At 45.6% G+C, this 72,089-nt stretch overlaps 3 protein-coding genes across 8 annotated transcripts in view; all 3 read right to left on the reverse strand.

The window, feature by feature from the left end:
* Positions 1 to 6,840: 6,840 nt before the first annotated feature.
* Positions 6,841 to 37,225, reverse strand: LOC119446585 (beta-hexosaminidase subunit alpha). The gene is made up of 13 exons (XM_037711055.2): positions 36,581 to 37,225; positions 32,558 to 32,870; positions 29,610 to 29,678; positions 29,475 to 29,524; positions 28,520 to 28,630; positions 28,186 to 28,284; positions 27,163 to 27,301; positions 25,188 to 25,380; positions 23,873 to 24,029; positions 21,504 to 21,699; positions 14,205 to 14,295; positions 12,793 to 12,897; positions 6,841 to 7,970 (listed from the first exon to the last, which is right to left on the reverse strand). Exons 1-13 carry the CDS (start codon positions 36,674 to 36,676, stop codon positions 7,886 to 7,888), a joined length of 1,704 nt encoding a protein of 567 aa, XP_037566983.1. The 5' UTR covers positions 36,677 to 37,225; the 3' UTR covers positions 6,841 to 7,885.
* Positions 37,226 to 63,103: 25,878 nt separating this feature from the next.
* On the reverse strand, positions 63,104 to 68,427 carry LOC119446587 (60S acidic ribosomal protein P2). The gene is made up of 4 exons (XM_037711058.2): positions 68,304 to 68,427; positions 67,163 to 67,334; positions 65,498 to 65,599; positions 63,104 to 63,238 (listed from the first exon to the last, which is right to left on the reverse strand). Exons 2-4 carry the CDS (start codon positions 67,332 to 67,334, stop codon positions 63,165 to 63,167), a joined length of 348 nt encoding a protein of 115 aa, XP_037566986.1. The 5' UTR covers positions 68,304 to 68,427; the 3' UTR covers positions 63,104 to 63,164.
* A 3,558-nt stretch (positions 68,428 to 71,985) lies between these two features.
* Positions 71,986 to 72,089, reverse strand: part of LOC119446588 (ATP-binding cassette sub-family C member 9) — a 72,939-nt gene continuing 72,835 nt past the window's right edge. For all 6 annotated transcript variants that reach the window (XM_049664227.1, XM_049664226.1, XM_049664224.1 and 3 more), the window contains exon 32: positions 71,986 to 72,089. This exon is cut by the window's right edge and continues 1,100 nt beyond it. The gene's annotated coding sequence lies outside the window, so the exon portion shown is untranslated.

The following is a 72,089-nucleotide window of genomic DNA, read 5'->3' on the forward strand; positions in this document are numbered from 1 at the left end:
TGTAGAGCAAACGCGCCTTCTTCCGACGCGCGAGAGGCCCTAGGGGGGGGGAAGGGAGGCGACGTTTAGCTGCGACACCAAGTGACTTGATGCGGCGTTGGTGACTGTTGCCGGAGCCTCTGATAATACCAGAGGCTCCGGCAACAGTCACCAACGCCGCATGCATTTTGTGCGAACGCGGGCAAAACGCCGACGGCGTCGACAACAGTTTTGCGTGTTGCCGGTGCTGCTGCATGTCCAAGTTTATACAGCTGATAAAGTTCCTATCATTACTCCGTATAGCTCTCTACAAATTTGCCATCGCAATTGATGCTTCGCCTTTCAGGTGAAACTACGACAACTTTTTTTTTATCTCCCAGCCGGACTTGTTTTTCGGCTTGTACTGGCCGCGAATCCACACACCACAAATTATTTTTATTCAAACTCTCCCAGATCAATTAAACATCCAAATTCGTGAGGTGAGTCCTGTTGTTTACAACACCAATTCCATTAAAATTCAGTATGATGACATTTTTCCTAAAAATGTAAAGGCATTACCTTACCGCATGCTAATTAAGCTCAATCTTAAATGATTACTTTTTGCACGTTCCGATCAAGACAGTTATTGCCACTGACGCTTCCCAAAATGAAGAAAAGTGTGGAATTGGAATATTTTCTCCTATTCTTGATTGGTCGTTCTCTCTTCGCCTCCCAGACTTCGTACCTATCTTTCTAGCGGAATTTTTAGCTGTCGTTCTAGCCCTCCGCAAACTCAATACATCAACACGTTTCACAGTGGTCGTGACGGATTTTTTACCTCTGTGCTCCTCCCTCACAGCTTACGATAAATCCCCGGTTTTGCGAACTTTCAGATCGTTAGTGCCCCCACACTTAGCTTTCATTAGGTTAGTGTGGGTACCAGGGCATAAGGGCCTATTTCTAAACGAAATGGCAGATTCGTTGGCGAAAGCGTCCCTGAATGGCCCGGTAATTCAAATCCTACCGGTTTCAGTTTTCATCATAGGGGCTAGATTTCGGAGAAAGACGACGCTGTGTGAAATTCACGCCCCTTCTTTAACAAACTCCTCAGATTTTCAGCCCTTGTCGCATTATTGGAATAGCAAACTCTGTCAATCGCGATCACTTGAAGTCGCAATCACTAGACTACGCTGCAGAATTCCATTTCCTAATTTTTACCTACACACAGCTGGTCTGGTTCCCTCACCGAACTGTCAGTTGCGGACAACATGAAACATTAGATCATTTTCTCATTGGGGCCTCTACCCTTGGGCATAGCGACAGGAAGGTTGTCGATGCCATCCAGGATTTCATTGCAGGGTCAGAAAGATTTAGATGATAAAATCAGGGCTTAGGGTTCCGAAATATTTTTTTTACAAATTTGATGACTAGCTGCTAATTTTTTTAGTTTTCCTTCATTCCTTTATTCTGTTAAAGACATGTGATATATCCTACCTATTCATTCTCATATGCGTACGTATTCCCAAATTTATGCTTGCAGTATTTTATAAATCCCCTTTCTCATTGTTATATCGAACTACCCAGTTCTTGGCCAATCCCCCAGAGTTGGTATGTGCCACTACCACCAAGGCTCTACATCTACATCTACAGCGCATACCACAGCTCCTCAGCTGAGCGAATTCGCAACGGTGAATACGTACTGGTAGCTCGTTCCCTCAACCACGGACAACGGATCCTCCTTGCGGAGTCGTTCGACTCCTCTCAGCAGCCCCGTCCATGGCGCTTAGCGGTTGGGTCGCAAAATAACCGCGTGGCCGCTCGGTGGATCACTGACAGCCGTGAGTTCGATCAGTTTATGTGTTCGAATAATTTGTCTGCCAATGAATGACACCACATCATGCCGTAGGACACAATTACTTATAAATAAATAAAACATGTCTGAAGAAGAACGCGCACTTTTTCAAGCGAAGCATTCTCGATAAGTTCAACCCGATTTTCTGTAATGGGTATGCGGTCGGATGGCCGTTTTCATAGGCCGATACCGAAGATGTTGCAGTCTAAAAATGTGTGCCGAGATGCCACTGGGGCCTGTGCGTATGTGTCATTAGGCGTGTGCAACTGGGTAAATGCCACTCGGTATATGTGCCGTCCTCAATTAACATATTTAACGCCAATTTGGGTCACTGAGTATCAGAACAACAACGAACACCATCTACGTAGTGATATGACCGCAATGCTTCGCAATTCGTAGATGTCAACGGGAGTTGACTGTGCCTGAATTACACGCCGTGGTGGCTTTGTGACTATGACATTGCGCTGCTCAGCACGAAGTCGCGGGATCATATTCCCAAGATGGCGGCCGCATTTCGATGAGGCTGAAATGCAAGAACCCCGTATACCATGCATTGGGGTTGCACTTAAAGAAAACCCCAGGTGGTCAAAATTATTTCGGAGTCCCCCACTATGGCGTACCTCATTATCGGATCGCGGTTTTGTCAAGTAAAATCCCAGAATTTAACTGTTTTACTGGGCTATTTTTTTTTCAATTAGGAGAAACGTCGGTAGCACAATGTGGGGACATTTCGGGGAAACCGGTATCAGACTTTTTGCTTCGCATAACTTTTATTAACCACCTGCCTTTTGTAAGTTGAGCGCTGTCCCGTCCACTTGGCAGTCGCCTTCTGAAGCCTTTAGCAGAACAAAGAAGCTATAGCTGTTGTGCTACAGGTGCCTGCGCACATGATCTTATCCTTTGCAGGATGTCACTTTGTGTAGTACACATTCTCTTACTGTTTACTTTTTCCATATAAGTTTTGACTTAGCTGTTATTAAATTGGCACATTAAGGACTTGACGTTCTTGTTACCTACAACAATCTGCAATTTATTTAAAAATCTTGCACTGCCCAGTCCTCTTCATACTTCTCCAATCTAGCCCCCCAGGTAAACTCCGTCTTTTCGTTGCCTTGTTGAGTTTCCTACTTTGCGATTGAAGACAGCGTGAGTTCCTCATAACATCTTCTATAAAGCATGTCAATTCGAATGACATTTGACACTCTCTTTTGAACAGTATTTGGAGACGGGTAGCATTCGTCAATTTGGCCGTTAAATTTTCTTCTACATATGTGCAAGGCTACCTGCGTACTATTCTTCGGCGAGGTCACATTGTGCAGAACGTTTTGCCTCGTTTGTTACTTCTGCTGAGCTCCCATGCACAGCTCTGCTGAATATATATATATATATATATATATATATATATATATATATATATATATTAGTGTAAGCCATTGCGGGCTGTTACAGGGGTAGATAAATAATATGCAATACTAAATGCGAAGCAGTTCCAAACGTTGCTGCATAGTTCCAGCTGACATTCCACAAAGACATCATAATCGAGATTACACCATTCGAAAATAGTGCGTGGCAAAAAAAACAAAAAGAACTGGAATACATCAACTCTTCTAAGCGTAGGGTATAAAATGGCATAACGATGATTCATATGCTGGGACATATTACCCGGAGAGCGCAAATACTAAGTAGGATCTAAATTTAGATTTTTTTATGGAGCGGATACGGGAATTTATTCATACGTGCAATATGTCTACGCCCAGACAGTTTCACTGAGCAGTATTTGGAGGAGTGAGGCCGGGTACGAAAAATTCTTGTGCGATGGTTGGGAATTGGCGGTTGCTTGCAACTAGGGTACATTAGAAACCGGGGCTGCACCGTATTCCGGTAAAAGAATATTCAGTTTCTTTCCAATGTCACTTATTTCTGTAAAATTATGTGAACAGACGAGGACGACGGCCCTGTAGCTTGGGTGTCTTAGGCCTCGCCTTCTCAAGAGATGTTCCGCAGACACGTATCCGGGAGGTTTTCTTCGGGCGACCAGATCGCGAAAGAAAAAAAAGTCCGATGTTCTCGAACTAGGTTTGCATAACGGCATGCAGGAGCTGTATGTATGCCCCCTAACTCATCTAAGCAACCTATATCGTTGAGAGTCCCAGAAACGTTCCTTCCGCGGCACCTACGGGGAAACAGCACATGCGATCGATATGCGTCTTCTGCACGTCTGCTCGATCAGGGAAGCGATCTTTACAGTATGTGCCACATGGGTCCGCTCTGCGTATGCTCCTGCCTTAACCAAAAAATTAAAATGAAGAAACTAACTAACTAAAACTAACTAAAAAGACTAACTAAAACCATAACTAAAGAGTTCGCTAAAAATTAACTAGCATAACTTCTTAAATGAAAGTAAGGGAGTTAACTAACTAGAAGTTGCCGTTTATGAACTTCAACATTATAACAAAGAAAGGTTTCAGGGCCTTCCAAAATCGACCTACAATGCGCAGAATACGGTGTTGTTTATAATTACCATGGCAGAGGTAGTCAAGTATAGGTACACATTGAGAGAGCCGTATTGATTCAAAATTTGGAAATGTAATATATTCGCTAAGTATTGTTCAGTCTAATCTGCAAATTTATCGGTTTTGCAGGCTCTCTTAAAATTAACATTTAATTATTCGAGACTATGTGCCCATTCCATCCCAACTCCATTTCGAAATCCCGGGCTCCCATTTCGTTCCCATTCCATCTGCGAGACAGGTGCCATCATTCCATTCCCATTCCATTCCGGGGACTCAAAATTTGTAGTGGTTTTGGAATTCTTTCAGCCCCGGTGTTGCCACTCCGCAGCTCTAGTACTGTGTCCGACTCCCGTGTTTACTGTGCAGAATCAACACCTTCTGTAACTGTGCCCTTGTACTCGGAATATAAGGCACGAAATGCTTAGGGAGGCCATCCTAAAGCCTAATCTTCCAGGGGACTTGACCCATTGGATAACGGATAACAAATGCGCTAACTCATTGTTGTAGTACCTACATGACACAGGTATGCATGCGTTTTTTTTTTTTTTTTGATGCCCCTTTTCGTCCTTTTTACTATACCGGGTGCCTTTTTTTATACCATACAGTTTTATTGCGATAGCAATTATATGGACACTTCAACCGGATTTCTGCCGTCGGCGTCGCCGTCGCCGTCGCCGTAGCCATCGCCGTCGCCGTCGCCGTGAGGTTCCGTATAAAATCTTCACCGCGCGCCCTATGCCCGAGCGGAAGCGTGCTGGGACGCGCGCTATCACGGAGAGCGAACGCACTCAATCTCCCACGCGCAAGCAACGAAGCGGGAAGCCAGCGCCGGAGGGAGCGGGGGGGGGGGGGGGGGGCCACTTCTACTGTGCCAACAACCGCGCTCGTCGCTCGACCGCACGGTCTCTTATCTCTCCCACGCGCAAGCAAGGAAGGGGGAAGCCAGCGCCGGAGGGAGCGGGGGGGGGGGGGGGCACTTTTCCTCTGCCAACAACCGCGCTCGTCGCTCGCCGCACCGTCTCTTATCTCCACACGGCTCTGACCTTTATGCACTATGCGTTCGCCGCTCAGTTTCTGTTGAAGCGATAGACCGCACGTACCTTCGCCCGCTGCTGCGGCGTATATACGCGCTTGCTGCCAGCGTTTTGACAGTCGTTGTCTGCAGTCATTCAGTGTGATCTATTCATGTTTGTTTGTGCGCGCTCACACCACGCTTGTTCATTCAGTTAGTAATAGTCGGGCCACATTTTCCAACGCACGCTACACATGTAATGCTGCCCGGATCGGCAGTGCAGCGCTACAGGTGTGTCCCTTCGCACGCGCGCTGCCCACGGGAAGCGCTTCTCATCAACACCACTGTTTCACACGCGCCTTCTCGTGGTCATCGAGTCTCTCTTCATGTCGGTCTACTTACGCCGCAGCACACCTGCTTACTTAATCAGCTCATGTTTACTACAATTCATATTGCTACCAAAGCCGCTCACCTTACTTCGTATGACATTGCTGTGTTGCTATCGCATTCATTGCTTCGCCCTTAGGGCGAAACTGTGACATTTTTTTGTTTTAACCATCTCCTGTGGCAGATGGCATAATTCTAGTCATTGTGCCGGTCCTGCCTGATTATTCAAAAAGGCGGACATTACTTGCACGATAATTCCAAATGCATAATCGACTAATTTAAAATATCACTAAATAATTTTTAATTAATTACGTTACGTCACATGTTGCAATTTACGAATAGTAGCAGTTGAGCTTGCTAGGCGCATTCACTTGGAACAACTTTTCAGGATGGCGCCAGTTTACAGATATTCATTCCCAAACAGGAGCAGTGAATTTCGGATGCACAATATAATAAATATCCCCTACACATATCCCTCATACGAACACATGAGCGCAGGTCACATGTATGACGGCTGTTCGCAATAGTAAACAATGTACTAAGATACCCATAACCATGTGTATGAATTAAGCCATAGCAAAATAAGCTACATAAAAACGAGCGTACAATGACAGTAGAAGAGGCGAAACAGGCAAGCCAGATAGAAATTTAACAGGAAAATAAAGGATGGTAAACACATAAGTTAAACTATTGCCGACAAAATATGCAAATTATTTCCACTTCAAGAAGTTTCCAATCCACTCCAAAGCATTTCCACTCCCAACACCGAACATGAAGCATACTTGAAACTGCATGTATTGTTTCAATGTTTGACAACGGAAATAATATCAGGATAGGTGTTGCAGCAAACTCAGTCCAGCAGTACCTGCATCCCAAAGGACTGCATGCGTTTATTTGATGTCCATTTTAATTCATTATTTTTACGACGTGTGTCTCGCGCGAATCTTCGAATAAAAAAGAACTGCTGTACAGTAGCGTAATTTCATGCGTCATTCGCCAATTGCCACGATCAGTTCACGTCCTTTCCACTACCGTGTACGTTTAATGTGAAGCATATCCGGTATGCTATTTAAGTAACTATTACAGTATTTTTTTATATTTTACTGTATATATACGTGACTAATTTACCTCTATTAAGAATCTGGAAACTGTGGGAGCTTGTGTTGGATCAATATGTTTTATCTTTACACGGAGACTCAAACAACCTTGCTGCTCCTCCCTATAGTAGCACAGAAATAATTTAGATATCACTTTTAAAGCACGCGACCATAGGCATAACATACCATAACCATGTATGTGAATTATGTGAGAGCCTATCATTCAATCAACCGAGCAAAAAGAAGGCATTCATTTTCTTTAGCCTTTTTCCGCAAAGTGGTGGTTCCTACATGTGGATAAAGCTTCTTTAAGGTGGCTTTGCTTCCGCTTGTTGAGCACGGGGCTTGCTTGTGTCGCTGGTCCAATCTATTGGCTCATGGGCAAACTTCCCAGATCGCACTACTACGTAATCCCAGGGGTATAGCGAGCCTTGAACTCTACATGCTAGGTACAAAAAGCGTGAAAGCTTGTCAGTATGCCATTTTATTCATTTATTATTTGTTCATTTCTTGATCTGTAGCCGGAGTGCCACGCTTCAAGCACAATTTGGTGGCTGAAGTGCATTAAGTTTACGCCCGATGTGGCTACTTTAGTGCTTTCATAGTCACACCACTGGAGACGCTTGCAAGCATAGTCTACAGCTTACAGCATCACACCCAGAAACGAGGACTGCACTGCATCTACTGTCAGGTCCTTAATGGTGTGGTCTATAAACTCCAACATCGCCGAAGTGCTCGCAACCTTCAGTACGAACAACAGTCGCAAGTCGGAAGGTTCATCAGAATTTGGCGATAGAAGCACACGGTGGCAGCAGGAATGGCTATTATCATATTAGAGGTTGGGACATACTTAAAGCATTTTCTTCAGGTGTGCAAAACATAGCAGGGGTGTTTATAAAAACCTTATAACGATTTCCGTCTCTGCATCCAGACTGAGCAGTCTCACTGGTAATGAGGTGGCTTCCGACTTCCTGCACTCGTGACGATGTCTTCAATCGATCACTTCACCATTAAGAGCGGAGGAGATAGATTATTAGATATGTTATTCACATGGTCGTCAGCGTGTTTATTCGATGTGGTACGGGGTGTCCAGATCCCATTCATAGTCGCCGCAGTAGCCGTTCAAAATTGGCTGCGTAGGTATACCACGCCTGCAAAAAGACAAAACAAGACATTAAAAGAGGTGAACACTCAAGCCAAGCACGTTGGTAATTTTCTAATATCACTAGTAAGCGGCAACGTTGGAAATCTTCACCAAGAGGCGACAAGCGATAAGCGACTGTATTCGACTTCAACATCTCTTTTTAAAGCTACCGGTTTGTTTGCTTTTGATTACAACATAGCTGAAATTTGCCGAAGATGCTCACAACGAGGTCATTTTTTTATGTCATTGAAATCCTGACTGATGATTACGTTTTCTCGATAGTTTCAACTTTTTTTTAACGCTGATGCCCATTCAGTTGCGCCGAGCGGACAACCACCGAAAGAGGGCGCCAAGTGTAGTGTCCTGCAAAGCACATAGTAAGACACTGTATGCTTCATTGGTCCTGCATATCTGGGGATGCCCACCAGCGTTTTGAGACGCCTGGTAACTGCCAGGGCGCTGTTTCTACTACCCAGCTGCAGTTGCCTCGCGTGCTGCGTCCCGCCAACATAACGCCCCCGTCTATTATTCATGCTGTGGCAATGCCCTACGTTGCGCGAGAGCAGCGAGTCTCCCTCTACGGAGGCGGACTGGAACTATCTTCTCACTAGCCAAGACAAAAGAGACCAGCTTAGGGCCATCCAGAGGGCCAGCGACATGGCCGTGGAGTTTAACCTCCCCGTCCCGTCGTGGGAGTGGCCCACCGGTGTCACCCCCTAACGGGGGTCGAGCGCCGCCTCCGGATAATAATAAAGTTCTTTGCCTGCCTGCCTGCCTGCCGTCTATTATTAGAACAGCGTCCGAGCAGCTCGAGCGCAACGCTGAGTCTTGCTATCGCTTGCAAAGCTTCGCTATTGAAGCTGCCATTTTAACACGAAAGTGTTTTATGCCGGGGTCCACCAAGACTTCACTGACGTATTTCCGTCACGGAAATACGTCATACGGAAATACGGAATGACGTTCTTACAATGTACACGAACATAATACAAAGAAAGAAACCAGAAGAAAAAGTTTCACAAACATGCAAAATTTGGAAATCGAACCCACGACCTCTCGGTCCGCGACGATAGATCGCCGAGCGTTTAACCCATTGCGCCACAAACGCATTTGCAGAGAGCTACACAGACGCGCCTTATATATCTAACACTCCTCCGTGTACCCGCGCTCTTGCTCGGGGCGGTGCCGCCGCCTACGAGCAGAAAAGAGAAGTACTGCATTATGACACTAACGCGCACCGACAGTGAACGCTTCGGTGGTCTCAGCACTACGACGCCTCGATGCCAGCATTCGAAGGGACGCTGGCATCAAGAAGCACTACCAACGCCACCTAGGTGGCGTTTACCGTACTCAGCACAGCGGAGCGTGGCCTCCGCAATTAGCTCTGAAAATGTTTCTGAAGTTGATCGCGGAGGCTGCAATTACGACGCGCTGTACGCGCTGATTTGACTCGGTGACGATTCAGTTACGTGCTTTGTCTTGCGCGTTGTATTAGTGTGTCAGTTACGTGCTTCGTCTTTCGCGTTGTGCTAGCGTGTGCAGCGTAGTGCAGCTTCCATATGCACGACGGTTGCTCATGGTCATCGACGTTGGTAGTCGTGATGGAGGAGACGTGCCACCAGGCGTCAGCGTGGGTGCATCAACGCCTAAGGGCGCTTTAGCCACAAAACACCAATAGACATTATATATCAATGTGCAATAAACATTACACTACTTCTGTGAAGACACGTTTCACTTTCGTGTTCTATACCGATTCCAATATAGGAGGGATCAACCACATTTTTTTTTATTGCGATAGCACTTATATGGACACTTCAACCGGATTTCTGCCGTCGTCGTCGCCGTCGCCGTGAGGTTCCGTAGAAAGTCCAAGGGCGATAAAATCGTCGCCGCGCACCATATGCGCGAGCAAAAGCGCGAGGGAGACGCGCGCTATCACGGAGAGCGAACGCACGGCGGAAAGCAAACGCGACCGTCGCGCGAAAGGCCGTGGGGGTATGGGAGGGAGGGAAGCGGGGCGATGCTGTGCTCCGGCACCAAAGGCGTATCTTGCAACCGGGCGTTAGGGGAACTTGCCACTCAATCTCCCACGCGAAAGCAAGAAAGCGGGAAGGCAGCGCGGGAGGGAGGGGGGGGGGGCGGCGCAGCTTCTACTCTGTCAACAACTGCACTCGTACAAGCGATAGACCGCACGGACCTTCGCCCGCTGCAGCGGCTGCGCTTGCTGCCAGCGTTTTGACAGTCGTCTGCGGTCATTCAGCGTGATCTATTCATGTTTGATTGTGCGCGCTCACACCACGCTTGTTAATTCAGTTAGTAAGCGAATGTGTCCAAGTTTATGCAGCCGATAAAACTACTATCCCTACTCCGGATAGCTCTCTATTAATTTGCTATCGCAAGTGATGCTTCGCCTTTCGGGCGAAACTGCTACATTTTTTTTCATGCGAAACATTCTTCGCCGACTGAAGGAACACTGAATCTATCTATCTATCTATCTATCTATCTATCTATCTATCTATCTATCTATCTATCTATCTATCTATCTATCTATCTATCTAGCTAGCTAGCTAGCTAGCTAGCTAGCTTGCAGGGATTTATATGAGGGTCCAAGAAGAGGGTGTTCCCCTAAGAAAAATTCTATGTGGATAACCTATAGAAAGCCTCAGTGGCGTCACTAGGGTCAGCGGCACCCGAGGCGGTGGCCCGTCACAGCCCCTCCCCTCCCACGCCCCCTAGCACTCTCTCGTTTCAAGCAATGATGCACAATTTTATCCTCATGGCTTCTTTCAACCAACGACCAATAATTTTTATTTCTTTTCGAAATGTCCAAAGCAACGAGTGTACCACACAACTCCCAAATCGCCCCGACATCACATCGAAAGCGCATATTTACGTGTTTACTTTGTATTAACACGCAGAAAAACAGGAGTACATATTCAAAAAAAAAAAAAAAAGAACGCTTCTTACAAAAAACAAAATAACAAGACAGCAATACTTTTTCGTCAGGTGAATGTCTAGATTAGCATCATAAAAATAAACGTGCACATAAAACACAAGAAATGCAAACTTAGAGCATGTAGAAAGACTTGTAGCGATATGTGTATGCGTGTATGCACAGTGTATGCATAGCTACGTGCGGTTCACATTGCATACGTAGCCGCCTATGTATGTACGAGAATAACTATCCGAATTTCTAAATGAAGTTGAAAGAAGCACTTCGGAATGAGGAAACTTGAAAGCAGAGGAAGATGAAGACGAGCCAGAAATAGTAGGCAACTAGGCGAAGAAGTCTACAGTCTCAGCAGGACGTGTGGTATTAGCTTTCATAAGAAAATTTAAAAAAAAATGTATGCCAATCTCACACTATCAGCTAGCGCAGTCGGCCACGGCGGTGAAGTATTTCTAAGCACTTACATCGAACGCTGCGTGGGTGTATCTGTGAAACATTTTATGTACCTCTCAGGGGTGACGTCTCTAATGTATATTTCATTTTAACTCCACGTTCTAAAGCACCCTAAGTCATTAAGCTTTGCTAAGAGCAGCCTCCTTCAAATTTCCTGGTTTTTTTTTTTTTTTTTTTTTTTTTTTTTAGTAGTGAGCGCATAATGCCACTTTTCCATTCGGCGAAAGGCGCCCCGCACCTTTTCGCTTCTTTGACGCATAATTCATTGCCATATCACTCCCCACCACTTTAACTGCCCAGCTGCACCTCCCTGAGCCCGGGCGGTCCTACCTAGTGATGCCACTAGAAAGCCTATAGCCGTTTCCCTGTGAAACCTAAAAGCCCCCTATGGTAAACTAGTCTATGAACCACAATGGACCAAGAGAAGTAGACTTGGTAATGACTTTTGTCTATATATAGTAAGTAGACTATGTAAAAAGATAAGACAAGTTTATAAGTCGGTAAAGTCATATAAAAGGACTACAGTTAAATCTCGTTATAACGAAGTCAAACGGGCGCCGAATTTATTTCGTTATAACCATTAGTTCGTTATAGCCACTGACTAATTATTATGCGGCTAATTGTTGTATGCGAGGGTGTACTCACTGCAGGTAAGTCATCGCGGAGGTATTAGCTCCCGTCGCAGCCGAGTGGTTGTGTCTACAGTAAAATGCTAATCGAAAAACGGCTAAAAACTGGGATCAAACTCAAAAACACAAGAGCTGATTTTATTGCGCTCGACGCTAGCCGCGTAGCCTTTCACGTAGATGGCGCGAAAAAGTCTGTGATGCTTCGCTGCTCTATCTTCCTCAAGCGAAAGACGGCCTTCTCAGCAGCAGCTGCTATCTAGAGACCATCTTCGCCGTCTTCGTACCCGCCAAAGTCTCTGGCTTTTTTCTGGAGTATAGTACCCCACTCACGGGCAAATTAGCTGCCCGCGCATCCAAAAACCACTTGAACAGCGCCTCGTCCACTGAAAGGCAGGAGACCGAAGCTTCTTCCGCGTACCTTTTACGCCACGTGCATCCCTTGATCAGTATAAAACTTTTTCGTTAAAACAAAATTCTAACCACATGGGTTTCTATAGGGACTTTCAAGGGGATTTAGAATTATTTCGTTATATCCATTATTTCGTTATAAGCCGTTTCGCTATAACGAGATTTAAGTGTATACATACAATCTCCGGACTGTCAGAAGTTGTTTGTAGAATGATTGCAAGCGTGCAAAGGACAGGATTAGGAAGGTGCGAGCCTTAGCCCTAGCAGCATATAGGAGCAGGGCGGATTTAGGCCTAAAGTGGGGACTGTATTGAGTTCACCTTGGGACACCCTAATACTGGTCAGGATTGGCTAACTGAACCCCTATTTTTAGTGCTACTTGGGTAACTGACCTGAGCATGCGGCAGCGCTGTTGGTCCAGCCTGAAACTGGCGTCGTCCGTGTTGTTGACGTCTGCGCTACTCCAGAGACGCTCCGCGACTGCCGAAGCGCGAGGCCTGCGGTTCACATGCACATAATAAAAACGCTATTCTCGCTGACAGCACTCACAGGCAGTGAAGCCATGGCTACTGCGCTGTGAGGATGCATGGGTGCACAGTGAATGAAGGAATGAATGAATGACTATTTATTTATTTATTTATTTATTTATTTATTTATTTATTTATTTATTTATTTATTTATTTATTTATTTATTTATTTATTCATTATTCATTTATTTATTTATTTATTTATTTATTTATTTATTTATTTATTTATTTATTTATTTATTTATTTATTTATTTATTTATTAGGGTATGCACCACAGACAAAAATCTGCAGTCAAGTTGCTTGAAGACATCTGAGGGCCAGAAAACAAGGACAAATAAACCTGATGTAATGATATAGTACGCAGGCAGTATTTGTCAGCATGGGGTGACGAAACATCAGCCTTTCAACTACACTAAAATACGTTGTGGGATGAAAAAAATTATAACAAAAGCACACATGAATAAAGAAAGCAGGCAAATTATTAAGCCAAAAGCCTTAGATGGCTCATGGGTCGAAAAATCTGATGTCCGGCGTTATGGCACCAAAATTCATGTTGTCACCATGCCACATGGTGCCACCAACAAAGGTTTTTAAGCCTAAGCTTCTTTTTCGTCGATTCAGTCTTTCAGACAATAAGTGGTTGGTTGGTTGGTCTCTGACCGCGATCGCAAAGAGACGGCATGTGCTCAACATAATGAATCGGCTTATACACATAATCATCTATACTACTCCTGCAAAAATGCCGATGAGCGGCTATGTTCCCAATGGAATCTCACGAATATACAACAAACGGTGCTGAACTATCCTCACAACAACAAATACATGCCTTCAAGTGCATAATGCCCTTCTTAAAGCGAAACTTTCTTTGCCTTCCTGTGGTTTGGAGCGTCTGCTCAGTCGGCTTCTCGCCGGGTAAAGTGCGCCGATCGCGGAGACTGTGTAGTGAACACTACGCTGATCCCGGAGGCAGTGTAATCAGCCCGGTCGATTGGGTCACGTGGTGGAGTGGATCACGCCGTCCTTTTCCCGGATGTGTCGCACACTTCTCATCGCTTTCTCCTTGAGGTGGTTTATATAAAATGCCACTGAACGGAATTCCAGCGGATTTCAAGGAAGCTAATGCTTTCTGTGGCAATCTCTATCGATGTTCCCTCTTTTTTTCTTTTCTTTCGAGAGAAAGAGAGGTTTCACCTCCATTCACATGATGAAGTTATGTAATAATGCTGCTACCAGCCTGAACAGATATAGCATATGCATTTCGCATTCACACACTTACCACAGCCTGGGAATCAGGTTTGTGGCGTCGACGTATTCGCCCCACATGCAGGCTTCGCCGCCGACAACCAAATTCTTCTCAGCTTCGGTGCCTGCGAACGAAATGAAGATGTCAAGCATTATTAACATGGCCTACCACTTCCGGTTGTACATACAAGTATTTATACCAGGGGGAGGAAGTTATGTTGCATGTGTCCACTAAGTGTACTGTCCATCAAGCGCGCGCTGAATGTACGGAACTTGAGAGCCGGCGGTGACGATTGGCGCCTGCCCTACCCGCTTCGAGCTCTACCCAGTCAGTGCACGCTGAAATGGACAGTCCACTTATAGTGTGGACAATTACAGAATATCCCACAGAAGATCCGGGTGGTTTCATTTGTAGATTCAACAAAATTTACAAATTTGACTGCGCACAATTTTGATGCTTGGACTAGATTGCTCGAAGAGGCGGACATGTTGCTTCCACAATAAATCGAAATGCAAAACTGACTAATCGACCAATTCTCGCTAAAGAAAGCTTATAACTATAATTACGAAGTATTGCAATTTACGAATTGTATAGCCGGTGAGTTTGCGAGGCGCATCCACTTCGAATGAGTTCTGAGAGGCCACTAATTTCAATCCATGGGCCGTCAAACTTGCGGTTAAAATGCACTCTTGTTTCACTTACATTTTTTTTACCAGACGTCGTTTTATGCATCGAAGCACAAAAATGACTGGAATACCAAAGTGCATATTTTGTTGCACACTTTAGAAATAAATATATCGAAACTGGTGTCATCCTGAGAATTCGTTCCAAGTGTGTATTCAACATCTACAATTCGGAAATTTCTATATGTACCGTAGTAAAATTAGTGATACTCAATTACTGAAACATTTTTTTAGGTAGTTGAGTATGCATTTCGATTTATCGCGGAAGTTATGTCCGCCTTTTTGAGCAATCCAGTTCACGGAGACAGAATTGTGCTAGTTGCCTCTAGCGATATTTAAGAATTCTGTTCTTTCTATGGCAGCACTCAGCGGTAGCGCAGACGGACGGACCCGGTAAGTATTTCACGACGGTGCGCTGCATGTTTTTGCGCATGCATGTCCGCAGAATGTCCTGCAAAAATTACAAAAAGGAGCGCTGGCGCTTTGGTGTCTATGGGTGGGTGCTAGTATGGCGGTTCGGTCAGCTAGCGAACAATGAGCAGTACTGTATAGTATATTCTAGGCAGTGTAGCAGCACATAGACTTGCCTAAAGTTCAACGTTCTGGCTACAAACGGTCTTGTGATTTCACAGTTGCATCGTTTTTAACGTGACATTTCGTTATAGGTACTATGATTTGCAATAGTAATGCATGTGCGCAGAGACTGCTTTGGTATGTTTAGAACACCATGATTATTTGGAAAGTAAGAAAGATAAAGGGTAACTGATAACGCCAGAAGAATCTTTGAAGCCACAAGCATTAACGTTAGACCGATCGATGCATTAACCATCAATGCAATGAAAACTCGCTGCGCTATACTCGAGGACTTCTTTTGGCAATGAAGCAGACTTGTATACTTCTGCTGCACACACACACACACACACACACACACACACACACACACACACACACACACACACACACACACACACACACACACACACACACACACACACACACACACGCACACACACGCACACGCACACACACGCACACACGCACACACACACACGCGCACACACACACGCGCACACGCACACACACACACGCACACACACACACACACACACACACGCACACACACGCACACACACACACACGCACACACGCACACACACACACGCACGCACACACACGCACACACACGCACACACACGCACACGCACGCACACACACGCACACACACACACATGCACACACACACACACGCACGCACACACACACACGCACGCACACACACACACACACACGCACGCACACACACACGCACACACACACACGCACACGCACACACGCACACACACACGCACACGCACACACGCACACACACGCACACGCACACACGCACACACACACACACACGCACACACACACACACACACACGCACACACACACGCACACACACACGCACACACACACACACGCACACACACACACACGCACACACACACACGCACACACACACACGCACACACACACGCACACACACACGCACACACACGCACACGCACACACGCACACACACACACACACGCACACACACACGCACACACACACACGCACGCACACACGCACGCACACACACGCACACACACGCACACACACGCACACACACACACACGCACACACACACACGCACACACACACACACACACGCACACACACACACACACGCACACACACGCACACGCACACACACACACGCACACACACACACACACGCACACACACACGCACACACACGCGCGCACGCGCGCCCAGCCGGCGTCTGTAGCAGCGAAACAGCACCTAAATTCCCATTGGCTGCGACGCCACACACACACACACACGCACAATTTACGGATTACAATTACAATTACGTCATTCGAAAATGTAATTTATTACTTTTGCATTACTTTCCTCCCAACCTTCAATAATGTTGCACAGATGCAGTACATGGAACGAGTTGGCCTGGCACTTTCAGTCGGTAGTCAGTAGCCCTGCACGTTTTTTTTTTTCTTTGTCTTCTTCACTGCTAATTGCTCTTCGAAACTTTTGTCCGTCGTCTTTCCTCGTTTTATTGTTAGGATGCCGGCAATGACATCCAGAACTAGCTCAATGTGCGCGCTGGAGGCAAGGGCGGTTGTAACGAACGATGACCTTGAGCACAAGATCATGGTTACAGAGAAATTGCTGGGCTTACACCGCAACGCAAGGGGCCTAGAATATAGATTTGGGTTTTGCGTACGCAAAGACACTTGGGTACGCAATTTCTAAAACTCCCTAATGGCGCGACGCTCGCGTTTCTGTCCTCTGTGAAGCGCAACGCTTCATTTAATGAAGTTTTCAGCCCTTTTCAAGCATGTACTTGGAGCCTGTACAGCTACTAAATCTGACAAAAACTATAAAATGTAGGCCGAGGTCAAATTTATTTTTAATCGTCCTACCGCATGATAAGTTCGCGCTGCAAAAACACCGTAGAAGCGCTCGCGCCGCGACGCGTATGCAGGAAACAGCGCTGCGCCATTTGTCCCTCAACAGCTTGCGGAGACCGGATGCGCGGCAGCTCGGAGCGCTCGGAGAAACACGAGAGCTAACTACACGTACGCATGCCGGCGCGCCCACGCGCCTCACGCATGCGCAGATGGTGCAGGACAGATGGCGTCGAAGCTCGGCACGAGCCCAGACATCTTTCCCAGACAAATTATCGGTGCTCTGGCTGTGTCACAGAAATACTAAACGATGTCTATCAAAGCAAAAATATTGAGCCAAGTAGGCGCTCGCTGGCGCGCGTCTTGTAGGTTCAAACCGCCATTACTCGCGAGGCGCAGCACCTATAGGCGCGAGCTTTTACACGCGTATGTGTAGTTTGGATTCCTTGAGCGCAAGGCAGGTGGAGAAGGGACGAGCGCGCGGTAGCATGATCAAGCACGCCAAGAGGGGGGAGGGGGCAGGGGACACCCGCCGCATCTTGGTGGCAATCTTCGGCAAGTGCAAAGGCTGAACCAAGATGGTTGGTGCCCTCATGCGCATTCTATTCCCGCGTGTCTATAGTGTTGGCGGTCACGTAATCTCAAATTTCCGAGGCACGGTGGGAAGCGTTCGCTCGCGTTGAGACAGCGACTGCACTGATCTTTGCCTGAGCGCACGTGACACCGATGAAACTACGAACCTTGCTTCGTGTAGTTGTCTCTTTGCCATCGCCATCAATGCTCCGCCTTCCTTGCGAAACTTGCGATATTTCTTTATTTCTCGGGACGAATATGGCGTATCGTTTTGCACTTTTTTCTTTAATTTTAGCGCGCCGTCTGATGACGGCTGCAGACACTAAGCGCGGTCAGCCATGGCGTCCAAGCTTTACGGCACAACGCGACGCAACACGCTAATATCGAATGCCGTGAATCTGCATGCCACGTTGATGCATTTCTCGGCGCGATCCGCACAGCGTGCGCTGGCGCTCATAACCACGCTACCATAGCCATACCTTCACGGGATTTGTTTATAAGTGATTACTGACAAGATACTATCCACCAGGAATGTTCTGGGAAATTGTGAAATGATTTTCAGTGCTGAAAATTTAGAACCTCGAATTAACAAAATTCCTGATTTAACGAAGTTTTTCGCTGCAATTACAACTTCGTCACATCGAGGTTCGACTGTCTAAACGACAGCGCTGCGGCGACACGAACTGCTGCGGACGGCGGCGCAAGGTGAATTGATGACGCAAGCAAACAGGTTATTCGCAGGTGGTGGCGCCAGGTGCGCTATGACGTTCCGATCATTATAAGCCGTCTTTAGAACCTTATCCCTCCGCGTCGAACTATTAGGAACCGTGATCAACCGTACTCCGGTGGCGGCTGCGGATGGCACAGCCGCGCTGGCCCGATCTTGAACGCGATCTGCGATGGGAACAGAGTGCGCCGAGTGCTGATAGCTTCGTATGCACTGTGTTCTCGCCGCTTAGTTCGCGTTGAAGCGAGAGGCAGTACGAACGTAAATTATGTCGCTGCATGCGGGCCCTATTTTGAAAGCGAACGTCCTACGCGACGGAGGGAGGGGTTCCCTCGTTGGGTAGGCATAGAAATGCTTACGCATTTAACAAGTCCCTAGCTCATTCTCATGCGCGTTAGTTAGGGCTGGGGTAGATAAAACATCTTATTTATAATGGCAAAATAAGAAAAAAAAACACCACTGCGTGTTGAGTTCGACTTATTGATGCGAAAGCGTCAGATGGCCCATTAGGCGAAAAAGCCACGGGTGTAATAAAGTTATTGTCAACAGCTAACCAAAACGCACTGCTCTGACTGCAACTGCCTCAAGGGGCGTTTGCTATCGTAAATGCTGGCATCGTAAATGCTGGCAGGCGACACGCTTATCAACTATTATGGCGACACCGCCCAATGAGGCGAGATCGTCGTTGCGGTCTTTGCGGTGAATGGCATGTTGCCGCAGAAAGTTTGTGTGTTTAAAATTGAGGTGTGTCTCTTGCCCGCTGAGCGGGTACGGGTATGACGCCCGCTGAGCGGGCACATTCGGGGGTTTTGGAGGCCAGTCTGCACGAGCAGTGGCCCTGGGACCGACAGGCCCTACGTGGTAGGGGGCGGAACAGCACTGGCTGTTCCTGCCAGGGGGGCTGATGGCGTAACCGCCGTCACACTCCGTGTGACTCGGGTGGCCGCCGCAGGATGTGACGCTGCCCCCCCCCCCCCCCCCCCCGCCCCCCGCTGCGCCACATCGGTGTAGGAAGGACTGAACTGATTGTGGGCTAAAAAACGCTTGCGTGCCTCTGGAAAGGAAATGCTCAGTTTGACTTTGAGTTCTATTATTTCTTTTTATTTCTTCCATGACGGCCACGATCGCGAATAGGCGGGGTGGTCTCCGTCACACCTGGCACAATGGATTGCGGAAGTGCAGATGTCTGAGGCATGTTCTTTAGATGCACATTTTGCACAAGTAGCGAGCCCTCGGCAGCTCTGAGACACATGCCCAAAACGCTGACACGAATCATCGGCGCGGATTGGTAACGTACGGTCGTACACGGAGCTTACAATATCCGGTCTCGACTGAATCTGGAAGGTTGCTTGTTCCAAACGTAATAATTACATGCTTTGTGGGAATTTCCTTGTCGTCACGCCTTAACTTAATTCTTTGTACCTTTACTACGTTTTGGTCTTGCAATCCATCCAATAGCTCACCGCTAAGTTTAAGAAGGTCGTCATCAGAGATGACACCACTTACAGTGTTCATTGAATTGTGAAGGCCCACTGAGACAGGAATGTCACCAAACGCAACCAGTTTCGAAAGTTTGTTATACTGGTGCTTATCATGCACTTCCAGAAGAAGGTCGCTGCTTCCCATCTTAGTTACTTTGTAACCTGAGTCGATTGCTTCTGTCAGACATTTTGTGACGACAAATGTGGATATTGTATGGACAGTCTTGGTTTCGTGTTGGCTATGTATTACGTGGTACTTGGGAAATATTTATTTGGGTTTAGTTGAAAGTTTCATTGATGCGCGCCCTTTTCAGGGAGCGATCAGGAAGTGGAGGAAAAGCGTTTGCCATATAAAATTGGAAAATTCGGAGGCGATGGTAGCCACCCACCACCAAGCCCAACAAGGGGACGCTACAAGGTTGGAATACTTGCAGACGCCAGCCATGCATCGTCGCTATAACCTAATATAAAATACCCAAGGTTGCATAAATACACCAGGTTAACCCTTTCCGCCCAGAAATTCGGAAGTGAGAAGAAGTGAACAGAAGACAGCAAAGAAGAAATAGCGTGTGAGAAAGCAGAAATATTGAAGAGGAGGACAGGAAAAGACGACTGTCGATTTCCTCCAGGTGGGTCAGTCTGGAGGGGCCGCCTATGTGAAGCAGAGGCCGAAGGTGCGTGTTGCCTCCGCCGGGGGCCTTAAAAGTCTGAACACCCGGCATCGGTTCAACCTGCAGGATCCCCCTTTCCCCAGACACGGCTAAGCCGCGCACGGCTACACGCGTAAGGTTCCAACCCTCATGTGCTCGGGTACGTGGTGTCGCAACACACCAAACGCCTGCTGACGCAGACGCCTCCGCGGCGGATACTGCGTACGACAGCTTTGACTGGGCTTGTATATATATCAGCCGTGTTGAGTGCATCTCCTCATCTCTCAATTATTTTCCGTTTACTACCTAATACCCATATAATACCCCAACTGCACGGGACACTTTCGGTCGCTATCGAACCCGATCGGTATTGACTTTCTCGATCACAATTGGCTCCCTTCCGCAGCTAATGCAAAGGAGGCAATCGTGATTGTGACATTCAATCGCGATCGAGATTGGCCCGCGTGACATCGACAATATAAAGCGGTGGGTATCCGGTGGCTGGCTTCCAACCTCACTACTCCCGCAGTCGAGCAGGGCGACCTACTCCCCGGATCGACCGACCTGACTGGGTTTAACGCCATTGTTGGCATTCTAACGTGCACGCAGTGTTCGACATGCATGTTTCGGCCCTCAAAGAAACGTGACCGCTTCGGCCAGGAATCGAATCCGCGACCCCATGTGCTCAGCTGCATAACTCCACAGCCACCGTGAGCCACAACGACACGTTCTCCCAGCTAGCCCATATTATGAACCTGTGAACGCACCTTCGAAGCTGCGCGGATCGCACTCGTAGAACTTCTTCCAGTCCTGGCCGTAGCTGATGTAATTGAGGTACCAGCAGGCGGACAGCACCATTTGGTACCCCTTGCGGGCGATCGGCTTGATGTAGTCCTGCCAGCGTTTCATCTTGACGTCCAGCGACGAGTCCTTCCAAACGCCAACCAGAGTGTCGTTCGCCGCCTGCGCGAACGGGAAGGCGGCACACGGGTGGGCAAACCGAATATTCCTATGCAAATAACACTTGAATGCCAGCCTGACACGGAAATAACTCGACCGCCATAGGAGGTCGTAGATTCGTTCGTGAGTTTTTCTCGACTTGCTTGGGTTGAGAAGGTATTTGCGCACTTTCATTACTACGGCGAGCTTCAATTTTCCAGTGTGCATAGCAGCATTTCATTGTAGGTGCTAAACCTGAAACACCTTATTGTATTTTATCACGGTTTGTAATTTTGCGGCACATTACGACAAGTTCTAATGCGGAACCTTTCGCGTCTAAAAAAGTATAGACCCTTTCTGTGTCTACAAACAGAGCTCCCCCGAAGATTTCCGGTCAAGTGCTCTGCAACAACAAAACTTGCAATAACCTATAACTCTACAGAACTCTCCTGCTGGCGTCAGTTTTGCTGCAGAGTACGAATTTTCGGTCTTTTACTGCTAAGTACAACTAGAAAGTTACATACATGAGCTCGACGCATGGGGCACTTTCTTTATATTTGAACGCATCAAGAACATCTGCCTATAATATATTATGAGACAAAATACTTCTTTTTTCTTGACTAACTTGACTGTCAAAAACGCATGACCGGAAGTTTTCTGGGGTCATAGATGCACCGCTGCCACAGCGCGAATAAAAGGGTTTATATCATCGTTACGGAAGAGAAAGCTGCATCTTGCCTGTCGCCAGCAATGCCTTGATCGCTAGGCACATACATCTTCGAGGTGGCTAAGTTTTTTATCACAAAAATAATTCTGCGTGGCTTCTCCCAACAACCGGTAATCAGTCCGAGCAATGCGTCGATGCATTGTATGGTTTGTGCGGTGCTGGCGCATAATAAAAACCTGACATTTGGCACACACGAGGTGTCAAGGTGATACGGTTTCCGCCATGCAGCTCATGAAAGCTTTGGAAGGAAGAACCATGATTACACAGGAGATGCATGTATTGCGAATCGGTCGTTGCCTCCTGTCTGATGTATATACACTCGCACGGTGATGAGGCACGCTTTCGACACAGTAAAGCGCGTAGATACTGCATGATGCAGCTGGCTTGTGTAATGGATGGCGCGGCGTGACAAGACAATGGGTAAACAAAGATCACCTAGACTCGACAAGCGGCAGCGTGCCCGGCGAAGCAGAATAAGACGAAGCGAGAATAGCAACATCACGGCAACAATAATGTGTTGGCTTTTGAGCAACGAATAGCACTACGTGACAAAACAAGCATGTTGAATTGGTCAAAGGTGCGTTTTACAGAGCCGCCTCTACGCAAACGTGAACGCATTGAAGAGGAGTTGGCCGAGATGAAACATGCAGGTTGAGATTAATATAGTCCACGCAACACCTGCAACCGCAAAGCAGCGAACTGTGCTCGCACTTGTCTCAGCGAGCGCTAGCTTATGAGCGTGCTTATACAGACTTTTATATGTGGTGCCCGTACTGCCAAAGTGCTTCGCTTTGCGCATGCGTACGTTATCCGGTTGCCTTCCCCCATTCACTGACCCACCATGCTTCAAGCGTGAACTTATCCGGTATGCTGTCCTCGCACCAGCGTCGTCTGAAATGTGAGTCGCCCGCTATAGTGTGTAACATTTCGTTAACGTTGCTCGCGAAGGACCGCGTTGTTTTGAAGTGTGGGCTCTCTGAAGACGCGACTGAAAGGACGCCATTGGAATGTGTGAGACGCAAACAACAGTAAGCATAAATGCTTGATGGCCCGCGCAATCCGTATACACTAGCTAGCTTAACCTTGCCCCACTAAGTAAGTGGGACATTTCTACAATTACGTGCCACTTAGTGAAACTTATGTGGAATGACATTAAGAGCGTAGTAGTAAGGTATGGATGAAAATTTTATAGCCCCTTACACGCGACGAGTTTGAAGCGGTAATAGATTTCAGTCAGCATGAGTGCCGCTTAACCACTTGAATGCGGCTGCAAAAACGGTGATCGGTGTTACATATTCAAGCTGCACTCCACAAGACTGGAGCATGTGCACTGATAGGTAAAATCATACACCATTTATGGAAACGACATCAGCGACCTCGAATTCACTATGCTCCACGCTACATGAAGAAGGCGTTACGCGTATGCTATCCATCGCAAATTCAACTAGGAAGCATGTCAGAACTGCGTACGTTAACGTCGTTGTCAATGGGATCCTGCCAAATCATGTACTTGGCGCCGAGTGTCTGGACGTTGGCCAGCGTTCTCTTGACATAGTACTGCTCCACCTGGTTGACGGCGTCGAAACCTTGCTCCCGCATGAACTCGGCAATCTCGGGGCTTGACTCCCTGCGAAGCGAAATCAGAAAACGTTCACGACACCGTTTTACCTAATAAACTTGGATCTTCTATAGCCCTCTGGTCTAAGTTTACGAAATAGCGTACAGCCCCTGAGGTACATACGCTGTGGCTAACCAAAAGAACTCCGGCTTACGGAAAGCAGTTACCATGAAAAACCGGGATCTCCTTGACTAGCGCGTAGCCTGGAAACGATGGTCGTACTGCAGTAGCCGCAGAATGTGCCTGCCAACGTCATAGTTTTACGATAAGCAGGGAAATCAAGAAAAAAATAAATTCTGGTTCTTGCGTTCCGTATAGCTAGCCGATATTACATTCGGTACACATAGTTGGGCGAGTTGTTTTGACATCACGATGGTGTAAATGCACTTAAAAGACGAGGACGATAGATCAAGACGACACCTTCACCTATCGTCCTCGTCTTTTAAGCGCCTTTACACCATCGATATTATATTGGTTCAGTGACTCTTCGCTCGATGGACCTTACGATTCCGCCAACCCACTTTATATGGGGTATACTAAATTAGTTATAAAAACCAGAATACTTTTATTCGTCGGACTTAATGGACGCATAACGAGCGAATTGTGTCTGGCTCCGCGCAGACACGCGATGCCTGTGCACTAGGGTAACGCTGTGAGGCGAGGTGTTTGATGGCTACAGGCGAGTCTAGCTACACATTATTTACCGAAAACTGCTCCGTTCGGGCCCCACTTTTTGGATGCAGCAGTCAAAAATTATAAACGAGGCTAAAGTTCCCATACTATCAATATAAACTAGCAACAGCAATAATAGAGTACGGAAACATGGGTCGCTCATCACGACTCCGTGATGCGCTATAGGGAGAATGGTTGAAACGAACCATTAAGGCAAGCAGAACAAAATCAAAGTTAATGTGTCCAAACACGTGCTAGCTGTCCGTGGCTCATCAGTTCCAGCATGCTTCCGCAGATTCAGGCATTCGCCTCCGCTCAGAAAAAAATAAAAGCGTTTCATGTATAAGATTTATGGTTGAGACATGTAATAAGGTTTCAGTTCTTGGAACATTCCTTACACGAAGACGAAGTAACTGCTGGGAGGAAAACTGCTGCCTTCGCTTTAGTTCTTACTCACGCTTGCATTGAAATATCAGCTCTGCTTGCCGTACTTACCAGCAGGAATAGTAAACCTCGTCCATGCCCAGGTGGATGTACTTGTCCTTGAAAGTCTCGAAGACTTCTCGAAAGATGTTTTTCATGACGTCGTACGTGTAGTTCTGCGTGGGGTTGAGCATCTCAAATGCGGCGTGATTTGGGTAGTCGGCCTTCCCGCGGGTGCCGTTGAAGTAGCACGCCGTGAGAATATCTGAAAGAGGGCGGCAATTTGACAGAGCATAGATTGATAGGCGTGGTGCAAATGTAGGGCACATGGCAGTTGACGGCAAGCACAATGTAGATAACCGACGACGTCCAGTGTCTTGATAACTGCTGACGCACTACTGCGTGGTAACAAATTTATGAAATTCTTGATGTTAGCGATTCCCCAAACCGCAACACAGAGCTGAATGCAGACTGCGAATAGCCATCCGCGAGTCATAAGATATCTCCGCGTTCTCCAACAGTTCATCTACTACTTTTACCACATCCTTACCGATTGCTTATGGTTCCGAAACTATGTTGTAAGGTGTTATCTTCTCAACGAAATTGTCCCACAACCTCCTACGCTGAATGCAACATCAGATATGTGCGCCGATGCGGCCAAGCCACGAAGGCGTACGTGGAAGCTTTATTACCCGCTTCGATAATATAAGTGGTCATCGCGTCATTCCGCTAACTTTTATAGCTGTCTCTGAAAATAACCCCTTTCACTTTAATAACATTGAGGCACTTTCGATATTGTCTCGGTACATAGGCACATATCGAGTGCTGCATGCCGTCACTCCAGTTACTTATGAAATCGCGCCAGTCAGTACCAGTGCCTCACCTGCTCCGACTTCCACTGACGTTGTGCATGTCGCACGCCTAAAACCATATTACTCTCCTGTTACCGCCGATAATTAGACGCACCGGGACGGTGCTTCTGCCGCCGGGGATAATGCTACCTGCATATTGCGTGTTTCTTGTGGACGATGCGCGCGGGCGCCCCGACGAAGAAGACGAACTGTTCCTTGCTCCCGAGGTGTCGGCTTAACTGGCCAGCGTTGCATTTGTCTTTTGTAAATATACATTGTAAATGTCTCCAGTGCTTAATCCTTAATTCGCGTAACAATATCTTCCAATGCATAATGGATGATGTGACAGCCATAACTTCAGCCCTCATGGTTTGATAGTCACACGTGTCAAAGTGACACGGACAGTTTAGAAGACAAAAGCCACGCGAATTCTCTGGCAGCAGTGCCATGGACTTGCTGAGGCAACCCCTCCACTCCACTCCTTTTTTATTAATATTATTTCTTTATCATCCTCATGGTCTTCAGGGAAGAACCAGCTCTGTTAGTCGATGATCGCAATGCTTGTAACTCCAGTAAAACGACGGCAAACACTGCGGGCTTGTGTTTCACCAGGGATCACCCTACGTTCCGGTCGTTCACCAAACACGGTCCCGATGCGCCTTACGCAAAGCAAAATGTTTCAAAGGCAAACACTCTCTGTTCGCACAAAATATAAAAATAAGGGGGGAAAAAGCTCATTACACATATTTCGACTTCGGTTACTTACAAGCAAACGAAAAGACAATTATGGGATTTTACGTGCCAGAACCACGATCTTATTACGAGGCACGCCGTAGCGGGGGCTCCGAATTAATTCCGACCACCAGGAGCCACCGACTTGACCTGAGGGCTCCCTTCGGCTCTGCCGGGCCATAGTTTCTCAGGACCAAATAAAGTTATTGTTGTCACCGTCACCTGGGCTTCTTTAATTAACGTTCACCTAAATATAAGCACGCGAGCGTTTTTGCATTTCCCACTTTTCGAAACACGTTCGCCGCGGCCGGTATTGAACCCGCGACCTCCGGCTCAGCAGCGCAACGCCAAAACCACTATACGCTACCACGGCGCGCGCGCAAACAGGCGACAAGGACCGGCATGAGTTTCCTAACAACAGGCCTTCGTACCGAGCACACGGGTCATAGCCGCGCCTGACTTACCGGGGAATATCTTTCCCAGGGCTTGCGTGTGTCCCGGAGTGTCGATCTCCGGGATGACGCGGATCCCGCGCAGCCGAGCGTACTCGATGAGGTCCTGGACGTCCTTGCGACTGTACACGTGCCTCGGAGAGTACGCACTCTGCGTGGTGCACAGGAGGAGGATTGCATCATTCATTCGCGCAAGACTATAGCTTGTAAGCATGGTCACAAAGTTTGGAGTTGCTGCGGTTATAAATAATTCAGCGAGTTCTTTGGAACCGTTTGTGTTCCCCTCACGCATCCAACGCTTAAGAGTGTGCGAATTCAGGCTAGTTGGCAATTCATATAGTTAAACTTGCAAAAGCGCGCTGTAGACAGGACACAGGGGAAGGGAACGTGGACAGCATGTACAAACGTCCAATGACATGTACAGTCACGTTAAATGTGAGATACTACACGGTGCCCGTAGTCGAACTGGCTCCGATACTTCACGGCAACGCCGAAATGCGAAAGTTTAGAGAACACCGTTTCCAAATTACTGGTATTCAGTAAACTAATGTCGCGTTCGTCGATGGCCCCGTGCATTCTTGGATCCCCTTCAATCCCGGGCACCGGGTCGCAGCTCATATTGAACGCGACCGTACAACACGTGCAGGCTTTTTAAAGCGCTTTTCAACAGAATAAGAGCTCCGAGAATTTGATTACCTTTGAACAAACAGGCACCGGGATCAATGTGTATTTGGCACAGATCGCGCATTTGCCACACTTGTAATGCTTCGCGAAAAGCATTGGCGAGTTAAAAGTAAAGCGGCGTACGTTTCTTCTTTTGCCGTATGGTGAGCTTGAAGCAGAGGAATGAAGAGTGGCCTGGGACGACGGCGGCGGCGGCAAAACGACGTACGACGGCGTAACGGAAAGGGCGTAAGTAAGAATTGACGGATACTGTTAACGTACTTTAAGGCTCTCAACTGCTGTTCGGAGTAAAGCGCAACCAAACTGTCAAAAAAAAAAAAGAAAGAAATAGTAGGAGCGAGACTGGCGTACCTGCGTCAAGTTTGGGTACGTCGCCATTTCCAACGGCCACGACTGGTCGTCGACAAGGTGCCAGTGGAAGACGTTGAATTTGTTGTACGCCATGGCGTCCTGCGATCGAAAAAAAAAAGGCGATCACACGTGTTTCGCAAGAGCGAGCGACCCTCTACATCATTTTTACGTAACGGTCATGCCTGTATTAATGACCAGTGACAGGATTTAGAAAACTGAGACGGACAACGCTATAAAAACGGAAGCCGTTGCGTGCTCCTCAGCAACCTGTACAACAGCCGAAAACCGCTGGTAAATATCCGAGAAATTACACACAGTGTTCGCATGGACGTACCAAGTTTTGCTTGAGAACCTTCATAGGTTGAAAGTGCCTCGATGAATCGATCAGCAGACCTCTGTACGAAAATCTGGGAAAATCATCGATGACGGTGACGTTGATAAGAAACTGTAAAAGAAAGCAAAGAAAAAAACAGCGAGAATTAAATAATATAATAATTTGTGATTACCATGTACAGAAGTGTAGGTTTGGGGTTGCAAGTTGTTTTCTGTTGGTCATTCGTTAGTGCGAGGGCGCACTGAGGGATATACGCCATGATTTCGCGCGTACTTCTAAAGCGTGTACTACCAACAGGCGTAGCATTCCTTACGATGTCTTACACCAGGAAAGCTGTGTAACAATGTCGTGCTCAACGAAACTACGCACTCACGATGACAACAGTCATCATAAGTGATTTTATTTCTGATGGCCAGGGGCAAAATATCGTATCAGTAATAAAGGAAATGTAATCTGTGATGCAACGTGTGGGGTAGTTTTCAAGATACAGTCGAGCGCCTCTATAATGAATACCTCTACAACAACATGACCTGTATAACGAAGTAATAATTGTGTCCGGGTTCTATTGCGAGCGGTGCTGCGCGCGACCTTTACAACGAAGTGACCTGTATAACGAACAATTCCGGAGGCCATATAAGCACTTCATTGTAAAGGCGTTCGACTGTATTTCATTTCACGTGCTAAGGGAGAGTTTTCGAAAAAAGGAACACAAAGTTAAGAGAGGCACTCCTCTGGGCGTACAAAAGAACGCAAAATGCCTACAATTGAGTTTGGCTCTTTTGGCGCAGCCAAGTCGTCTGGGTGGAATATTTCTAAAACTCCCTAATGTCCTTTCTGAGCGTGCACGTGTTTCTCAACTCCATATCGAGCATTCTGCCTTACATTATAGACAATGATGCTTAGCCTAAATCTAGGCTTTCAATACGCTGCTCCGAGTTCTCGCAGTTTCTCTTACCGCTTTGCTGACAGGATCCTGGTGAACAAGCTGGGTAAACGTTTCAAGTCCTGAAAACAGAATGCACGCAACTTGTGATTACTCTGCCGAGCATATTGTTCACTATGTTTTTGAGGTAAGTAAAATTCCACTCACCGCGCAAAGCGCCCCAAACGGTTCGTGACGTAAGCATTGCATCTCCCTGCTCGGGTATGTTGAGTGTGTCTTCAAAGAGAAAAGAACGCTGTTACGTGTCAAGTTACTCAGATAGCTGCATCATATGGGCACTACCGCATAGGGGCCAATAGGGTATGGAGAATCCAAGCATCACAACACTTCTACGCAGCAGTGGAGCCTTCAGCCACTTACAATAGTTACGGAACATGCCTCGAGGAGACAGCGAGGGAGGTCATCAAAAAGGATAGACGTCGCTATATTTACACAGGCCTCTAATACACGTTTGTCTAGAGCAGCGGCAACTGACAGCAATCCCCTAAAGACGTGCAGGACTTTCCAAATGAAATTCTCAGCTCATACTGGAGTCTGCACTGAGATCACTTAGCAACTATTTGCAATATGTTCGCTTTATCAGTTTTGTAGTATATTAACATACGAGGTCCCGCCTGCAAGTTTGTAACCTTGGGACCACCTTCTGCATATTTACCTGTATTGCATTCTCTTAGTAAACCACTAATAAAGATGATAGATAGATTGATTGATTGAACTGTAAGTTAGCGGAAAGTTGCATGAAAATTGTTACAAACTTGGAGAAGACCTTTCGTCACTGCAGCTTCCAGCTCCATACCAAGGTTCATTATACAGCTCTAGTCATCAAACGCGGTTTCTAGGATCTGACGCCAGATTAATGCGAAAGTGGAGCCAGCAATCTGTTTTTTTTTCTTTTTTTTTCAGCTTCAGTACCGTTTTTCTCGCCTTCTGTATACGATGCTCGGACGATAGGTGAAGGACATGAACCAAAATTTCTCGTAAACTGCATCAGCCCAGATCATATTTTTGAAAAGCTCTTGAAGTTCTCTGTGGGTATGTCCCGTAACGTATCGCCAAGTCACTGTATCGTTTTAAAGTTAAAGGATCCTGCACTGAGGTAACCCGCCGACTGAGAAGTGACCTAATAAAGGGTCATCTCAATGTAAGCCGTACTCCTTTCGTTTCGTACTTCTAAATATCCCCCCCCCCCCCCCCCCCAAACGCCTCGCAAAAAAAAAATTCTAAACGCCATTGGCCGTATCATAGGAATAGACTTTCCTGGTTCGATCTCGTGGCTGCTCGCAAAATTGTATATACCATGTGGCACTGCATTTAATATGCAGGTGATAAGTGCCAGCACGCATTTACGCGTTGGTACGAGCAGTCCGTCGACAAGTCATGTAGCATACACATTTTAAATAATATGTCTGAGGCACGTCGAGTCGCTTTGTTTTTTTTTGTGTTTTTTTGTGTGTTTTTTTTTTTTGCCGCTCTGCGACGAAATTAAACTCCCCACTTTTTCATTTATGTTGTTGCTGCTGCATGGTTATAATTTCACTCGATCATTCAGAAGCGGCGTGCTAATCTCGCACATATTAGCAACAAAAATTACGTTCCTCTTTCCTTTTTTTCACTTTCTCGATCTCTTTCTTTAAAAAAAATTAATGATTCCTGCTTCGCTTTTCTTCGCAAACAGAAAAGAAGGAAGAAAACCAGCAGACATTAGAAACAACCACTTCTGCCATGTGCACAGGTGACATGTTTGATGTGACAAGTGCACATGACATTTTTTGCTTCCGCAAGGACAGCTCAACGTTTTATAACGACACAATAAAGAGGCAGCATTAATTTATATGTAATTGAATGCAACCGAAAAAGCATCTACTTGAAAACGAAATGTTCCTATAGCTAGTTTTCCTTTTACACATATTTTTTTTTACTTCCCAAACTTACCCTGTCATTACATGTCTGCACTAGCATGATTGTAATTATTATTTCGTAAGAAGGTTCCCACTCCAGAGGTATTCCTATAAACGCAGTAAGATTGTACAGGCAGGCTCAATGAGTTTACGGAATGCGGGATCACAGAAAAGGCAGAATATTAACTGAGCACGTAACTTCAAAAGTGCTACGTGTACTAGCTTGCGCGACCAACATAGTGCTCTAAAGTTTTAATGGCTTCAAGCTAAAACTGGGCTGGCATTCCACTTTTTTTGCGAAACCTGCATTCCGTAAAATTTTGAGCGAACCTGTACATACTGCTGCCAGAAACAATATATTTTCATGACCATTCGTAAAAATTGTCCTGTCTTCTGTTTGGCGATATAATCAGACCAAAGTTATTAGATTACTTGGCTCCTTTTGTAACTACGGTTTGCGAGCGCCGCGGGAATATGATTCCCAAGTTCTGTTGCCTGCCGAGTATTTCGCGCTAATTGCGCCTCTCTCGTAAACACGCCGCAGACTGGTAAAAAGTGATCACATACGGCTCTGTCTCCTTGACTGGGAACGCGCGCGTGATCTGAGAAGCCGTGCCATGCGTGACCCGCGTACGTTGTACGGTATTTGCCCGGAGGCGGCTCGACAGGCAACAGGAAAGGGTCGGGTCCCAGGCAGCTCATTATATCCGGGCAATGTTGGTTTTGAGTTGGTAGTGGCTGGCTCTATAAGGGCCCACAGTTGCCTTAGCATTGTCAGCGTTCGCTATGCCATGGCACGGAAGGTCTTCAACGCTAGCCCGATCCTGCCGCTGAATGCCCTATATCGGCTGTGCCCCATCGTGGGCTTGCTTTGCCATTAGTTTACCAGCACAGGGTGTAAATTTTTTTCACTATGGACAACAATGTCCGCTCAGGTACAGCGGAATCGCTACATTGTGTTTCCGTATGCGTAACCCCTGCCGAGATTGGTTTGTCACAGGCAATGACAAGTCAGTGCTGGTAGCTAGGTAATATACGCAGGTCATTTTTATTGTCTGCCGGGGCACTTTATCTGGAATGCTTTTAAATCGGGCCAAATTGAACGAGATTCATGCCACCGTTTTTTGTGCAACACACGGCGCGGAATTTAAAGTGACACCTTAATCTACGAGCTGTGATCAGTTTGCGCACGCTTACAGCTCTCGTCGTCCTTGTGTTGCGGGTAGCCGCAGTGTTCCTGTCCTTGGTAGTGTGCCACTTCTACCCTGAGCGCGGGCAGGACTCCGTGATCGACGACGGCCGAGATGCCCTCTCCTCCTGCAGATCCTCTTCGGGTGTCGCCGAGGAAGGCGAGTTTGCGGTACCGAGCCAGAGCCTTGGCCACCACGTCGCACGAGCCGGCAGCCGCCGAGCTCAGTGCAAACGTGTCCGGGTCCAGGCTCCGCTGTAGCGGCCACGACTGCCATCGCTGAGGCGCGGGCCACGGGGAGCCCGGCGGAGGCCGCTTGCCCTAAAACGAGAGAAATCGAGTCAACGTCGTTTGACATAACAAAGGAAGCAGAAAGGGCAGTCGCCATCGTGCTCTGACGTGCGGCAGCACGCGCGTCATGCCAGAAGTCATTCGTAAACGACATGAGTTAATGAATTATCACGGGTGGAGTCTCATGAATATATATATATATATATATATATATATATATATATATATATATATATGGGTGTCTCCAATTGGTCGTTCCGCACTTCCCAGGACTTCTCCAGACGCCAATGAGCAGTGGCGTATGCAGAGAGAGAGAGAGAGAGACGAAGAGGAAAAGGTAGGGAAGCTAATCAAGGATGCACCTCGTTGGCTACCCTACACTTGGGGAACAGGAAAGGGAAGCTTCTCAGACAGTCCTGGGCCTTCCGGGAAGACATATCGAAGAGGCCCACTGTTGGGCGAGTCGTTTGGACAACAGTGCTATTTCCAGCGCAAAGGCAGCAAAATCTAATGCAAAGCGCTGTTGTTTTGTCGAGTCCTTTCGTTCGTCTCACTTTTGCGCTGGAAACAGCACTATGCCCATCATAAAGCATGACATCACGAAATTGTTTTGTTGTGTTTGTTGTTAAAGATTGGGAGACATCTCTAACTGCGGAAACGAAATGGACTGTCTCGCTCAAGACGCTTACCTGACCTACTCAGCGGCAGAAGGAAAGTCGCCAGTGATTCCGAGGTGGTCTCCCTTCCGAGTGTTGACCAAGTACGATACTGATTATCATCGGTAATGTGACGAGAACCCTTGTATTCAGCATGACATGGACGAATTCTTACTAGCTTCAACGTTTGGACAACACACGGGACATCATGCGTCCCATCGTGTTCACCGTGTCTTAAAACGTACGCGAGGAAACTAAAAGATCTTGAAGAATTTACCACCATAAAATACAAAAAAATGCACACCACAGGACACGGATGTTAGGAATTTCAAAACAGGCGAACGCAACCTTATTCACCTTGCATGGCGTACGAAGCGCCGTGGGCGTAGAGGCGTGGGAGCGTGTGCGGTTGCGCGCATATGTGACTGCCGCATCCAACGGCACGCTTACAGCTGCTCGGCTGTTAGTCATAAATATTATGCGTGGATCATATGCTAATAACGTATGGGTTCCTTTTTCATCCGCTCGTTTTTACTTTGTTGTCGCCCACATAGACTGCTCCTTAACAGCGCAAGTCTCTTCCGGTGATACAGACCTGTACGGTTTCCATCCCTACAGCAGACTGCTCTACGCGTTCAAATGGACTGCGGATTTCGCCCGAGAGGCAACATAATACACTAACCCTTGAGTAGCGAAACTGTGCCTCAAAAAAATATGTAGAGAGCATTTCCGAAAATCGTCCATGACTTTAATAAGAACCACACTCGCTTCCTTCCACGACGCAATCAGGCGATGGCTGCTCACGCATCACACTCAGTTATATATATATATATATATATATATATATATATATATATATATATATATATAGACCACCGTCAGTTGCACTTCGCTCCTCAAAGAAGCAGTACGCGTGCCGAGTGAGCCCCTGAACCACACTTTGCAATCTGCTGAACGCGGTTTAAATAGTACGAGTAGATCCGGAACCTCAAAGAGGTGTAACGTAATGCTAACGCGTTTCTCTCGCGACGTTTACCGCTAAATCGCCACTGACTTTTTTTTTCTTTTCGTTCACGTTTAGTTTTGCCACAATCGGGGCATAACAGTATGTTTGAGAGACGATGGATTGTTGTTACCAAAGTTAATGTGCGGCCCGGCCTTCAGTAGATATCTTTATAATATGAGGCAGCATCTCCTCTTAAGAGATTTAGCGACGTGATTTCCCGATCTCAGCCGGCAAGATTAAAAAGCACCCTTAACGGGCGAAAACATTCCACCGTGGGCGGCGTCCTCTGAGCCAAACGGAAGCCATACGGAAGATTATATCTACTGCGGGTTATTGGGTGAAAGCAACTGGCCATCGTCGAATGTATCACCTCTTTTCTTGATTTTTTTTTTTCGGAATAGATTTCCATTTGGTACATAGAGACGGTTGCGTTCGTATACTGTGGAGCTCTTGCGGAGAGGCCAGCGCGACTGACATTCCTATAGAGGGAGGCGATTAACGGTAATTACGGCATCATGCCGAAACGGGACGCCGACGGCATCGCGCAACTCGTTAGCGAGCCACGGCAGGGAACGAGCATCTGGTCCTGTTGCTCCGGGCTGTGCGCCGATGTGGGCCAGTCGCAAGCACGCGAGGACGCGAGGCGTCGGTTAATGTGCAGCCAAATTTCTGGCTGCCCCAATTCAAAATACTGGCTGGTCAGGGGCAAGGAGAAAGTGATCAGAGGAAATATCGCTTTGCTGTATGCCGAAAGCGAAAGTCAGACTAGCTTGCACAGCAACCGGTTGATATATGAAACGGAGCATGACAAGCCAAAATATAACTCGCTGAGAAAACTTCTGTCATATATACTATACTTTGCAGGGGGACTAAAGCAAAGTATTCCTCCCACTCGTTTCGTTCAGAAAACGTAGGTCCAATCGTCCTGTGCAATTGCAGCGATGCCCTTGTTTTTTTTTTTTTTTTTCTGGATCAGTACACGTACTTTCGCGTGTCCAAATCTACAAACTTGTAACATGACCACTGCGTACGCGCGGCGAAAGTTTACGTATGGAAAAACAGACCTCGTGCGCACGCTACATCCCCCTTACAACCACTTAACCCCCCCCCCCCCCCCTCTGCCTATCCTCTTCTCCCATTGTGGTCGACCCTGAAAATCACAGTTCATTCCTGACAGCTCTTACAACATAAACTGGGCGTCACCTTAGAACCCATTTTCTAAAATTCTGACTAAAAATTTTATTATGGGGTTTTACGTGCCAAAACCACGATCTGATTATGAGGCACGTCGTAGTGGGGGACTCCGGTAATTTGGACCACCTGGGGTTTTTTAACGTGCACCTAAATCTAAGTACACGGGTGTTTTCGCATTTCGCCCCCATCGAAATGCGGCCGCCGTGGCCGGGATTCGATCCCGCGACCTCGTGCTCAGTAGCCCGACACCATAGCGAAAAATTCTGACTAAAGACCATGGATTCTGTATCATTGAACGTAGTGCGCGAGATTTCTTTCTTTCCTTTTTTCTTTCTTTCTTTCCCTCTTTCTTTATCGCTCTCTTTTTTATTCTCTTTCTACTTCCCGCTTACGAATCAAGCAATGCGCAACCCATGAGGTGTCCTCGTAACGGGAAATCAATAAGGTGCAGCGTCTATGATATGTTTTTTTTTTAACTTCACATATTTTTGCTTCACACACTTCACAAAGAATGAAAATAAAGAAGCAAGTAAAGGGGAAGGGGCGGAGCACTTTATCGTGCCTTCTTACGCATTCATAGTTTCTAACGACTGGCGTCAAGCACGATATCTCTTTAATTCTGATAGCAGTGAAAATTATTGTTTCTCGCGCTCCAACACAAACAGTTTATAGCTGGTCGTTATGCAAAACCGAGAAAATGGTAAACGCGAACAAGCGAGAAAGAAAGAAATAAAAATCTGCAGCGGCGCGACCGCTCTATACACAAACGCCTGAAGCATGGAACCCCACCACAACAGTTCGTCCAATACAAAAGCACACGAAGCCAGTTCCCAGCCGGACGTTCGCCAAAGCGCGAGCGTGCGCTCACCCCTTTCAACACTCACCGGAAGCGGCAGGCGAACTTCTATGTAGGTTATGAAAGCGTAGGCCAGTATCACCGGCGCCAGAAGCAGCACGAGCTTGAGCAGCGATGAAGTCATGACGCTTCTCGTTCGGAGCCCCTCTCGCTACACGAGCTCTAAGCGCGTGGTTTCAAAACGCGGTAAATGAAATTAGAAATAAAACTTGTCCAAGTAGGAACAGCAGGGAGGCCCGCGACCTCTAACAGCTGACTGGAAGGCCACTTCACTCCGACGTATATGCGGCTGAATGCACGGTCGCTCACTCGCTTGTGTCACTCGGAACGACGAGATCGCGAGCTCCTGTTGCGTCGCTGGGACCGGCTAAAGCCGATCTGTCCGGGGCGGCGGGTCGGTCGCACTGGTTGTTGTCGCCGACTCGCTACAGAGTCAGTCCCGCCGATTGTAAACCAGTTTGACTCTCGGCGCCCGACCTCCCCTTACTCCCGCGGCAATCCGGGCTCGTCGAACGACTCGCTGGTGCAAGGCGTGCAGCGCCGAGCAAAGCTCGCGAGATGGCCGGAAAGCTTTCTTCGTACGCCGGTTGGTTCGTGATTGAAGAGAAAAGAGAAAGAAACTGCTGCGACGCGAGAACACACGCCGTCGGGCATGGGACTGAGAGAAACTCCTTTAAAAAAAAAAAAAGAAAAAAAAAAAAGAAACGCAGGACGAAGAGCTGATATGTGGGAGTCACGAGGACAACCCGGGTGCTAGGCGGCTATAAAAAAAGACGAGTCTGAGCCATGCAAACGTTTATACAGCAGAACCTTGGATGGGAGTATCGCGCAGCAGAGGCAGATAACGAAACGCGAGCGCTGCTTAGTCTCTATCAAAGGAAGACCGCCGAGACTAGCAAATTCATGGGTAAGGAGGCACTGATTAGAGTTACGTCAGTGGAGAGAGAGAGACAATAACGAGAGATAAAGATGGAGTGGGGGCCAGAGTTAGGTCCAGCTTGCTGCCCTGCAGTGCGAGAAACGGCTAAAGACGTCGAGAGATAGCAAACGACATAGGAAGAAAAAACGTGTAAGAAAGAAAATCAGTGCATAAACGCGGGAAAGAGCGCAACAATTTATATATAATCTGTCAAGTAGTTGTTTGTCCTCGAGAAACGAAACAGCGTGTTCAAAGCCCTCTGTGCAGTGTTCTCAGGCATTGTCCCTGAACCTGATTCTCTGACAAGGGACGCTTGCACTGTCTGCCTAACGTGTTCAAGATATATCTTCCTTGCATATATTACAAGAACGGTGCTAACAACAGAGTAGTGGTGCGCGAAACTCGAAACTTAATAACGAATCTAATATATTGTCCTATTCGATTCGGTCTTCGAATGGAATATTTTTCTTCCTATGTCGTTTGCCATCACCCGACACCTTTAGCCCTTACCCGCACTACGGGGCAGCAAGCTGAACCTAACTCTGACTCCCACTCCATCTTTATCTCTCGCTATTGTATCTCTCTCCACTGATGTAACTCTAATCAGTGCTTCCATACCCTTGAATTGTTAGCTATTCGTAAAATATGATTTTTAGAGTAGCTTTCGAATATTTGAGAATCGTCAACTGTGCTCAATCAAACGTAACTTTGGTGCAAGTGTACGATAAACTTCATCTCCACAGCAATAGGAGACATAAAATATGATAAGTTATGTAGTGGGGAGGGAGAGAGAGAGAGAGAAAGGCAGGGAATGAGGCTATGTCACTCAGGGAGTCAGAAGTGAACTGTTAAACTGCGATCATTCGCAATCTCAGAAGAGTACTATATATAGGTATGCGATAAAGGCCCTACATATGTGTTTCTAATGTTCCATAGATCTATGCTTTTTATAAGCAAGTCTTCATATCGTGCAACGTAATAGCAGAAACTTGTGTGAACGTTGTTTTGTAATAGTGGTGAAAACAGATGTTCATTATTCGAAAACCCTTCGAAAACTACTCGATATTCGATTCGATTCTGTCACTATTTGATTCGTATTCATTCAGGTCTCAAAAAGTACTATTCGCACAACCCTGCAGAAGAGACGCGCCAATTGGCCCCTCGCTCAGGGCTCTTGAACTTTTTTTTTTTTTTTTCTTTTTTTTTTTAGCGCATAGCGTCGAAAGTTGTGTTCCGTACTGAAAGATAATGCCTCCGCCCGAGAAGAAACAAATAAATTATCTTAATTGCTGCTCTATCTACAATAAGAATGGCTGTGGGCGCCTAATCAGTCTGCGCGTTGCGTGACCATCGATTTATCTCGCCTTGGGAGTGCCGCTGTATACGTAGGCAGTTGGTAGGTAATGTTGAAAGTAACGAGACCACTGCCGGACGTTCGGAGCGAAGGCTATCGAAGTCAGTATCTGGAAAAAAAATTAATCCCGGTAGCGCCTTTACATAGAAAAACAAAATTCATTAACCCCATCCATGTGTTATGCTATGCAGGGCGTTCTAAGTTTTCACGGCCCCGAGATCGCACCGGCACGCACGATCGCGGTGCTATTTAACGCTATATAGTTTTGATGAAGATTGCCTGCCACGATCCTTTACCAAAAGTCATCTTAAACCCTAAAAGTAATGACAAAGAAAAATTATGGTCTGTAGAATGATATAGACACGTTAAACTGACGAATGTAGACTACAAAAATTACGCAATTGTCATCAAATCGGCTCCAGTATGCAATGTCATTACTTATTGGACCTCACCAGACGTGCGGATTAAAAGGCCGTTGCATACAAAGCAACTTACATCTAGTTCGAACAGCTATTCAGTATTGCTCATCCCACTGTGGCCCTTTTGCACTGCTTCAGATCGATTTAGCAAAGGACTTGACCGAGTGAACCACGCCTTCCTTTTCGAACCTTTAGGATACTTTAATGTGGCCTCCGTTGTTTACAAAGGTGTTCGCATATGCTACACTAACTGTGCTACCTGTATCATTGTTAATGGTGATCGCTTTGACGCCCCCAAGCAACACATGAGAATTGAGGCAATGCAGGGCTCTGGATTTACATTTACCTGGGGTTCGTTAATGTGCATCCAACGAGCTGTGCATGAGCGTTTATGTATTCCATCCTAGTCGGAAAGCAGCCGTCACGGCCTGAAATCGAATCCACGCGTGGATACGGCGTCCTGCCGCCGATTCCCGGCAGCAGGACCATAGACCCATTGTATACCCACTGAGATAGTGCGATGCTTAAACGTTGGAAAAGGTATGGCTGATCGCGGCCAAAAACTGTCATCACTGTTTTTCACTCGCTAAAGACTAGGCATATTGTATACAAACACACAAAGGAGTTGAAATAGGGTACTTTTCTTTCAGCTACAGCTGTCTCTGCAGATTGTATACAGACAAGTCTCATATCTTGCCCTTCGTACTTATGCCAAATTCATAATAAACGGCAATGTTGTGCACAATCGAGCGAGTGTGCTGTCGGTGTATACATTTTTTTTTGTCTTACTTGTATTGGCGCAGTCTTTTCAGCTCGACCAACCCGTGCATTAACTCTATGGTGTCAACAGATCAGGCCACAGTTGGAATATCCTTATCACACTTTCAAATTCTGCTATATTTTTACGCGTACATCGTTTTAACTGTTCTCGGTGAACGTTCTTCCCCGGATTTTCACTGTTATTAATGTATCGCTGGTGCAAGACGTGCCTATACTGTATCCCGAATTTCTTTTAATTTCGTCGACGATTCTGTTGCAAAAGTCTCATCAAATTAGATTGCGCACGATACGCGAATAGCGGTGTAGATTGTCGAACGCACGCGATCAACAGCGATATCACTCTACGAGGTGATCATCTTTACGCCGTGAGAAATTTTAACACTCACCTGTGGCAGGTAGAATAAGTCTGGTCCTTGAGCTGTATTATTCGAAGAGGCGGACATTACTAGCAGAAGAAATCGACACAGATAGTAAACAAATTAACGTAAATGCACTAATCAACTCATTAATTACTTTACGGCACACATTGCAATTTACGCATTGTAGCCGGTGAGATTGAAGACGTATGCACTTGAAATGAATTTCCATGATTACACCAGTTTCCACATGATACTTCCCAAAACGTGGGACGAAATGCATGGGCGTTCCAATTATTTTTATTCTTCAATGCACAAAAGACGGTTTCGTTCAAAAATTCGTCGGCCCTTCCACTCCGTGAAGATGGTTAACCAGCGAAGCTGAAACATGCGGCCCCGGTGTTTGCCACTAGGTTAATCCCGAGGCTTCATTAAAGTATTTCTCAATTATGAGGTTACACACACGTTCGGCTGCGATGGAGAGAACGACATCACTGACGGTATGCCCGTAGTCTACCGTTGTCGCTTGCGTTCGATGTCTCGAGTTTGCTCGCCGGCGTGGTTAGCAGCACTTCCTAGCCATTGCCGCTTGCGTCTCTTCGAAATTTAATTGCTTCAAAGTTAATTCTGTTCCTTACGTAAGGCAATGAATGGCTCATACCCCCTTAAGCAATGGCTCATACCCTCATAATCGTGGCCTCCCCATTACGACGACAGAAGTGAAATTCTACGCTGGGATGGTGAGCAGCAATGCAGCCAGCTGTGGAAGAAGACGGCGACGCTCGAGCCAATGCTGATGATGATAGTTCTCAGCACACAGGCGATTTCGCCTAGCCATATACGATTTCGCCTAGACATACATAGCTTCGCTTTAAAAAAGTAAGTGGAACAACATTGCATTTTTTCGTCGAGTTTGATAGCGCATATCTCCAAACTGGTGTCACAAGACCGGTCGAAGCCACAAGGGCGAATATTAGACAAATACATAGAAATAATTGTACTGATCATCGTTTCCATGGTATATGAACGATCACGGCGCCAGAGTTCTCTCTAGGAATTTTAACGATAAGGATGATGACCTTAAAGTCTTTGGCACATACCCACTCACGTGGGTAGGCCAAGAGTCGGACAAATTTTACATATGTGCTAAGTGAATAAATTTAGAAATCCATACTTTTCATAAATACAGTCGAACCCGGATATATCGAACGTGAAGGGGATCACGAAAAAGTTCGGTGTATAGGTAATTTGATCTATAAAATAAAAGCTTTATACAAAAGTTTTCAAGGGGATTTTACTGCTGTTCGTTATACGCAATAATTTGTTATATGTGGATTCGATATATCCGTGTTCGACTGTATTTAAAGCGAGTAAAATCCAAGACGATTAAATAAACAGTCACTCTAATAGAACATAGGAAAAGAAAGAAAATAGGTATATTTATTTATTTATTTATTTATTTATTTATTTATTTATTTATTTATTTATTATTATTTATTATTTATTTATTTATTTATTTTCTAAGAAACCAAATGATCTGGTAGTACTATCGGGCATAGTTCTCCTCTGGTGTCGTCCAGAGCTATAAATGCAGAGTCATATGCACTTGTGTCCTCATTAGTTGGGTCGCTCATTAACTGGTGTCACTCATTAATTGGGCGTAGAAATGTTCGAAAGACTTCTCACTGACGGCCATTACCCGAGTCACTGCCACCGACACCGGAAATGTATCGAGCTAACATTCGAGCGTAGAAACGTGGATTGTCGGATGAACCGGTTATATAGACGAGGTTTAACGTCCGCCGAACGAACGTCAACCCTGGAAGCAAAGATGCAATGCAAGAGCGGCGGCCCCCAGCACAACTGTGTAAATAAAATTGCGCTGCTTCAAACTAGTTCTGCAGGCAGTCCACAGGAGCGAAAAAAAAAAAAAAAACGACGTTACTAACATTGGCACAAACACCAAACGAACTGGTTTTCTGCGTCAACGGTGGGAGTTAGCACTGGTGGATACAAGAGGGGAAGGGGGGGGGGGGGGGGGGGGGCTGTATGTTCTTTATTTCCTTTTACTCTCCGAAACGATTCCGGCTAGCTACTTCTTTTGAGATATATTTTGTATTTGTTTATACGCGCATGAGCTGACAAATTTTAGCAGGTAATGAGGCGTTTTAGTACAGCAAAAGCACACCTGATTTCTGTCAACCGCATTGTCCCCATCACCCGTTCTCTATTTGCTTTTTTAAAATTAATTTTAGAATAAAATTATTCTTTTCGAAACAAGTGCTCGATTTGTATACAGGCTGCCGTTCTTTTTTTAATACGTCCTTATTTCTGCCTGAATAGGCTGCCGTTAATTTTAAATTTCACCGCTAAATTAACTGCATATTCTGGTGTGGTGTCGTGTCTGTGTCACTTCTGTAGTGAAACTGAATCGACAGAGAACTGCTTTTATTCCGTAGTCAATATTTAAAATATGAGGAAAGGTTTCGCGAAGCTATAGCTTTCCCTCTGGGTCTTGGCTGTCGATTTTAGCCACAGCTAGCGATGCTAATGACGCACATTCTGTATACCGCTAGATGAAAATTGATTACAATGTTACCTTTCTCCTCACACAACTATCACTCTTCAATATTACGATGCTAATGAAAACCTTAAGGGCAGTCGCATTATAGTATGCACTAGAATATATTCGAATACACTATTGTGCCACCTACCCACTTATGGAGATTGGCCAAGAGTCGAGTGGTTTTCATAAATATACTAGAGGGATGAAATGTGATAAATGAAAAGTGATAAATAAATTGAAGGCAGGTAGACCAGTGGGATCTGTTTCTTGAGGAGTCTGAATGTACAATAATAAAATTATCTAAGAGGAAAGGAGGAGCGAAGAAAGAAATTCCGGCAGAACCAATCTCACGCTGAATGTCGACGTTTATTCCATTAGCATTGAAGCAATCTAGCGACAAACCTTATCGTCCGCGCAAAGAATCGTCATGTAGGATGTGTGTATACAACCGGGTTCCTCTCTCGCGTTTCTTTCTGAACACACGGCGCCATCTAGTATCGCCACTGCGAAATCCGTGCGTGGCGCGTGTGCATAGATATTCAGACAAGATTCTATGAATATATATCACACGCGTTCCATTCCGCCCAGCACCGGATATATTTTAAATTAGTTTGTGTCATTGAAGAGAGGCGCATGCCCAGTTGCACATATCCTGTAACCAGGGACTCCAGAACTGGGGGGAGGGGCTCGAGGGCCCCCGAAGTTTTCCTATACAAAGCTCAGCCGCACCCCCCCCCCCCCCTCCCTCTGTCTTTCATCCCCGTTCCCACTTAACTGTCATGTCCCCGCGTACTGCTTATTGCCGGCATGACAAATAAACAAAAAGTTGGTCATCACATCGTCCTTCCCCGCGTTACTCGTGTTATTTGGGCCTTCTCTCTGATGATGCCGGTGGATGAAATGTCCAAAAGCGGTGTTTGATCTACTCTCAGACGTGTCGGGGACGAAATTTGGCAAGGACCCCACATGCGGAGCTGCCCAACTTGAAGCCCAAGTTTTCAGTGAACAGCAGCTGTCGGTTCCTCAAACTTTTCTTCCAACAATTTTCTTCTCGCTGTGTCTGGGCTGTCGAGAACACGTGCGACACGGTTGCAAGGGTAGCGCTATACATTGAGACGCAAACTAGTAACTAGCCGAGTGTTGCGCAACCACCGCAACGCACCCAACTCCACAAAGTTCGCTCGACTATAAAGCTGACATGCAGAGTGTCTTAATAAAACCGGCATCTGGCATGTACCACCGTCAACGCGTGAATATAACTAGAGTAGTCGTGTAGAATTAAAGTATCCGTTTGCTCGGCGCAGTATGTAACACCAGCCTCGATACTACCGATACGATATACCTGATCAAACCTTCACCACAACGAGCAACCTCAATTACTGTAAAGAAACGTGATGTCGCGACGATTATCTTCCTTCTTTGATTTTATTCGCACTCTTTCGTGATTGCGAACGCATACTATCGATATATGCGCACCGTGTGCTCCGTGAAGCACCGTGCATGTATACGCGTCAATCGCGTCACGAATATGTCAACATTTTGACCGGCGAATTTGTCGCACGCCTCAAGGCCAAGCGGTTAAGGCACGCCGGCGAAAAGAGTCTTGCGCAATCTTTCGTCACCAGGCCACTTGCATCCGGCACCGCCTGGACATGTCGCCTTCGTACACTCTGCGTCGCGCTATCTTTTCTGCGACAAAGAAAAAAATATAACGCGCAAGGGGATAAAATTGTGAGGTGTCAATATTACGTATACACTTTCATAAAGACTGCGAACTTTTGTTCACGAATCATCTTTACATAATTTACTGGCATCGGCAACTGTGTAAAGTCCTGTCAGGTTTCTAGCGCATATATAGTCCGCGACAACCTAAGATTGCAAGGTTATGTGAACACTGTCTAACTCGAACACGATTTGCATAGATCACAAGAAAACTATGCACCTGCCAATGAAGTTCGCTTAATTGCCTGTCGACAAGCGGCTTCGCGAGTTTCAAACAATTGTTTTCTCCGTACATATCGGTCTCTGTATCACTGGATTCAGGATGAGACGTGAACGACCAGGGCAAATTTTATGGGCGATCTTGATATCACTCCTCAGTCATAGCTAACGTTTTGGATTGAAGCAACTAGCTTTTATTTTTAATTAGCCTAGCATTTACACAACAAAAGTCATTAAGCTGTGAGCAGACTCCAGGTGGCTCGGCTCTCTTTCTGAAGTGAAAAGCAACAGGTGCACTACGTCTTCGTGGAAGGAGCTTGTTTGTAATTCATAGGTTGTCACCAACAATAGTTTGTATCAATCCGCGCTGCTCCGCTACAGTCTCGGATGGATCATGGCGCACGCGAGTCGTATGTGCGCCACGATGCCGACTTCTCAACAGAGTAGAGGCATTTTCTTTCTGCCAACACCAAAACGCTTGCGTGCAAGAACCGAAACTCCGTGAGGTATTACATCTCAGGCCTGTATGTACGTGTTTCTTTACAATTCTTGAGCGGACGTGCAAGTTTTCCTGTTTTGATCGCCTTCTCATTTTGCGTTGTTAGCGGTATAGGTGCCTGTCCAGAGTCTCTGTCGCAGCAATGCAGCCAAATTACGCAAGAAATATGCTTTGATGGTAAGGCTTGTCGAATAAAACTGCGTCATAAATAGCAGCCAATGGAAGCGACTCAAATCTCGTGACTTTCGCGAGAACCCTGTCGGAACTTGCGACCGCCATAGATATCGCCGGCGGACAACGACTACAGCCTGACTGCATCCAATCTTCCCAGTCGTCGCCATCGTCCACAGACTGTCCCGCAGTTAAACTGTCTCCAGTGTTGAGGCTATAATGTGTGCCCCACAACTTTAAAAGGAGGGTAGACTTTCAGTATGAGCGTATAGCCATTACAGGTCTACCGAGATGACCACACAGGTGAAAGTAAAAAAACTAATTAACGCGATAGCGTCAAGGGCCCCGTGTCGCAGAAAATTCGTAGTCGGCGTCGGCGAGTTGTCCGTGAGCGAAAAGTTCCGTATATTTTTAGGTATATGTATATGCCGCGCCTTGCTATACGATATGCTGTATATGCGGGTTATATTGCCACACCATTCTATCACTAAAGTTGCATTGTCTACCTTGTCTACATTCTTTACAAAGTTATTGCTCGGAGTTTTCAGAATGGAAGGCCACAAACAAACGAATGAAAGAAAACACTGACAGCGCATGCCTTTTATGTTAATTCTTCTCAAACTGAAATATTAAAGTGCGAAACAACATAAACCTGAAAATTATGTCATTCTTTTTTTTTTTTTTTTTTTTTGTCGCGGCTGTGTAATACCTCCGGGATCGGCCCAAGCAAGAGGCCGCGTTTCTAACAGAAAGCTCGCCTTCGTGCATAGGGTACGGCGCCAGCGTTTCCCGGTAAACATTACGGTTACATAAGCTGCAGTTGCCGGTAAGCGTGAAAAGCAGCCAGGGATCTCTGAGTGCTATCGCGTTCCACTCTTAAAGGTGAACCTTAAGCGTCCTCAATTTTTTTTTCTCTTCGTAGAAACGCCTGCGACGTCGGGGCCAGTTGACCAAACCGGAAGAAGAGTGGAAGCAAGGCAGGCAGCACGCACTTGCTTGGTGGTGAGAGCTCACCGTGGAGCAAACTGAATGAGGACGATTCACTTCCACCCCGGCCTTCGCTCACTTCCTTCCCAAAGCTACACATTTCCAAGAAACAAGAGTAACAGGTCCTGCCAGTGGGATTGGTTGAAAAATACACAAAAAAGATAATCCACTACATTGGAAACATTGAGCAGTTTGGGAACCACCTACAAAGTGTTTGAAGGTTTCGCGACGATATAATACGGGTTTACAACATTTACCCATATTGACTGTTGAACACACTCTACTTTTCCAACATAGAACTGTTGAACTTCATTACAGCCTTATCATGTCTATAACATCGTATTATTACAGTACCTACAAGAAACACCCACATATGGTCTGCACCTTGGTTTCGTACAACCTATAAGTACCAAACTTTGGCATGCAACGTACAACAACACTAAAAACATGTGAAAACACAACCAGTTGGAGTAAAAGACAGTTACGTGCGTACTTTTGTTCCATTTTGTGCTAGAAAAGGATTTAGTATCTATAAATGATATCGACTATACTGTTTGCAAATTATTCATAAATCACTTTGATACATTTTCCGTGTGCTTGTGTAACTGATAAATATGTTGTACTTGTAATTTCCATGTGCATTTCCTTATGCATTGTAATTTTAAGCGTATTTGTGTGATTTATGGATATGCTGTATTATGTATTGTAATCTGATTGTTTCCATTTTATCTTTGTCACAGCGTATCTATAATCTCCACCTGGGCCCTGTCAAGCCGTTTTCACGGCTTTTAGCAAAACGGACCTGCCAGCGTATTGTCTGGCAAATAAATATTGAATTGAATTGAAATTCGCGTGCCTATCCTACGACAGCAGGAGTGATGTAGTGCTTTGTCACGAGTGCGTTTCATTTTCTAATGGAAAGGGTTGTGGGCCTGGATCAGCTAAACCAGCTTTTAATAACTGAAAAAAGAAAGCTATAGAGAGGTACCGACGGCATTAAAAAAGGCAGTTCCACTTAGATTCTTTGAACCACAACCTGTCGAGGCAGAGGAGTATCTGTGTAACACAGCTCCTAACACAGCAGTGTAGCAAGCAGCAGGAAGAAACCAGGACGGCACTATGTGTCATTGTATAAGCTCCGTCTGCTACCTGTGTCGCACGGGCGAAGCACTGATTGGGCGCACTAGATACGATGGAAGTCTACTCGATTTGCTTGGTGAAAGGGCAGGGGATGTTCCAGCATTCAGGCAATGGATGACAAGAAGGGACGAATGGATAAGCTGTGACGTGTAGAAGGAGTTAATTGAGATCATGGTCCACACGATACTGCGGGAAATCGTGAGGCGCGGTTTGTAGCCCGTTCTACGGCATAATTGTTGACAGAACAACTGATGTGATAGGTGTAGAGCAGTTTACCATCTGCGTGCATTGGGCTGACAGGGCACTGCAACGTTCAAGAAAACTATTTTACCTGTACACCGCGCTAGATAGCAGGGCTGACACGCTGTACAGGGCCCTCAAAGGTATGATTTTGCGCTTTGGCCTTGATTTTTACAACATTCGTGGCCACTGCTTTAACAGGACAGTTAACATGTCCGGCTGTTTTGCAGGAGTACAGAAAAAGATTAGTGATTATGAGCCGAGATATCTGTATGTACATTGATAGCAATCATTACCTAGATCTTGTATTACAGGAAACTAGTAAGAGCTGCGATATCATTGGCGGTGTTTTCAGTACCGTAAAATATATTTCCAAAGTCATTCCTGAATAAAAAAAAAAAGCACGAAGTGTTTAGTCAGTCTATTGCTCTTCCCTCAGTATGGGATCCATCGGATGAGCCAAAGTCAATGTCAAATAGCCTTCTGCTACTGTGCCCGACAAGGTGGATAGTCAATGAAAAGGTTCACTGAGAACTAAGCCAGGGTCCAAGAAACAGTGTGTGACATCCTTCAAGGAACAGACTCAATGGCAGACAACAGCAAAGCCGTTTTGAAGGGATACCAAACACTGCTGGGATAGGTTGAAACGTTGTTGGGAATAAATATCTCCATAGCTCAGTTTGGCCCATGTGAGGAACCAGCAAGGGTCCCCCAACGCTCAATGTTTCGTGCTGCAGGTGTGAAAGAAGCTACAGAGACTCTGCGCGAAGGAGTGTGCCACCTACGGTCTGAAACCGCGTCTCAGGAGTTGTGGGACCACACGAGCGCTGTTGCAACTCAGCTAGGTCTGAAGCAGCCTCGCAGTGGAAGGCTTACAAAGCCGCCGAGGAAGTCGAAGGGGTTTGAGACGTCCAGCACGTCTTTCTCGCCAGTTGCACTCGATCCCAAAGCAGCATTGCGCAAAGAATACTTTGAGGCTATCAACGGTACTACGAGTGAAATGCTGCGGCGCTTTGATAAGCCTGGCATGGAACAGCTAGTGATATTAGAAGGCACGTTGATGGTCTTCTCACTTTCCAAGTTCAGAAAGACCGCCACGCTCAACTTAGAGGACGTGATCAAGACATTTGTCACCAGCCACATTTGGTCTTTGAGGCGATCAGTAAGGTGTATCTGTCATCATACCTTTGAAATCTGAAGCAGACTGCGTGCACTAAGTATGTGGGGCTATCCGTCTCTCTCCTTTTCTCTCTCTCTCTGCTCGTTACCTCTCCAGTGAATTATCGGACGTGAGTCCATAGGCGGGCCGTTTAGAGCTGCATGATGAAGCGGCACTGCCTAGAATAAGCTTGTGCGCATAAATAATCATAAAAACAGCCCTTCCCTGTCTACTTCGAGCGCTGTTCGTTTTCCCGAACTGAGCAGATCGGAACGCGGGTTAATTCTAAGCGTACTCTCACCCAGAAAATAAAAAGACGGGGTATATTTCATTGAACTTCCCGTGACAAGGGGGACTGATAACCCAAAGTTTTCGCTTGTAAACCGATGCACAGCTTCATCCTTACTTGTATATATATTTCAAATGCTGCAATTAGACCTGCGGAGCATTGATCTCCGTACCTCTCGCAATTAAAAACGTAGAGCTGTTCATATGTAATCTATTGTCGATGTGTGTAGTATAAAATAATATGTATTAACTTTCTTTCATTCCATGCACACCGCCCTGATGAAACGGCTTGGTTTTCATGTGATACTGCATTAAAAGCAGACTCCAAGAGCGGGGGACTTTAAGTGTGTATGCATTTAGTGTGCTCATGTTTGTGCGATTCCTGCTATATTGCTTTCCTTCTTTCTTCTACACTGAATGTGCAGTCGAGAGTAAAAAGATAGAAATGATAAAGGTGCTATTGTTTTGTTTGTGTTTTATGCAATATTCTAATCATGTAGTTTTTATTTGCACGCGCTTTTAAATAGAACTTGAAGCATGGCTAATTTCGTGAAGAAAAAATGCGCAAATCTGGATAAACTAAATGTTGACTCGCTGAAAATTCAGCTTCAGGTGTTCTTTTTTTTTTTTTTGTATGTGCACACTTTCTAAAATTACCAGACGAAGCGCGCACGAAATTAGTGTTTATATTAGCTATTATAGAGCAATTAGCTGCAGTAGTCGTGTATGCTAAATGTACTACAGTGCAAGAGATGCACGACAACAAAATATTCTTTGTTTTCTTCTGTCTCACGGCAATATGAGCGTAACATCTCATGATTTTTTACAGATAACATATAGAAAGCCCAGTGAGTTTCTTTTTTCTTTCAACAACAGCAAAAAAAAAAAAACAATACAAAAATTCTGCCGTTTTGTCCCCTGCGCTGCTCGTGTGTCGGCCCCCCTACCCAGAAAATACTCTCAGAGTCAATGCCTGCGGCGCAAGTTGGCGCCAAAAAGGTTCACTGATGAGCGACACATACCCAAAGACTAAAGTTGGCGTCAAAGATGTTCATTGAATAATGACACACACCCATGTGAGCCAAGTAGGTCCGACGGTTGGTTTCGAAACGGGCTCCCTCAGCATAGCAGCCCAATGCTCTACTCATCAGACCGTGCACCACCAAATACATTGACTCAAATTGGCGGGTCACCCAGGCACAGACAGACAGGTAGACAGACAGTCAGAAAGAGAGACACTGGAAAGTTTGTGTAGTGTCCTAAGAATGGCTGATCGCATTTAAATGACCAGTGGGATTAACAAAGAAATCGGTGGGATTCAAAAATAAATTTCTCTCTGCTCCCTGTTCTTTAAGGAAATTTGTTTCTTCTTTTAATCTTAGTGTCTCTTAGTCTGACCACTCAAACACATGAATCATCATTTCCTAATCGTGGTGGTATGCATATTTTATTGTTTACACTCGTTCCTATCGCCCGACTCTTGTCACATCTTCCGTAGTCAGCATGTGTCATAATTGCGGACAACAGCGATTGGCTACACTAGTGGCTAAAACCGCCTGCATCTTGACCAATCCCCCCGTAGTGGGCAAGCGCCATTGCTTGGACTCAAGAACAAGAAGCAGTGGTTGCAGACATCCCGAGACCAACATGCATACGGTCGGAGTAATCTGCGCATGAACAACAGCGCCGATTGATGGGTGAGGTTCGTACTCCACCGGTCTCGAAGAAGGCTCGAAGTAGGAGATAGTGGCGGTAACAAAATCGCGCTACGGAAGCAACTCTTAGAAGCACGGTTTGACGGTAGGCCTATTACTCGCAAGTCAGTACCGTCCCCCGGACCGCTTCAACATGTCTTCTGAACCACCGAATGTCTGCCGGAGGTCGGCGAGGCTCGCCGCGAAGAGAGCTGAGACCGCGCGCAAGGACGAAGCCGGGGCCACCCTGAGCAAGCCCGAAGTCAAGGCCGAGGGATCTGGGTGCCTGTCGGCCGTCACGAAACGTAAGGCGACCAGTAAGACAACAAGAGCTGCTCGCCCAGAGAAGAAACTCAAAACGGTGCAAGAAGCCGGGGACGGGAAGACGCCAAACACGCGGACGAAGGGACAGGACGTTGCCCAGCGAGTCACCTGTGACCGTGAAGGTGCTGCGATGAGCTCAGGGGACCCAGAAAGGCCGAAAAAAGCCGGAAAGGCGACGGCATTGGCCAAGACGTCGTCGATGCAAGAGGAAGCCGTGGCGACGGCGCCTCGCACGACCAAGAGGCGAAGAACACGCGCTGAGCTGCCGCCCGATGAACCTTCCGGACAAGCCAAGAGGATCTGTAGGGAATCGAGCGCGACATCGTGCAGCAGCGCTGCGAGTGAGACTTCCTCGAGTGGCAGCTACCGCACTGCCGAGGAAGATAGCGTCAGTGTCACCGCTCATACGATGCCAGGGACGCGTGAGCAGCAGCATGATAAGGTACCGACGCCCCCCGTTGAAGCCGGCACGAAGTTCGACCGTCTTCGCCGCGTGTGGCGTTGGCTCGTTGCACTCGAGGGCGACCACAGCGGTGGGCAGAACAGCGAATCCTAACGGAAGAAAAGACGAACAGACGCGCGGAGCCAGTGGAATCTTCTGGTTATCGACCACTGCTGGATAATCGCTAGAATGAGCATGCCAAAAATAAAATTTACTGACTGTTGAAACCGCAGTTTTGATTTAAGACCACCATTTTCGTGTTTCACAGACGTCGTCAAAAATGGACGAATTAAAAAAAATAATAAGCATTTATTATTTACAGCTCCGTATCTTTGCGACAGAATAGAATGCTAGTGCAGCGCATATACAGGCGAGGTGAATAGAAAGCCCATGAACGCACAGACGTGGTGTTATTCAACTCTATTGTTCAACGGGCCCTTTCATGCACATAGCGCCGTGTCTGTGTGTTCATGGACCTTCTGTTGTAATAGTTTTATGCTCTATACACTACTATTCCAAGATGACATACCAACAAGCCCGCATTGCAGTGTTGGCACCAGGAACAGCCACTGCAATTCTGTAAGCTGCAACTGTACAACTTGCGTCTAAAGCGGACAAGTATGCAATGTATTAGTCTACGATTTACGTAAAATTGTCACATTGCTTGAGTAAGTTTTGCAAATGCCCTACTCACAAATTTGATTTTCCAATTTCTGGAAACACTTTATAAAGAAATAACATCGAAGGCATAAATACAAAATATGCTCCCAGGCAATCGGCAGAGTCAAGCTTCTTCCTTAACATGCAACCAAAGTAGATGCCCGTGTAATGCTAGTTAATTATGCCTTCTCACGTATAAGAGAAACTTATATTACAGAAATCTTATCTCACTCGCACAAAATTATAGCATCGTGACATTCCGGTTATTTACAGTCAGATGTAGATGTTTCTTCTGCTTACTTATAATAAATTGCCTATTTTTTTTTCTACTTCAGCCTACTTCGCTGTTTTCATGTTGCCGTGCAAGCACTACAATGTTAAAACGCCTCCCAGCAACGACATCAGCTTTTTCTCGCAACTCGTTACCAGAAGTAGGCAGGAATCAGCAGATTTCAGCAATTCCGACAACTCTATATTCATATACTGATCATTTACTAAGTCTGCAGGGTGCGGGTTCCATGAAAGAAAAAAAAAACATATCGTGCGGTTTGTGCATGCAGTAATAATAATAATAATAATAATAATAATAATAATAATAATAATAATAATAATAATAATAATAATAATAATAATAATAATAATAATAATAATAATAATAATAAAATTGAGAAACGACCATAAGCCTTGGCTTAGGTGTCTGCTGCTAGCACTCGCACCTCGGCGTTGGTGTACCCTGGTGTATTGTTCCGGTTGACTTTGTGTTTTCCTTGTGTTGACTTTGTGTTATTAAAGTGAAGTACGACACAGACACAGAGAATGCTGGTGAGCTCTTGATGTAGACGATGTAAACAACACTACAATGCACTACACTAGGCCCGGCGTCCTCGTCGTCGGAAACTCGACGGTGCACAACAGTTGGCCCGGCGTCCTCGTAGTCTACTTCCAAGGCAAACGGAACGGGCGCGAAACCGAACTCGGAGGAACGAGCGAACGGACGGAACTGGCGGGAAACCGCCACACACAGAGGAGCGGGTGAAGGAGGGCGAGATGATGATGATGATTTATTGACATCCCATTTGAAACGGGGGCGGCGACAAATAGTCACCTAGCCTCCTTGATTTAAACAGGTATACTATACATGTTCTTTATCTCGCATTTTTGCATACCTCTCATTAATATTTTTCTTTCTTTTCCTTTTCCAAAAATTTACCTTGTACCGTTACCTATGATTTTAAGAGCTCAGGTAGCATCCATCCTTTCCCTGCTTTTTTTTTTTCACCAGTACTCTAATCGTCTCTTGCTTATCTCTACGGCTGATCGGTTGATGTTTCCTTCCACTTTAAACCCAAGCGCTTCTGGAAGTTGTACGTTACCTACGGTTCTCGCTGGGTGGATCCCGTCGCATTCCATTAGGATGTGCTGAGTGATCTCTGGATCTTTACTGCAGCATACACATGCCTCATCTAGTTCTAGTTCCGAATATTTGCTCCGGTATGTTTTGGTCCTTAGGCAACCGGCTCGAGCCTCAAATAGCAAGGCACTGCCCTTTGTGTTATCGTACAGATATTCCTTTCTAATTTCTTTCTTCCCATTCTTGTAAATCTCCATGGTTCTTTTGTTTCCATTCTTTGCCTCCAATTCACGGTCTCTATTTCTCTTACTTTCTTTCTGATGACTCGTAGTTATCTATTTACAGTTTCGATTATACTGTACTTGGTTGCCAACTTCCTTGACCTCTTCCTCCATTCTGTGTCCACGCGTTTCATGTACAGATACTTGTGCACTTTAGCCGCTCATTTATTTTCATCCATGTTCCTGAGCCTTTCTTCAAAACTAATTTTGCTGTGTGCTTCTCTGACTTCAAAAGAGGCCCAACCCATGTCACCCTGAACTACCTCATTTGTGTTATTTTCGTAGGCTCCCAAAGCCAACCGGCCCACTGATGTTTGGCTAACTTCCAACCCCGACAAGATATCCAATTTTAAGCACAGAATGGCATTTGCGAACGTTAGCGCTGGCACCATTACTCCTTTCCAGATTCCACGCACCACCTCATACTTATTGTGGTCCCACAGTGCTCTGTGTTTCATTATTGCTGCATTCAACTTCCCCTTTATTTTCAGATTATCTTGGTGGTTGCTTGAGTAATTCTTTCCTTCGTTTATGTGTACCCCGAGGTACTTATATTGTTTCACTATGAGTACGACTTGCTGTTGAATTGACACCACGAAGTTACTCGTCTCTTCATTAAAGATCACAATTCCTGATTTCTCTGTGCTAAACTTAAGGCCTAGATTTGTCGCTGCGTTGCCACAGATATTCAAAAGTATCTGTGAATCTTTTTTATTGTCCGCTAGTAGCACAATGTCTTCTGCGAGAAGGGCGCAACGCGTAGCCCCCTAGCGGACGGCGCACGAAGCGTACCTTACGCGCCCCTCCGCAGCTGACGTAAGAACTATCGCCAGAAGTGGAAGCGCCCCCAATGTGGAATTGTTAAGCAGCGCGGTCGCGCCGTGGTGCAGTCTCCGCTTTGTTTACATTGTTTCGCCCGCGCTTTCCTTCGCTGCTCGTGCTCACGGCGCTCCGTTTTCGACAGCGGCAGATTGCCTGCTTGCTGAACAGCAATGCGAAGTCTGCAATGCGGTTTCAAGAAGGTTACTGACGCCGACAGCTTTTTTCGTGGCGGCAACCTCAAGAAAGGGAAGCTTCTGCTTCCACACGTGTATGGCGTTGAACAAATTGTGGGCGGTGATGAAACAGTGAAAGCCAAGTGCATGTCGGAGGTGTCCAACAAGATTGTATACGACATCGAGTTAGAGGTACACACCGAGTTCAGTAATTTAGTCACTTTTATTTCTCTATGGTGCAGTCACAAAGCGGTAATGCAAGCTTGCAGAGACGTGCAGAGATGTGGATTGGCACCGTTCTTGGAGAGACAAAACGCCTTGAAGACGCGCCTGGCTTGCACTGTTCCGTCTGTCACAATGATTATTTTCCTGCCGAAACAGCACGTAAAAAGCTGTTTAGCTTTACTATTACATAAAAACATGTTTTGGTCAAATTTGAGGACTTATTATTGGATCTACAATTATATAAACGGAAAAAGCATCAGAGGGCCATTAAAGTTGGAGGACAGACGACAAGATTCTCGCTCGCTTTGAAACAACTTGTCTGTTCTTGTTTTTCTTCAGTTGAATCTGCATTGTAGGTGTGTAAACTTTATTGAGAGATGTAATATGGGTGAATGAAAGCCGTTTATGTAGATTTTATTTTAACAACGCAGTATTTGAGTAGCCATATCCACGTTTTAGGCGAAGCCTCGTACAATTAACACCAGCCAACACAAGCCTCGCGGACACATATCCCGTCATTCCCATGACGGCACAGCGCCCTTTAAGAAACTCACATAGACTGTGGCGCCAGATTACCCTCTAGGTGTAATAGCGAGAAATTCTATGGCTACGATCACCCAGCTTCGCTGTTTCAAGCGTTGCGCGACCGAGTGCAAGGGTAAGCGGTTTTTATTTTAATTAGTAATGAGCGGGTACCCCTAGTTTAAGTGTGACGTCACTTCTGGTCTTGTAGTTTCACGGGAACCTTTACTGATGCGGTGGGTATCTAAAGTGTACGATTGTGTGCTTTGGTGTATGGCAACTAGTCTTTTCTTAAATGCTTCTAATTATTCCTGACGCTTAATTAGCTCTTTACTGTGCTAAACCTGTGTTCTGATGTCATATCTATCATCAACCATAAGTAGAACCATCGATATCTACCTGTTTTTATTACTATATGATTTATTTTTAATTTCGTCCCACCTCTGTGACAAACCGGAAGTCGGGCCCTTACCGCAAGTTGCTGCGCAAGAAACTAACAGAGTGTCACTCAGTGCTCTGCCACTAATAAAAACTACAGAAATTCTCAGAATTGTCTACTAATGCGTAAGCATTGTTTGGCTCGACTGTGACTTCGCTTTTCCTTACTTGCTTTTCCTAGCTTATGCGCGTCTACCCATGGCCTTTCCGGTAGCAAAGAATGCTTAGGCTTTAGTAGACAATTGTCAGATTTTCTCGCTGCATCAGGTCCCTTCAAAGCGATCGTAGCAATTGAGCCGGAACGCCGGGCACGAGCGCGCCTCGAACGTAGCAGCGTGCGCGAAAGGGAACACCAGCTGCCGCATTAGCGCGTGAGATGTTGCGTGAGGAGAGTGCGTCGCTGCGACGCCATGCCGCAGTACCATGTCGCCATGTCGCAGAAGTTCAGTAGTCATTTTTGTTAATTCATTAAATATGTGTTTCGATTTATCGTGCTACTATAATGTCCGCCTCTTCGAATAACCCGCTCAACGATAAGAATTATGCTAACTGTCATAGGTGATTTTTTTCAAATTCCGTAAAACTTAAAAATGAACACCCTGTATATGTGACCCCTGTTGTAGATCATTTTATATATGCTGTATTTATTGTCTAAGCAAAATCACAGCTTCGGGGACGTGTACTGATTTTTACAGCAATTTTAGTTTTGTTCACTGTTATATTATTATATGGGGCAGAAACTTGGAGGTTAACAAAGAAGCTCGAGAACAAGTTAAGGACCGCACAAAGAGCGATAGAACGAAAAATGTTAGGCCTAACGTTAAGAGACAAGAAGAGAGCGAGCGGTGTGGATCAGAGAACAAACGGGGATAACCGATATTCTAGTTGACATTAAACGGAAAAAATGGAGCTGGGCAGGCCATGTAATGCTTAGGATGGATAAACGGTGGACCATTAGAGTTATGGAATGGATACCAAGAGAAGGGAAGCGCAGTCGAAGACGGCAGAAAACTAGGCGGGGTGATGAAGTTTGCAAATTTGCAGGCGCAACCTGGAATCAGCTAGCGCAAGACAGGGGTAATTGGAGATCACAGGGAGAGGCCTTCGTCCTGCAGTGGACATAAATATAGGCTGACGATGATGATATTATTATCTGATTGTGGTAGTCTTAAACATAAATAATTGGTTAAGAGCGTTCTGGTATGCAACGAACACAAAATGTAGGAAAATAAATCATCCTGAACACGAGAAAATGGCACTTTTGACGAGTGTTCACCTGTAAATTCCACACTGTCGCGATCCTGATCATCTAAACATGCCAATGATAATGTTTACAGCAGGAAACGTAACGACTTGCTTGAGAATGTTTAATCTAAGTATTGTTATTGTAAGCCAGAAAAAATTCACCGACGATTACGATACTCCCTAATGAGAAATTTGAGCGCAGCTCTATACGTCTTTTCATTTCGCGATATATTGGCTGGCGCGGACAATCTGTCTCGTGCGGTACGTTGCAAACGGAGCGAAGTGTAGCGCTACTGCCTCGGTGATCTGGAGATCGCGAGAGGCAACGCGTGGGTGACAAGTGGGCACAATTCACAGCAACCGCCGCAGACAGACCTCCCAGACGACGCGCGCTACTCCGGCGCCATCTCGTAGCCATCGTCGCCCCGCACTACGCTTTTCTTCTCACGCTTTCGCCATACCTTCCTCTTCCGTTTTCCGCATCATGGTTTCGTTGCAACCTCCTCCGCTTTCCTCCTCGCGTCATTGATCCCCCGCTGCGCCCCGTCTTCGCTCTTTCATCCTTCACTGCGCTCGTTCGCTCGGTTACGCCGACGTTCGCCGCAGGAACGGGCACCTAAGAGCGGCAGTCTAAAACATTTTTCAAAGTGGGTCCCTGCTCCAGCAATTGTGATTAGCAGTACGTAGCATGTTCACTAAAATTCGCGCACGTTTTCCCCGTGAAAGCGCTGCACATGTAGCTCTCACTGCAGCGGCTCGTAGTTTTTCTTATATTTTCCAACAGCGTTTCATGCTTATATGAGAACTTCGTGCTGTATGTGGGCGTTTCTTCAAGGGAATGGAGGGCACATAATGTTTGTGCCACATCTCCAATGAAGATACGCTATTACATCTGTATTTCTAATAGTGTAACAAAGTGCACTATAGTGCAGCAGTCGCGGCAGCCCTGCACTTTATCTGTGCAGCGCCTTCCTCGGCCTATGGTCTCTCCGCATGTTGTACCCCCTGTATGACAGCACATCCTACTGGATCTGCTACACCAATTAAGACTGGATGGAATAACAACGGTGCTTTTATGGGCTACTAAGCGGCCACTACGGACCAGTCCGAAAAAAAATCATGAGCCGTTCCACTCTGTGAAGCCGGTGGTAGACCAGCGAAGCTTTGGCACACTACTTGCGTCGTCTTCCATGCCGAGCCGTGTGTAGCTGGCCTCTCGGGAACGATCTTCATCGGTTAAAGCCCCTCATCATCGGTGTTGGCCGGCCGCCACCGCCGATTGCATTCTCGCATATGTTCTCGCCCTCGCTATTCGTAGGGGCGCTGCTCCTCGGGAGTACGCACTATACGCAGCCTACCCATTACGAGAGAAGTTTCAAATGGATAACGGCAGCTTGTTTTCCTTCCTACATGCCGTCAACGTACCACGGGGCCGCCGCCCGGGAGCGCGGAAGAAAACTAGGCACGCACGAGCCTGGAACGACGAAAGGAGAGAGCGGTGTGAACGTAGACATGGCCGACGCGGGCCGCACAGCCGCAAATCTTCTGAGTTTTTAAAATCTACCAGCTAGTCTACTGATCTTGAAAATAGTGCCTATTGATAACTAATTTAATCAAAATACATATCCGAGTGATGAGACATAAGGTTTTGCTTAGAATGAAGCGATTTTGCATCAAATTCGGGAGCCGAGTTTTTGCACACGCAGATCTGTTGATGGACACAAAGAAATGCATAGAACCCTAACCATAGACAGCTTTGCTGTAAACATGAATGCTTGATTCGTTGATGACGTGTACGTTGTCACGTTAGGCACCTGCCGCTGTCAATATGCTTTACCACAACACACAAGATACTTCACTTCCTGGCAAACCAGTGTCGCGCGTAATTTACGAAATACCTTTGATATGGCGATTGAGGCCAGAATTGTGTACGACAGCTAATGGTGTGCCATAAGGAAGGGAATGGTGTGCCAAAGTCATAAGGGAAAGGCAGGGGGGTTTAACCAGGCTGAGCCCGTTAGGCTAGCTACCCTGCCCACCACGGGAAGGGGTTTGAAAGAGAAGAGAGTTCACACTTAGCACAGTTACACAGACAAGCGTTCATCACTGAGTTAGTCACAGGAAGAGCCTGAAAGCTTTGCGGCGTAATTGACCCACATCAATTAGCCAAACTTGCAGTTTACTCAGTTTCCTGACTTCGCTCACTAAAAAAATTTCCTGACTATTACTTGACTTTTTCCTAGTATGTCTAGACCACGGTGGTCTGGGCGCCAAGATCTGGACACCGCTAGAAACCGCGGCGGTACATCTGGCATGTCCAGCTCTCCGCATTTCGGGCTGGTGTTGCGCAGAAAAAAAAATGTGCACATCCTACATGCTGTGGGAATTCACGCCATCTTATGCAAATATTTTCTGTGTAGCCGGCATCGTTTTTTAAAGCGAAGTTTTCCTCTTCGACTTTCCCGCTGCTGCTGGCTGGCCGAATAGACCTTGCCGAACACGTGGGTCATACTGAAAGAAATGTCATGCCGTCATCATCGTACCACTGTCCTCACTGCTGCCCCCTGGCTACAGACTTGTATGATTCGCCGGCACCTGATATAGTGCGAATCGAGGCGGCCCGCGGCGACACATGCACGTAATCGCCGACGTACGTGAACTCCCAACACTAACACGCCGTCGTCATGCCGTAGTGGTCGTTCCATTGTCATTTTGTCATAGCGATTCCACTGTCGTGAAGGCGTTATTTCAACTTCGCCATCCCATTGTCCTCATGCCGTCAACGACACACCCCGTCGTCATACAGCAGTATTCCAACACCATCATACCATGTCCTCATGCAGTCGTATCATAGTAATCATTTTAGCATCGTCATGCTACTGTCATACCATGGGCATCATAGCAGTATCAGCTTCATGTCGCTGCCATCACACTGTCGTCATGGTCATTCCTGCATCATACCATTGTCGCCCTGCCGTTGTCATACCATTGTAATCATTTTAGCATCATCATATTCTCGTCATTCCAACTCCGTGAGTCCCTTCATCACCCCGTCCTCGTTATATACCATTGGCAGTTTAGCAACCGCTGTCGTGGTCATCACATCGTTATATCATGCCATTGTCATGTTTACATTGCCGTCATGGTGTTCCATTGTCTTCATTTTGCTGTAGTGATTAGTGTCATGCCATCACCGCCGATCCATCATCGTCGTTGGGTTGTCGTCACCTTCATGCCATCGTGATCGTTCTATCGTCGTCACACGTGGCAAGTGCATGCTCGAACACGTGTTTGTCAAGCAAGGTGATTCCCAGTGAAAATGTGCCGAACTGGGTCGTGTGGTCTCTACTTGCAAATAATCGCTGAACAGAAATAGCACTCTTAACACCAATGAAAGCGTCGCTTTATACAATTACTACAGCACATGGGATCTGCAGGTTTTTTTTTCTGTAAAATGTTACAGGGACAAATATGTATGAGGCAAGGCAATGACAATGGCATGACCAAATTGTACTCTGGCAAAAGAAAAGTTATGGCATAACGTCGCAAAGGTCACAAAATTGCTGCGATGCAATGCTTATGCAGTACGCCGTTCACAAGCTATGCTGAAATATAACACCAAACCAGGCAGATGCACAGTGAGAAATGTTGATGCACCAATTTTGCAAGGACAAAGAATGGCGACAGGCATATGCACAGAGAAGTACAACACAGGCAAATACCCAACATTGGGCTTGGCCAAATATTAGAAATTTTAGAAAATCTAAAAAACCATTGAATGTCATGCTATCCCAGTAAAGATGTCTGTCTGCTGAAATATCCACAGGTTATGTCGCAACTAGTTTTATTAGGCAGAACAGAGATGTGCTCGCTAGCACAACTCTGAATTCCTTGCTACAATAGGCCAAAGCATCAGGTGGCATACACCTTGTTACCTGCTGAACATAACCTGTAACTGCTGCACGTAACCCAAATACAAGAAATAAGTTAATGTTATGTGCTATTTCATTTAGAGGCCCATTTCCTTTAGAGATACCTACTTGTATGAGCTGACATATGTACAAGTTTTGTTACAATTTACAATTCCATTACAAAGAACGAAGTTGTACCCACTGGCTCTACTATGGTCAAAATTAAAAATGACACCACTCAACATACAAAGAAACATGGGGATTGATCCCAATCATGTTTCACCTTAAAACACTGATTACTTCCACCAGATGCCTCAGAAATCTCAGCTCACCAAGGGCTACATGCACATAAAAGAGGAGTGAAGTTCTAGGATGCATGAGCAAATTCGTCAGGTATAATAGACTTGTATAAATGCAGTTAGTAGGCTTCAGGCGTTGAACAGCTCATAACCACAAGAACTCTTTGTGCAGCAAAACATATTAGTAGAGAAAAGCCCAGAGATGCTCGGCACTAATATAAGCCCCACAATAGACTTAGTAACGCATTACACTTAACTAAGGACTTATAATCAATTACATTTCTTGGTAATTTGTAATGAACAGACCAGTTATTTTACACAGGAATGCTCACATGCAATTCATATACTTCTTTATGAACCAATTACATAAACCAGTGACTTGACTGATGACACAAGCTGCAACATTTTTGAGCACTTGAATTTGGCAGGAACTACAGCATAGAATGCCTGCTGTCGTACCACGTTGCAACTACGTGGCTGTGGACGTTCATAGCTACTAACAGCCAGCACACAGTATCTGTTTAGTCTTAAAGGCAGGGCACACTTCCTCTATTGCCGGCACTATATTCTGCATCTTGCAATGGTTCAGAGTTTCTGTGTGGCACGAACACCATCTTTTCACAACTCGTGTTTAGTGAGCTTAGCCTTTTTTTTTATTTTGAACAGTTCCCAACCTGTTATCTCCGTTCAGTGCATGCACGTCACACCACTCCCTCCAGTGCACACACCGAGCAAGCCTTCAGCGCGACTGCTGACGTCCTCAAGTAAACAAGGGAAATGACCGCTCCAAATTTTGAAAACCAATTGTTAGAGAGGACAAATGTGTGAAGTGCCGCAGAAGATGCATTAAATGAGCCAGGCCAGCTCAATTACATTTACTGTATTTGTGCAATAGTAATAAATGTTTAAATTCTGTGGTTATGTGCCAAAACCACGATTTGAGGCACACCATTGCGAGGGAAAGTAATTTTGACCCCATCGAAATGCAGCCACCGTGGCCAGGATGCTTAGCCACGCAATACCATTTCCACCACAGCTGATTTGCGATGTAAAAGTAATCTATTACTTTCTAGTAATTGCTGTATTACTTTCGTGGGGCAGCAATTGTTCACTGTGATAAAAGAAATTTTATAATGAAATAATTGTAATGTTTTACTTTCTTTCAGTGCCATGTGCAAGTCTGTCTATGATGCAGCTCAGGAATGAATCAATGGCAGTGACTTCCAATTCCTCTAGGCCCTTTTGGTTTTAGCAACTGATGGCTCTGTGGAAGGCAGTCCAGAACCATAAACTGGCCACAGATGCCACCCAAACTGCAACCAATGAGAGCAAGAAACGACAAGTGTGCACGAGAGTAACCATGAGTTTCATTTACAATGAAAATGGCACGTTTTAATGTTGCGACGTTAGTCGAACAGGCCGAAACCCATGTCGTCATCCTCCTCGGACTCTTCCTTCTTTTCCTCTTTCTTGGCTGCTTCTGCAAAAGCAATAGAAACAAGGTTGCAAACAAGGTGAAATACAAGACTGGGGGCACTGGTCATAGAACCAATGCTTCCCCCTATCAGCAAAACAGTCAAATGGGAGGCCATGGGAATGTCCACTGCAGACTTCTCCCACTGGAAGTGCATCTTCTGTTGCATATTTAAAACAGTACAGAACCAACTCTACTAGAGATTACCAGTTGCCAAAACGGTTTTCAAAAGCCCCATAATTCCTAGCAATGCCAAAGGTGCAAATGGTCAATTTGGTGTCGTTCCCCACTTGCGATGCAAGCACGACAATCTTGTGTAAGACAGTAAGCCAGCATCAGCAAAACACTCAACTTTGCAACAAAGAATGCCTTCTTAGAGGTGCAAAAGACTTGGTTAATGTGGGGGCACATAAAGGGGATAGCTCCTTGAAATTGGCCCAGTGGTAGAATCTACAGTCAAACCTCAATGTACCAAAGTTGTACTTGCAGCGAAAAACCTTCGTTAATTAAGAATTTCGTTGTATCAAGGTTTTTTAATTAAAAAACTAAGATGGGGAAGTAAAATAGTTCGTTACATCGAGGTTTGACTGTACGTGGCATGTTTTCATTTCTTTATAAAATTGTTTTCATAGTTGCTGTGTGCACATGTGCACATTTTTACTAACCCTGATATCTCCCCACATAGGCTCTTGCTCGCATCTCCTGTAATCCGGCTTCTCCACATTGCTAAGAGCTGACAGCAGTCGGCGTGGTTACAGGTTAGTATGAGAGATGGCGCGAGTGTTGTGCTGCTAACACCACTTAACGACGGGGTTACTCGGGCGCAAAAGGGAGCAGGCTGTGCCTCTTTGACTAGGGAATCGTTCTTGTGACCGTACACGCGGATGACTAAGCGCTGGTGTTCAGCATGGGAGCAAACATATTCACTCGCTATCGAGTTACGGCAAGTCGAACTTCGACTTGTAGCACGCCCATCAGCATGTTATATGGGCAATAATTTGGCTAGCAGGCATTAGTGTATGAAAGGTGCAATAAATGCCCTTTTGATTGTTTGCGCTACTGTAGTGTCGTCCCTCGGTCTTAAGAGCATGTGTGAGACCCCACAGCACTCATCGCTGAACTTTGCTCTGAACTGAAGAGCTGCCTGCTCGAACAGCAGCATTTAGCCCTTGAAACAGTGTTTATACACCGAACTGTAAAGCATTTACGGAATTGGTGGCAACAAAGACGCCGCCGGCAGCTGCAGCAACAGTGAGTCGGTAGACCTGAGCTCACTTTCTAAGAGGGAACAAGTGAGTGGAAAAACTTTTAAAGGGGCCATGACACCAAAGTTGTGCATGTATGTTAAAGGGCAGCTGAATTACTTTTCAAGTGAGCTTTCAACAAATTATTAGTTTTTCACCCCGTGAATACGAAAATCATAGTTTAACAGGTCAGAAGTCACCACTAGTTGCTTTAATTTGGCAAAAACAAGCTGCACTGTCAGCGGGAGATGCTGTGGGTCGTTTAAGGGGCTCTGATGGCAAAGCCGATCATGACGTCATTATAGGTATCAGCGAGGAGCGTTATTCGAAGAGAGCTCTCACATGACCCGTGTATAGACGTCATCCACGTGCCTGGTCTTTCGTCGCTACGCTCGCCAAGCGAAGTGAGCGGAGCTTCAACGAAAATTTGAACCGCGATTGCGGTGCTGCTACACGCATACTCGAGAAAATAACTGCAGGACTTTATATTATACTGTGTCAGCCTTCCAAACCCCCGTAAATCTTCAAATTCTAAAACATATTCAGCTTCCCTTTAAACCCTACGCATCCCACAGGAAGCTGGTGAAATTTGAGTGCATTTGATGCAGTAAATAATTTTTATTTGAAGACTCGAACCGTTTCAAAGCAGACGACACAAAGGTGGCCCTGCAGCTCCCGATGTCACACACAGCCTTGCCGATGTCACACGCAGCCTCCCACCGGTCGGTGGGAGGAATTGAGGGGCGGCAATTTCAAATTGAAATTTCGGGTTAAAATATGCGCTGGGAGCCCGTTAACTATAGTGGACCCTTTACTCTCAGTTACAAAAATAAACATAAACTGTTGGACGACCACGTCATGGCCACTTTGAGATACTTTTCACCTGTGGTTACGTTAATAATGCACTGTTCCTGCACCCCTGTCAGACAGGAGTAATACCATGGAAAGCAGAAGGTCAAGAGTGCGAGTTGTGTTTCTGTTCCGATTCGGGTGAGAGGAAAGTCAGAATGAGCACACTCACCCTTTGGAGCTGCTGCACCACCACCACCAGCGGCCGCAGGAGCGGGAGCGGCAGCAGCAGCTGCACCACCACCAGAGGGCATTGTAGCCAGCTTTTCCTTGCCTGCAAAGTTAACACAACCTGTTATAGCCACAGCTTTTCACGTCGCAACAGCTGCAAGACCAACCAGGACACCATGTTTCTGACCCCAAACACAGTGATGAGCCTGCTGATTGAACTATAAAAACGCCATTTTCCCAAGCACACACACACAAAATCTGTTAACACGCTTTAAGCAAACCCAGACATCCACCCTTTTTATTAGCAGCATTATTCAGTCGGTCTTACAATTTTTAAAGCACATCTCGTCATGCAATAACTGACAACAGGTCAAACTAAGTTCAATTTTCTTCATGCTCATGTTAAATGAACAGATCCTCCGCCTTTTGAAGTTTATTTGTAGCGCAAGAGCAAGGAAAGCATACATCTTAGGTAGTACATTAGGAGTCGAATTAGTATTTAGAATGAAAAAATTTTACTAAATTTTACAATGAGAGTGCAGATAACTGACCCATATACCTACTCGTTCTATAAAAAGCATAACTCACCGTGCAATTTTGCAACATTAAACCCCATATTCCCAATGGAATGGGCCCCAATTTTCAATTTATAGTTCAGTACTTTTGCTGGCTAAAATGGAAATCTCTTTTCAACATTTGCAGCGCAATAAATTGCGACATGTCACCACCTTTATGAACGACAAGCATATATGTTGCACCATGAGGCAAAGAGCTCTAAAGGTAAAGTCGGCCTCAGGGGGGGGGGGGGGGGGTTACAGCCCCCGCGGTAACGGTGTGGTATTTCCAAAATTGACAAGGTATAAAAATACAAAGGTAGAACAGCCATTCTAAGCATGGTACACGCACTGCAAATACAGTACGTGCTTGGTCAAAGCTACCAAGCAATTTTTTTTAAGACTTGGCAGAACCTTATAAGAGTTGAGAGACATAACTGGCAGCCTTTAACTGCAAAGGAAGATACAATGCACATTTTTGCGTCGAAAGGTGGAATACAAAAAAGCAGTGACAGGGGGACGGGTTGCATACTGTTACACTATGAAGTCTTGAAAACTCGCGCAGCCATACTCCATTTGTTTGCCTTATAAACGTTTGCTCCAAATGAAAATAATGCATAGCATTATGGCCTCAACAAGACAGTGAATGATGGATCATTAGGGTGAGGTAATTGGTAATGAAAAATCCTATAGATAGCTTTCACACGAGTTCATGGATGCAGCTTTCAACTGTGATGGTTTGCCAACATGGTGCCCAAGATGACAGTGTATCATATTCACTGCTGCGGGTAACCTGCTGCTATGGAGGAAAGAAAGCTTAGGAGAGGCCCCTGCCCTACCGGTTCTGTTGGAGCAACACACAAGATGCCAACAGCCACAGCTGCCCAGCAAGCTGGTTCACCCAACAAGGTGCCTAGAATGACGTCAGTGCACACCCTAATCTTAGACCCACACACTTCTGCAAAGCACAAGCGTTGTCTAACGTACATACAGTGTTTACCGAGATAAAGCAGGAACACAATATGCGAGTTCTGGCTGCTATGCTGACATCCGCGATTTTGCACCTACATATTTGTATCAAGCTTCTGATTATATACGCTGCAGCGACTCACCCTTCGCGATGACTTCGTCGACGGTCTTTCCCTTCAGCTCGCTGATCACCTTGTTGAGTCGCTCGCTGTCGGATTCGATTCCGACGCTGCCGAGGATCTTCTCGATGTCGGCGGCGGACGGATCTTTGTTTCCGCCCATGGAGGCCAGGAGGTAAGCGGCGACGTAACGCATCTGAAACGGCGAATTACGCTGCTATTGACCACATGCTCCACGTAAACTTCATGTCGCGTCGTTCGACACAGCGGGAGAGGTTCAGCTGCGGCAGTTAACTGCAGTGATCGATGCAGGTAATCCCACATCGATGCCAAGCCGATGCTACACACCAGGTTTGACAAGGCGACATCTGGAAGTTCATGCTCGGGGCAGGTAGCATGAACAGCTTCATAAAATTACCAGAAGGACCAGGATTTGAGTTTCTGATCACCTAAATGAAGTTTATTCCCAACTCGCACACGAAATCACGTGGCATTGTGAAAACGCCGGTTGAAAGCACGTGCAGGTAAACGCCACCAGAGCTACGTGTAGGAGTTACCATATGTTGAATGAAGCAGTTCTTCAGTTCTGGAATCTACTTTATTCAACGCGAACGGCAAGAGCAGTGCACAGTTTTTTCAACTACCATCTGTGCACAAACGCGAGTACCCTATGTCAACTTCAAATAACTGATCCTGCGCTTGTTCCGTACGCCAAAAGGCACTACGCAAGCGAGCAAATTACAGGATAAATGGAAGTAACAACTAAAAATCGATAAGCAAGCAATGAGCACGTCGCTCACACAGGGCAGTGAGCATGTGCGCCGGCTACTAATTTCTGCGCTGAACAGGTATTCATTGTTTGCAGCAACGACGCTAAACGTAAAGTCAAACACGCGGCCCCACCCGGAGGAAGCGAAATTACAAAAACTGGCACACTGTTTTTTTCTCTCCATAGAAAGATCGCACGTCCCCACAACGCACATTGCGCGCTTTCACACGTGTTGATCCGCTTAGGCTTAATGACTTGCACCCACGGCTTTTTAAATTCCAATGTGATGTAGTCTTAAATTACTAAATTCGAATACGCTCTTTTATTTAGGAATGAGAATCATATCATTAAGACAACCAGTGAACACGGTGGCATAGCAAACGGTAATTTACTCACTTTTAAGTCTCGAAGACACGAAACGTCTTGTACACCGCAACACAAAAACGTGGAAAAGGAAAAAGGAATGGACGAGATCTCGCAACACTCGTTCTGACGCTAGGTGTCGCGCCAAATATTTTCAAAATAAAAGAACATAATGCTGCTAATTCAGATCATAAAATGTAAATATATAAAGTTAAGGAGATTATTATATATTAAGCAAACTTTATTATTTGACTCTGATGCGTTTGTTAGAATACAATTTTCGGCTGGCGCTAATAACAGGTTAATTTTACTTAGCAATACATTTTTTTTTATTTGTAGTAAATGATCTGAAACTCCTAAATTATTTTATTTACTGCTATATTAAGCTAGTTTTTAAGTTAGGTTATTCATACATGGACTCAAAAGATTAGAAAAAAAAAAAATCTGAGGACATCTAAGCACGAGGCCACCAGCTGAAGACCATGGAGCCCATGGAGGTAGACGCACACGCACGAACACACGCGCAAACAACCATTTCCTCGCTGTGTAGTTCGGCGTACTTTGGGAAAGGCCAACACAACTTTGCGTAGGGAGCCAATCGTGATCCTGAAATTCGATCGGGATCAAAGGTGGCAAGTGACCACTTCATTGGCATACATGTGATTACTTCATTTTCTGCTAAATCATCATAATTCCCGATTTTACATCCCGAATAAAATTTATGAGAATCGGGTTAAACCCACTTTCTCTCCGAAGTTATCCCTTTCATTAAGGATGATAATGAATGCAGAGTTTACAAAACTAATAAAAGTTTCCCACCTTTTGTGATCAAGTGTAAAGGTGCATCTTATCATAAACATTATTACTATATTACTATGGTGTATGCCTCGTTCTTTGCACTTAACACTCAAGCATAGCTTAAGCAGTATATATAAAAATGTAATATGTTCAGCACCCACCGGCGTTGTGTGAATGAATAGTAGGCGCACTTACTTGAATAGGACAATGGGGCATTGCACTGCGTTTTCAGCATGTCACATATATATAATCAGTGTTCTAGGGCTAGAAAGCGAATTAACACCCTACTGATGTTGCTCTGCATTGTAAACAGTAGCTGTGACATTGAGAGAATGTTTACCCAACTACATTATATTCAAAAGGGGGCCACTTATTTGCCCGATGGGTACTATTTCATTAATTTTGTTGCAAGAGCATATATTGGGAATAAGTAAAACAGGACAACAGACAAGGCCGAAAGGCCCGACAGGTCTAGGTTGGACACAGAGATGTTCCCAATGCATATGATAACGTACATCAACAAGGGCTTGCAAGATAAGGAGAAGCATGTCAGTGTGTACTTCTCTGCGATTTTTCCTTTGCTGAAAAAGTGCAGAGAACAAAGTAAAGAATTGTTCACCAAACTGGCCTCTATTTGTTGTTCTTGTTAATGTGGTTTCTTTTTAATGTATTAGTAACGCTTGAAAACGAGGATTTCTAGAGATGAGTTTGTTACACGATTTGAGAGCAGCTCTCATTACAATTACATGTTCCTGTTAGTGATGTTGCTTAAAAAAATGTGTCCAAAAGGAGACCATTGCTTGTACGTGTTAATTGTTTGTGAAAGTTACCAAAATAATCCATAACTTTGGGCTGCCAGTCAACAATATGCCTGATTTCTCCCTGCTTTTCCTATCAGACAACAAAACACCCAAATTCTCCCTGGTTTTTCCTAAAAAAAAAAAAAACTGGATTTTACCCCCTGAATTTCAAAAAAATATAAAAACCGAAGATGCCACGTAGCTGGATAGAACCAGGTAATGTTGTCTGCCGTCACTTGGAGATACGATTATTTTTTGCATTCTGCCTAATTACATAATTAGTCTTAATAAATTATTCAACTTCTCACATGTTGTAGTTAGATGAAAAGCGTCAATGATAAAATTGTAGAGCAACATGAAAAACTTCCGATACAGCTTTCTGTTGCTCAATACGTGCTACATAAAACTGTTTTTCGAGCGTTAAAGAAGCTTGCAAATACACACAAAGTGCCTCGAGCGGCCAGTCGCATCGCAATTTTGCACGTACTCGTGGGCTTCTTTCATGCTCGGAAAAACACTTTTATGTAGCACATATTGAGCAATAGAAAGCTGTACCGGGAGTTTTTCATTTTGCTCTACAATTTTCTCATTGACCCTTTTCATCTAATTATAATCTTTGAGAAGCTGATTATATAATTAAGACTAATTATCTAATTAGGCGGATTGCATACAATAATCTGAGTATCTTCAAGTGACGGCAAACAACATTACCTTGGTTCTGTCCAGCTACGTGGCATTTGCATATTTTAAAATCTTGGTGCATGATAGTTCGGACACCCTGTATAATAGCATTGCAGTAATGGGGTGGTGTAATGTAAGGGTTGCTTTTGCTCGATTATATTCTTGTCATCTACCATTCAAGATCGGCTAATTCCAGTAATAACGTAAGCGCAAAAGGGACAACATTGGAATAGACTTGTTACATTATACTGGCGCTGGTTTCACAAGAGCAAAACAGCAGTATATAGTTTCCTGCCCCATCTCTACCACCACCACTACCTCCGAACACAAAACCAATCACATATCTGGGAAAAACAGCAAATCACATCACAGGCTCCCATTGTTATTTGCATGGTTTTGCATCAGATAAATGACAAAAGCGTTGATGTTAGGCAGAAAAAAAGTAAATTAACAGGCATTCTACATCTTTTCTATCAAGAAAAATTCTGCATTGACAGCAGCATAAACACAGCACGATATCCTGTGTATAAGTAAGAGCCCACATCTCAAGTTTGTGATAAGCTTGTGCTTGACAAAGGCAGACATTTCCAGTAATTTATCAATTTATAACAAATTATGGCCCTTAGAAGTTGCTTCTCATAGTATTCAGGTACACCAAATCTTATAGCAATTTAGGGGTTCCTTGTTATTGTTTTTTCTGATGAAGATGGAGTGTTTTGTTGGTAATGCATACAGATTAATTTCCCATTTTAACTTTTTCGTAGTTCCGAAATTTCCCCTATTATTATATTTATGTTCGAACCACATGCATTATTTTAGGGTAATGTGGGTCTTTATGGTTAGTTCCACAGATAACCCTCCCCCCCACAAACAGACATTTTTATTTTTCATAACAAAATATTTAGCTTCAAGCAACCCATGCACCGCTGCCCAGCGCACATGCCTGCGCGCCACCGACTCCCGTCTACCTTCACGAACTTGGAGCTCACAACGAACTCTGAGGATGAGTTGATCTTTCCAGAATGCACTGCACGGTCTCGTGAAAGGGCCCATGCAAGCATGGAGGCGTTCCTGAGGAGATGGGTTTGGTGTCGTGTATAACAGCACTGCAAGGCTGAATGTCACAGTGCAAAGCTCGTGTTGTGAACCATTGTTGCAAATACATTACTGTGTATTTTTCATGTATACTTTATGTATAGTTATGTATTGGTTCTTTCTAGTGTACTTCTCTCCCTTTTAACTTTTCTCTACGTCTATTATATTTTTTTTCCTCCCCTATATTTCCTCTTCACCTCCATCTTTCCCACGGCGCCGGGACAGTTTAAGTGTTCATGAAGGAGCGAGACAGTTATGATGCCCGTGGTGTTTTATTTCCTGCCTCTTTTTTTTTCGCTTTCTAATAAAACAAGCTACTAGTACTAAGAATGAGCAAGCAATACCTACAGAAAAATGTTTATTAAATAACTTTATCAAGAACATGTGTAGAATTGACATTGGCAAAAATAGAGTATTCCATCTGTAAAATAAATATCTCCTTCCA

The sequence above is a fragment of the Dermacentor silvarum genome, chromosome 3 (assembly GCF_013339745.2).
Source record: "Dermacentor silvarum isolate Dsil-2018 chromosome 3, BIME_Dsil_1.4, whole genome shotgun sequence".
Lineage (NCBI taxonomy): Eukaryota > Metazoa > Arthropoda > Arachnida > Ixodida > Ixodidae > Dermacentor > Dermacentor silvarum.

What these genes read in the sequence shown, in the direction of transcription:
- LOC119446587 (XM_037711058.2), bottom strand. Translation starts at nt 67,334, where the DNA reads ATGCGTTACGTCGCCGCTTACCTCCTGGCCTCCATGGGCGGAAACAAA. An exon ending in CGACGAAGTCATCGCGAAGG is followed by an intron (nt 65,600 to 67,162) that starts GTGAGTCGCTGC and finishes TTAACTTTGCAG; the next exon opens with GCAAGGAAAAGCTGGCTACA. An exon ending in TGGTGCAGCAGCTCCAAAGG is followed by an intron (nt 63,239 to 65,497) that starts GTGAGTGTGCTC and finishes TTGCTTTTGCAG; the next exon opens with AAGCAGCCAAGAAAGAGGAA.
- LOC119446585 (XM_037711055.2), bottom strand. Translation starts at nt 36,676, where the DNA reads ATGACTTCATCGCTGCTCAAGCTCGTGCTGCTTCTGGCGCCGGTGATA. An exon ending in CCTGGGAAAGATATTCCCCG is followed by an intron (nt 25,381 to 27,162) that starts GTAAGTCAGGCG and finishes GCCCTCTTTCAG; the next exon opens with ATATTCTCACGGCGTGCTAC. An exon ending in CAGCGCTGCCGCATGCTCAG is followed by an intron (nt 7,971 to 12,792) that starts GTCAGTTACCCA and finishes GTCTTTTTGCAG; the next exon opens with GCGTGGTATACCTACGCAGC.